This window comes from Apium graveolens, chromosome 2 (assembly GCF_009905375.1).
Source record: "Apium graveolens cultivar Ventura chromosome 2, ASM990537v1, whole genome shotgun sequence".
Lineage (NCBI taxonomy): Eukaryota > Viridiplantae > Streptophyta > Magnoliopsida > Apiales > Apiaceae > Apium > Apium graveolens.
The window spans coordinates 195,144,559-195,216,647 of record NC_133648.1 but is presented as its reverse complement, the minus strand read 5'-3'; the positions used below and the strand labels follow the sequence as shown (position 1 = coordinate 195,216,647).

Here is a 72,089-nt window from a genome sequence, read left to right as displayed (position 1 = left end):
TGAATGAATAATGAGATGTGAAACTTCTATTTTGGGATTAAGTTATGTATTAAGTTTTATGCTTAGGTATTGCACTTCTTTTTTCTTATAGTTTCTCATTTATCTACAGAAAGGTGTCTTCTCTATTCCATGAAAATGTTGGGTGAGCAAATTGGAGATCTTCATATTGCATCTGGTACAATTTACAATGAGGTAAAAAGTTCATACGTGGCTAAATTTGTAATACCTAATTTGGTGTACTTGTTGCTACATTTTATTATGAGTTGTTTTTTATAAGCACGTTACATTTGCAAATGTCGGAATAGGCTCTCCTTTTCCTTTTTCATTTATTTTTCCTTGCATTTTAAGATCGAAAAAATGTTTTTACTTCTTTTTTTCTGATTATCATTAAAAGTGTGGAAGGCTCTGAATGAGTGTTTTTATATATTATTTATAGTCAGTTTCGAGATTGACCTGATAAGTTTAAATATTTGTTTAGCGTAATTTACAAGAGAGGTTCTACTCCTAAATATATATATAAAAGTTCCATCAGAACTTAAAAAAACAGAGCTAAGATGAACTTGTCATATGGAGAGAAGTTAAGATTTGACTAAATTGGTTAGTCTGAATTCAACGCAGCTCCCTATGCATTCTTTTTGGGCCGTGTTTTATCCTAGAAACCTGTCTTAAATAAGTTGAAACTGTACAAGAAAGATCTACACCCTCTGTCTTAGTTTATCAATTCCTTGCGAGTTAATTAGATTATAGTTATGCTAGAACTTTACTCTATTCTATATATATACACACACACATATATATATTTATTTATTTATTTCTAATGGAATGTTATTACATTTAAGGTAGTACTGATATTGGATTGGAGGAAAAGGGTAATTTAAAAACCCAATTAACAAAAAGACCCCAGCAAGTCAGCAACAACTCAAAATTTGAAAAGACGATTACTATCTTAACAAGAAAAAATATAATTACCTAATTCTAAAACCCCTGATTTCCTGTACAAGTTCAACACTAGGCTATTGAGGAAGGGATGGCTAAAAAATTAGAAATCTTTTATTATCTCCTGTCGACCTCACCGGCTCACCGCCTTCCTCTCCTCTCGATGTTCCTTTTTTTCCCCTCTAAGTCAGCTCCCATATGTAAAATCCTCTCTCCTTTTTATACGGCTATTCTCATTTTTAATATATATAAATATATGCTGCAAGGAAACTCTATCTTTTAATATAGAAGTGGAAGCACCGATTCGAATACAGCGACACGAAATACGGGCACATGAGGATTCGCCAATTATCGAAGAGTCTTCGATACGGGACTCGGCAAATAAAATAATAAATAAACATATAATATATATTCATGATAAGATTTGTATATGTAAAATATTAACATTTTCAATCATAAATCAAAAGTTCATAACAAGTAATGAAAGTTTACTATTTCAAAATAAGTGAAAAACTTATAAAAGCCCAGTCAACATTCTTTTCATCTTGTGTCAAAAGAACAGACTCCATTTTTTGTCATGTAAGTGGAGTGTGTATACATAGGGGTTTTAGTTTGTATGTATATCTATAAGATGTGTATATATAGTTGTTGTCTCTAAAATTGGGTTTAATAGATAATGGTTGGGCTTTTTCTAGTTTGGTTGGGTTTCTTCTAATTGGGCCGAGTTATAGACGGCTCTCAATTCGGTGGCGAGTCCAACATTGTTTTCATGCCAACTCTCTACTTCGTGTGTCCGATACGTACTTAGTCGGGCAAGTCGGACTCGCACATGGCAGCCAAAATTAAGAGTTCATGCTTCCTACTATAGAACTAATAATATACAACCAAACCATAATTTTAAAACCCCTAATAATATCACAAATATTAACCCCATATGTTTAATAACAAAATTTATGGAAAATAATTTTTGTAAAGAAAATCTCTTCTTGATTATGAAAAGAAATTCTAGTATTATACAGACCTTAATTTTACAGGCTTCTGAAAATTGAATAAAAAACTAAATAAAATCATTTACATAACTTCGGACCTAGGAAGCAAGGACACGGGTGCGGGAGTGTGATTGTGTAGTGCGGGATACGGGAAAAATAAACAAAAAACTCATATATATTTCATGTTAAACATAATAAAACCCACTAACAAACCAAAAATTGTATGAAAAAATGAATCGAATGCATTATTCTAAAACACCATTATACAAGTAAAATCTTTTAGTTTATGCAAAACTGAATACGATAATCAATACTTTTGTAGTAATTAATAGACATGGTTACTTAATTTTGCAAATGTAGTTTTCTAAAAAGATTTTTACTAAAATTTCTGAAGATAAAATTTTAGATTAGTATCGTGGAAGAATCCGCGTGTCCTATACGGGGATACGTGTTTCCGAGTATCTGACACGGGGACTCGGCATGCGACCTAAGTGTCCCTGCTTCTTAGCTTCAGACCACATATATGATTATGTGATCATAAAGGTTGTTACAATCTCCTTCCGTTAAAAGATTCTGTTCTCAGGATCTCTGCCGTAAGTACACAAATTGTAGAGAACATTCCTAATTCATGCATTTCTTAAATTTTAAGCTACAATATGATGATACGAACTGAGGTTACCACCATATTTTATCATATATGCTCTGTGTGTCCCATGTCCCATGGTCTCTATTTCTTAAGACTAATCATCACAGTCGCAACCTGGTCTGAGTTATAGTTTTCTCGTAAGTTTGGAAATCAGGCACCCCTGAACTACCTTTTCAACCTTCCGCAAGATGGAATAGTTTTTTTTTTAAATTAGCATACTCCCTCACACAGTCACACTTTTAAGAATGCATAATATAGAACACCCTAAGGTTCACGGTTTCCTCTTCGATTAGGGACCACTCTGGAAACAATATGAACCGATTCGGGAAAAAAAAACCACTCAAGGCATCAATGCGTGTACATAGCTGTGTAACTTTGTTTCTTCATAATTTTGAAGTAGGGAGAGTAACCTATTGACCCAGTTTGAATCTTGCGTAGTTGTAAATAACTACAGAAGCTAGAAAGAAGCATCCTTAGAAAATTAAAAACAATTAGAAGTCTTCATGAGCTCCAACTGTTGCATTTCTCAACAGTTGTCCATGCTTAACAGATCATCCACAACTTTTGTTAGTGGGACCAGTTTTTCTTCTTCCAGTAATTGAAGTTGGCACTTGTTTGCACCTCTACTTGCATTGTGCTAACGGCTAACCTCTGCGATCAACATCCACTAGTTTTTTAACAACATATGAGCCAACAGGATTAGGTCACTTTTGTGACGGAAAATATAAGACCAACCTTTAATTAAAAGCCTATAATGAATCTCTATCAGTCAAGATAAGCTGAGTATGAGCAATAACTTTATCTATTGGGTACCTGCTTGATCTGTGGAAACCTAGAGATTGCTTCAACTCCTCAAATGCCCCCATCATTAGGCATCTTCATGGCGCCTGCATCATCGTGTATTATCAACCTGAAGTATCATCCCCTTTATATATTTTTATGGTATTTTTTATCATCTCTATACCCTTATAAGTAGTACAACACATGAAAAAAACACAACCATACGTCTTCACGGAACTGAACTTTTGTGCTACTCCACACGCACCTTTTTCAAAGCTAAAGCATGAATATGTTGCAAGATTAACAAAGGAGTCATTCTGCTGCCAGTGAAGCTGCCATCATCTTTTACAGCAAAGAGCTGCTAACAGGAATAAGTGTGATGGTTTCAAACTCCTCAAAACCTAGATCTTGATTTTCATATATTACTCTTAGTTCCTATCATATAATCTGCATATTCACCGGTCACCAAATTGAGGAATTTATTGAGATTCCAGTCACCCCCTGTTCTAGAAATAAATTCGATAAAGTAGGTATTGGCACAAGAAATACAGGAATTATCATCCAGAAATCCATTTGATTACAACAAATTTATTTGCCGCTGAACTTCGAGTTTAATAAATGAGAGAATAGAAAATGACAGAATTTTAAAGTACTCATTACGGACAAGTTATAGAGTGTTCACTTACACAGTTACACTTACATCCACCCGAGAAAATAAATTTCAGAATAAGTGGTTTCATCTTCCCATTAAACTCCTAAATTACGTGATATAGCTTGTCGCAATAAAAGGTCATACCTTTACTAGCAGATTACACCAAAGCTGGCACTTGATACACCTAACCGTAACATTGTCATGTATCATTCTCTAATATTGGACCATTTTCAGTATAGATGTTTTCGCTAATTATTTTCTGACATCAGTATTAACCTTCGTACATCATTCATCAAGTTTAACCCATAATAGTTAATTGAGAACCGGGAATTTAATATAGCATATACAATACCATCATCCCTTTCTGTGTATAGTTTTCATTAACACTTAGTAGTTCCCGGAATCTGGGAGATACCTATTTCAGAAAGTCACTATATATAATGACTAGCAAGCGGGAGCAAGTTCTTGGGAAATAAAAGGATCAATCCTCATGTTATGTCCAGTTGATCTCATTTGCATTTCCGCAGAAAATCAATAACTTCACCCTGTAGTTTTATTATATGTCCCATTTGAAAGCTAAAACCTTTAAGACAACGTTACACAATTTATTGAAGATCAACTGAGTTCTACCATTATATTTTCTACAAACGTATAGATGTACTCCATTTTATCAAAAATAATATCTATAAAGAAAATCTCTTCTTGATTATGAAAATAAATTCTAATATTATACCAATTTTAATTTTACACACTTCTAAAAAATGAAATAAAAAATTAAATAAAATCATTGACATAACTTTGCACCACATTTTTCTTATTTAATCAATCATATAGGTTGTTACAGATGAAAAAAAAGCAAAACCAATAGGTCTAGAAGAGTTGCAAGTCTAGTATTTCAAAATGTTGTAGAAGTTATTTATTAAATATAATTCTTAAAGGATATTTTGTTGAACAATTTGAGAGTAAATTTAATTATGTGTTTGTACATAAATTGTAGTTTAGTAGGTTTTCTGTGTATTAGACAATTATTATTCAGAATTATATAGAGTATGCTATTTAGATTGACATTTTCAGCTTTCACAGCTGAAATATCAAAATCCGGAACTTCTAATTGCTGTTACTAAATTATTTTCTGTTTACAGATTATTGTTTGGAAAGTGATATTTCCGAATCTAAGCAACCCAGGCAAGGAACCTGTAAATCTTACTTCTTTAGACCATGAAGCTCCCAAATTTCATTTTCATCAATTGGAAGCTGTTGCTGTATGTAGACTTGCTGGACATGAAGGATCAATTTTTAACATAGCATGGTCGTTTGATGGATCAAAACTGGTATCCGTCTCTGATGATCGTAGGTGAACAACTGTTTTTTAAAACATGCTTAATTGCTTATTATATGTGTTGGTTTGATCCTTACAACTGAAAATCCTTCGATTCTTAATTCAAATTGCAGTGCACGAATCTGGACAATCCATGCTGAAAAGGAAGGGATTAATGTTTGTCACACAGTTGGCCCAGTGCTCTTTGGTCACACTGCCAGAGTCTGGGACTGTTGCGTAGCTGATTCTGTGAGTTCTGCATTGAAACTTGCATGTTTATTCTTATATCGTCTACTTAATTTTGTTTACTTTTGAGATGCAACTGGTATACATTCTTCTCAGAAAGCAGGTCGAAGTGTTTCTCTTCTAAACCTCACTGAATTGTGGATTTGGAAACAATATCTTGAGGATGCCCAAAAGCCCGTCTATTTTTGTCTTCCTTTCTGCTCTTACTCGTTCTATATATGTTCATCTTTGTTTCTCTGTCCACTTTTCCCATGGAATGTGGGAACTATATGATTTTCTGTCGTCATTATTCATTCAAAGTGTCTGCCTAGGAAGATTCTCTGCCTGTAACATTTATGGTAGTTTTACAGTGGCCAACGCCAGGCTCTTTTTGAATGTCACTCATTCATGGTGGATGTTTTCTCCAAATATTATCATATTTTTTATTTTGTTGTTTTTACACTTTTCGCTAATGTTCATGGACCTCCCCCTAATCGACTAGTCGACAAAAAAATAATATATTATTATAAATTAAAAATACTACACACTCACATGTATATATATTATCTAATTTAAATTTATAAGTTCTAGGTTCTAAGTTCCAACTCCTTCCACAATGTTTTATTTCAGATTTTAAGGAATTAAGAATCCGAAACTTAAAGAGAATTATGAAAAAGCGAGAAGAGTTATCAAATAACAACAAAGCAAAGTACTTGCAATCATGTCAAATATGTTACAATTTATAAATAACATTTGTGTGATACAACTGTGATGTGATGTGGTAGTGCAGCAAGCAACAAAATTTATGCTGAAAAAATATATACATTCAGCAGCTCGACTAGTCGACTAGTCCGCCAGACGACCAAAATATCAACAGTCAGCTAGTCGACATCCAATCACCGCTTAGTCGACTAGTTGCCGACTCGACCGACATGACAACCATGCTAATGTTCTTTAATACTTCCCCACGTTGTGACAAGTAAATTTATTCATGTGCTTACAATATCTTTTAAAAATGTATGTTTGAATACTACTTGTTGCTGAACTTTTGATCGTCATTTTCTTTTTCTTTTGACGGGATCTGCATAGTTTATTATTACTGCTGGTGAGGATTGCACATGTCGTGTTTGGGGAGTGGATGGCGTCCAACTGAAGGAGATTAAGGAACACGTGTAAGTTTGTTTTTTCAACAATTATGTTGTGTATGCTGAATAAAGTTATTTTATTCTGAACATCTTGAATCATTGTTTGGTGATCATGAGCTGCTGGAATCGGAACGAATAATGATTAATTAACTATCCAAGACATTCTTTATTTCCGATCATTTTAACACTTCTTATTTAATTCTTTTTGGACCATTCGTTTTCATCTCGCAAGTACTTATGTTGTGACTGACTTCTTGCTTCCTTTTATTAGTTTTTGGATACATACCTTGTCGAGAGTTGATTACAGGCTCAACATGTTTTCCATTTTCTAAAACCTTGACTAGTATCTAATATGCTAATACCATAAATCTGTATTTCGATGGAGGTTAGTGTTGAGGGCCCCAAATTAAGAGTTCACGCTGACTTCGAATAAAGGAAATTAGTCTATGCATTCTAATTTTAAATCAGGAATTTGTGATACTTTGTTCTGCTTACATGTTATCAGCTATCTGAAACTGATATTTTCAGCACAGTTGTGTAATTTCATTGTTTTTTACTCCTTTTTCAGTGGTAGGGGAGTATGGCGATGTTTGTACGATCCTGGTTCCTCTCTTCTTGTTACTGCTGGCTTTGACTCGGCTGTGAAAGTCCATAATCTGCATGCTTTGAAGGCCAGCAGTTCTGATAGATCCAATCAATTGATAGACGATTCCATACACCATAAAGAAATGTTTGCTTTTAGTATTCCAAATTCTTCTGGTCATGCTGGACTTACGGACAGGTAAATTATTTAAACACACCGATTTGTATTCATCTTAGTAGATTATAAAGCTTTCCCATTCTTAATATCTGATAGAACAAGAAACATAAAAGAACAATATAGAGTCATACTTTATCAGTTAAATCTTCAAGTTGTGAACAAAATAATATCAATAGTCTAAGTGGTCATTTGGAAACTATGAATAATCTGAATGATTTAAATTTTCTAAATGATCAGAATTGATTAGCAATCTGAATCATGAATAAATAAGTTAGTTTGCTAAACAGATATCCAAAATGTTTAATGAAATTATTTTCCGATTTCAGTCATTTAGATAAACAATATTATTTGACAAAGTACATCTACACTCTCTTTATGTGTTTTTTAATTTCTATATACGTAATTTGATTATTAGTTACAGCTTAACTGCGTGTACTGTTTAAGCAAACTTTGGTATAGACATATAATTTAATTTCACACTACATTATGTAAGATTAAAATAAGTATGTATCATAAAATCAAATTAATTTTGTATATTTATGTGTAAAGTTTGAATCATTATAAATTTGTTATAATAATGAACTAGAGAAGAAGAGTATATACTGACTCGTACAAAAAACTAGATATAAATTGTAGAAATGGAACAAGTGATGGGTATAATGAGAAAAAATAATAGAGTGCTAGGCATACACATAAAATTTGTTTGAATGATTCAGACAGAACTTTACACCTGAATGATATACAGGTAGTTCTGATTTATTCAGGTGACTTTGTTTTTCAAAAAATACCAGTCTGGATATTCGAGTCGCTCAGTTTTAATCCTATTCGTAAAAAAATGCCCCCAAGATATAAAATGCCCCCAGTCTGGATACCTCATATACTTACTTATCAAACTTATTAATTTACTTGAATACTTCCACGTAAGAATGCAAATCCCAAATTTGTGTTTCTGCTAAAAACATAATTTACTCAGATACACCTATACTAGGTGTGTATATGGCAAATATCTTGTGCCAATTTGGTTGAAATATGATACTGGAAAAGTACCTACCACCAACTACAAATGTATGTAAAACTTTTAACAGGATATTGTAAAAAATTACAATGGTTTATAAAGTTACTTGCGGAAATTAACAGGGACTTGGTTTTGTTTTTCATGTCATGGACCTGATATAGCACTGGGTAGTACCCATAGGAACGTTAGGTGTGGGTGGGTATTGGGGACTGGGGGAGGGGGAGGCTGCATTGTTTGTAAATATAGTTTCTGCTACGCCAAAAATAAAAAGCATTTTGGACTCTTCTTACATCTCAACCCTCATAAAGTCATTATGATTTCACCTAAAGTCGAATAATCTGGTTACTTTTGTTGGACCCGTTTCTAACTTGCATTCTGGGAACTTCATTGCAGCAAGAGCGAATATGTCAGATGTTTGCAATTTACACGTGAAGATACTCTTTATGTTGCAACAAATAACGGTTTTCTCTACCATGCAAAACTCTTTGATGGAGGAGATGTTAAATGGACTAAACTTCTCCAGTCTAGTGAAGAAGCTCCAATTGTTTGTATGAACTTGTTGACTCGAGACAAACCCGATCTTTCTTCTGGTATTGAGGATTGGGTTTCTGTTGGAGATGGTAAAGGATACATGACAATTGTTAAAGTTGTTGGTGATGTCTCTTCTCCAAAATCAGGCCTAACTTTTAGTTGGTCTGCTGAGTCGGAGAGACAGCTACTGGGAACATTTTGGTGCAAGTCACTGGGATATAGGTATAAAGTTTACACCACAGCGCTCAGTGACTACAAACATTAAGCCATTTCTTATTGATCTTAATTGTAAGAAGTTATAGTTGTATGTAATACTTAAGTTGCAGAAAAAGCAAGCACTTGCACTTCACAATGCACAGATAATTATCGTATGCACCCTTTTTTTTGTTGGGTCTCTTTGTGGAGTTCTAATAGGGGTTATCTTAAATTGATAGTTGGATTCGTATTTCAGCAATAAAAAAGTGATTTTACAATTCAAGCTTTCTCAAACAACAGTGATGCACCATGGTTTCTTTACTTTTAATTGAATCGGTAATATATTTCGCTGTAAAATATGATTTATATGGAAATTAACTTCGCCTGCTTTTCATGTGCAAAGAAAACGTTCGGTTGTCAGTATTTAATTTAGTCGTCATATTTTAAATTTTCATGTCGCTTTTAGTTTTTTATGTACATGTCTTTCAGGTTTGTTTTCACTGCTGATCCGAGAGGAAAATTGAAGCTATGGAGGTTATCAGAGCCTTCTCCTTCCGATCCTCATTGCTCTGTCAGAAGTTGTGATGTGTCTTTAGTAGCTGAATTTGTTTCTAGTTTTACTAAAAGGATAATGTGCATAGATGCCTCACTTGAAGAAGAGGTATATTTTGTTTTTTCACCTTTTATTTCACTGAATTCGTTTAGTTGTTGATATTTGAATGTAAGATTATTTAATGAGGATTGTTTCAAAGGTGCACCAATTATTGACTTTAGCTATTGAGTCGGTGTTTGAAATTATAGCCAGCAGAGCATATATGGTTGCGGAATGGATTTATCGAGCCATCATAATTCGTAGCTAATATAGTTTTCACTACTATTCCATCTTCGTGGATTTCTCTAACCAGTTATGCTTTGTGGTTCACCGATAGAGTAACTACAAAATATACTGGACCGCGAGTGACTTGGCATGTATTGCTAATTTGCTGAAGCTAACCTGAATAAAAATTTAATGGACTGCTAAGATTAGATTTCAGTTGAAGCTGTAATAGTACTCAGGTATTGTATGCTTTAGTAGTTCCCCTGTTTGATTCATTTATTTTTCTAGGTTCTAGTATGCGGGGATCTACGTGGTAATCTGGTGTTATTCCCCTTGGTAAAGGAGCTAATACTGGGTACATCGACTGTTATAGAATCCAAATTATCTCCCTTAAATTATTTTAAAGGAGCTCACGGGATATCTGGTGTCTGCAGAGTTTTAATAGCAAATTCCAGTTCTGGTCAAGTCAATATATGCTCGGTATGCCCTCCAATCTGAGTTTTATATATTGCTTCTCAACTATGTATTTCTTGATGTATATCAATGCATTTGTTACCTCTTGCACTTTTGGTTACCTTGTGGATACTCCTTACAGTTCATTATGATGAAGCCATTTGCATGTAGGTATCATTTGCAATCACTTGAATGTTTTTATTGTACATAGCCAGATGCATTTGTATAGAGTGTTTTTAATTATAGCATCATTATTCAGACTGGAGGAGATGGTTGCATCTGCTCATTGGAATATGACAAGGAGGACGAAAAATTGCAATTCACAGGGATGAAACAAGTGAAAGAATTAAGTATGGTGCAATCAGTTTCTTACAGTTCTATGCTACACAATGATTTAGGAAGTGGAAACTATGCAGTAGGTTTTGCATCAGCTGATTTTATTATATGGAATTTGTTCACCGAGGCGAAGGTATTTATTCACCAGTATCCTGTAAAGGAATTTATATTTTTTTCATCACAAAAGAAGTTTGTTCACCGAGGCGAAGGTATTTATACACCAGTATCCTGTAATGGAATTTATATTTTTTTCATCTCAAAAGAAGTTCACTTCGTAACAGGTTGTCCAAATTCCATGTGGTGGATGGCGACGTCCTAATTCATATTTTCTTGGCGATGTGCCAGAATTGAGGAACTGTTTTGCATTTGTCAAGGTTTGTCCTATGCTCTGCTGTTCTGTTTTCCTTCCAAATAGAATTTGATCGATCTTATAGTTCTCACAGTTTAGTTTGTCGGAAGGAAGTTCTAGTGTCCCACTAATATTCTTTAGTTTTCCCAATTTTAATTGTTTGACTTTTAGGATGAGATCATTCATATTCATAGACATTGGGTGCCAGACTGTGAAAGAAAAATATATCCGCAGAACCTACATCTGCAATTCCATGGCAGAGAGATGCACTCCTTATGTTTCATCTTTGAGAAAACAAGATATACCTCAAACAATGAACAAGGATTCTTTCCTAATGCATGTTGGCTCGCAACAGGGTGCGAAGATGGAACTGTGAGGTTGACCAGGTATGAAAAGTTATCATTTGGTCACTAAAAGTTGATATTGTTAACCACTTATATAATAGTGTATAAGCCTGAGTGTGATGCATCCTTATAACTTCAACAGAGTGCATACTTATATTAGATATATGATTTCTAATAAATTATTATTTATAAAAATTTCATAATACACTGAAAACATAAAGTATTAAAATATCATATCATATTATATTCGAGTTTACATTAACATAAATTTTTCATATCTTATAATTTAAATTTATTCACTCTAAATATATGCAAGGTTACAATTATTTCCAGTGCAATGCAGATTATCATGTATCAATTTGTGTTTAAATAATTAATTAAAATGTCCACTTTAATATCAAAAGGGTCTTGTACAATGAAATGATAGAGGTATGTTAAGTCCATCGCGAAGGTCAGGGACTCTGGGAGCATAACAGGCATTTGGTTCAAAGTTTAGGGGCCTGTATATGAATTTAGCCTATAACTTCTGTATGGAGTACCAATATTCTTCAATTTGTATCCTCCTTTATCCTGTAGCGGTGTAGCCATATCTTGATAATGTTTACTACATTGTAATATTTGTTATGATTCTTGAGTGGTCGTGACTAATTTTGTTATTAACTATCCAGATATGATCCGAGTCTTGAGAACTGGACTGCTTCAAAATTGCTTGGTGAACATGTAGGTGGATCAGCTGTCAGATCAATATGCTGCGTATCAAAGATGAATATGTATGTGGCAGATTCGAGCAATGTGCCCTCAGGAATGATCATAGAGGATGTAGATAGCCCTTTCTTTCTAATTTCAGTTGGTGCAAAGCGGGTACTAACTGCTTGGAAACAAAATCTTAAAAATAAGAAAGCCCTTCCATATGGAGAAGATTACAGAACCAAGAGCGTTTTCCATTATAATTCAGAATTGTCTACATCAATGCCATTTCAGTGGCTTTCCACTGATATGCCAATCAGAAGTAGCACCACTCGTGGAAATAAAAACAGAACAGAGTAAGTTTGTTAAACAACTTATTTATCTTAACTCTAAAAACTTCTTTCTTACATATTTACTGTCTATCTGCAAACCAGAAATATGGATTCAGCAGATCCGCTTGGGGACAAATATGAAAATGACTGGAGATACCTTGCTGTTACTGCTTTTCTTGTAAAACCTCCAGTTTCCAGGTAAATAACTATATAATAGAAACAAGCAAATGTTATCTATTATCCATTATATGTCCAATTTAATTAAGTAAAGTTGTTCCATATCTTGTTCACCTACCAGGATTTCCGTATGTTTCATTGTCACTGCTTGTTCAGATGCTACGGTTGCATTAAGGGCTCTCATACTGCCTTATCGCCTTTGGTGAGCTTCAGGCTACTCATCACTTAAGTTAAATAGTTGATAAACTTTCTATTCATTTCTACCCACCAAATATTAGATTTTTTTTTTGTTTTCACCTCATTGCAGGTTTGACGTGGCATTGTTAGTTCCGTTAGCATCTCCAGTTCTGTCATTGCAGCATGTCATTATTCCCGACTGCGTGGGTTTTAAAGGTTAGTCTATTATGCATTCAAACAAAAATTGGCATTCATGCTTTGGAAGTTTGGACTTGCAAGGGTGGTTATTAAGGCAGTATGTCGAGTCGATGGCAGGGGATAACTTGTTGATTAGGTGTTTTAGTTAAATATATTTAGTTATGCATGTTTTAATTGATATGCACATAAATTTAGTAACAATAATACCCCAAAGATTGGGAGACTCACCCGGTAAACCATCTCAGATGTAGATAACGTAGTAAATCTATACTATCAAGTTTCAAATTTAGTCCAATGCGTACCGTAATTAGGTAGTAAACAGTGAAAATTGTCTATATCTAACATTTTAAATTACTACTAGATACTGAGTAACTACATTTGTATAACTAAATAAAATAACAAAAAAATAATATATATATTTTTTGGTCAGATTAATATTAAATTTTTTATTAATATGTTACAAGTTCAAACTTGTGTATTTTAAAGACTTGAAACAGAGATTCTTCACTTTGGTGACTGATGGCGAAAATCCGTCAACTAATAATAATACGCAAGTGCACGGGCGTACGCGAGTACAGGGTTAAGATCGTGAATCAAGTTTTTAATATAGTTAACTAATCAAAACAATTAAACTAGCACTTGAAATATCACTTAAACTATGGAAAGCTTGGGTAAAATGTTTTCTCTTGCTGCATGTGGATATAATCTTTTTAATTTTAATTAAGTCTGTTCCGACTATTTTTTTGAAAAAAGCATAAAACTGTTGTGCTGTTTCGGTGCTTTATATCCCTTTGACATTCAATGCTCATCTTTTTGTTGACTGCTGTATATGTTAAAATTTATTGGTTATTCTTGGCAGTTAATACCTTTGTTTCTGACATTAATGTTACTTGAAAGATTATTACGGACAGTATTATGACTGACTGACTATGAAAATTCACATTCTTACTGTACTTAGTTCTTGTGCTGTGGTGACTTTTACTGTAAATTGGTTGGTCTTTTTACAATGCTTGAAAATCGAAGTGCAGAAAATAGCCAAATCGGAAGGCAGTATATTGTACTTGCTGGATCTACTGATGGAAGTATAACCTTCTGGGATCTAACTAAAAGTGTCGAGACTTGTATGCAACGTGTGTCAGCTCTTAATATGGAGAACTATATTGACTTTCAGAAAAGGCCACGCACTGGGAGGGGGAGTCAAGGTGGACGATGGTGGAGATCGTTAGGCAGTAATGTTACTAATAAAAAGCCAGGTGATAGTTTGGGTTCAGGGGGGTTTACAAATAAAACTGAGGATGGTCAAAGTCATTCTTTACACAAGTCTTCATCAGCTTGTCCTCAAAGAAGTGAGAAACTATTTTTAAAAGTTGTTGATCCTGCTTCCCTCGAAACAGATATGAGCACCGACGATTCCTCACTTGAAATTTGTGAAATAAGGCCTTTACTTGCTGTTGAAAATGTTCACCAATCTGGTGTCAACTGTCTACATGTTTCTGGTATGAGAAGTCATAGAATTTCTGGCTCTGGTTCACATTTTTATGTTATAAGTGGGGGCGACGATCAAGCACTTCATTCCCTTAAATTTGATATATCACTGCCACAGTCAGTCCATCACAAAAATAATGGGACCCCGGATAGACATGGTTGTACTGAGTCAGAAGCTTCCGCCAGTAGTATCTATAATTGTCAGAAACAGAACTACTCAATAAGACTATCATGTCACGAAAAAATTCTCTCAGCACATAGCTCTGCTGTAAAAGGTGTGAATCTTGTCTCTTGGGATTATTTTTTTTTTCTTCTCGTTTGAATCAACAATTGCAATCTGCCAAAGCCTAAGAATACTTGAGCTTACAAACTGCATGTCTACTCTAGATATAATTGTGTAATATGACTTGAATCCACTTCAATCCAAATTTATATTTTGAAACTTCTGTTTACTGCACATCGTATAAATGTACGACTTCTCAAATTAAGCTTGAACATCTCCTCGAACCATTATTACAACACTTTGTGCTAAAGCATCATTTTTTTTACAGCTGTATGGACAGATGGGAGTTGGGTTTTCTCTGCTGGTCTCGATCAACGTGTCAGATGTTGGCATCTTGAAGAGAATGGGAAACTGACTGAGTATTGTCACTTGGTCATTAGTGTGCCAGAGCCAGAAACATTGGATGCAAGAGCTTGTAGTAGGTAAGAGAACTGTTCACCATCTGGCAGTTGGCAATCCTTTTTTAAATAGTTTTTAGCCTTTGACAACCTTATTTTTCAGTGTCTTACTTTTCGATAGTCACCATTTTTTATCTGAATTTCTTATTTTTGAAATTTCTATGCTTGCAATATGTACTATTCAGGAACCAGCATTATCAAATTGCAATAGCTGGACGGGGAATGCAAATGGTTGAATTTATTGCCCCTGGCAGAATTAGTGATAAAGTTTTGTGACCTATGCGTTGCTATGGTAATATATATATATATTGTGATAATTAATATATATATATATAGTGATAATTAATATATATATTTATATATATTGTGATAATGGGATGATTTGTGGCGCATATTAGATATTTGGATGATCAGAATCCCTTCAATTCACTCTACGATTGTCGTATTTAGCCATTTACTTTCATGATTGCATTCCTTGTTTAGCAAAACAACTTTTATTTCCTTAATTTTTATGATCCACTATCCACATCCATAGTATGAGTAAATGGAGCAAATAAATACCCAACTCTCTTGTTCCTTGTTATCTTTAGAAAAAGGAATGACTTGATCATTTGGTCTAAATTTTGCAGCCAGATTAACAGGATAAGGTTTTCCTATGAACTGAAGTACAGTTGGCTGCATTTGTTTCAGTCTTGTGGATGTGGGGTAACAAAATTAATGCTGCTTCCTTGAGTTGGTTATCAGGCAATCAGCTAAGCACACGAGAGTCGTACAAGTCAACAACAAATGTAAGCTGCATGATTTTCTCTTGCCAAATTCCTGCTAGATTGCAATACTGAGGGGGATACTCAGCAAGATGCCATCCACTATGCGGTGCAATAGCCTTTGGCGAATGAACTTTTGAAATACCGTTTTTAGGGCAAAATTCCACAGCCACGGTTGGCTCCACGTGTTGGGAGCCAACAGAAAAAGACATCCGCAATGTTTCAAGGCGGAAGACTTCCGCAATGAAACAATGCGGAAGAATTTTGTTTTTTTTTAATTATTTAATAATATGTGCTTTAAATGCGTTTCTGATTTAAATACATTTATAATTTAAAACAAAAATAATATTTATATTTTAAAACAATTATATAATTTTTTAAAAATAAAGTAATTAATAAAATTTAAGAAATAGATTTATATTGAATTAAACATTGAATAAAACTTAAAATAAAAAAAGAACCACTTTCCTTACTTACCATCATTATATAATTTTTTAAAAATAAAGTACTTAAATTTTATTAAGTACTTTATTTTTAAAAAATATAAAAATCAAACATAAAACTATAAATTCAAATTTATTTATCATCAAATTTAATAATGGAGATTTAAATGTTGAAGATAACATGAAACATTCAATATTACATTTTCAAATGAAATGATACAACTTACTAATAGACATTGTACTTCATTCATACTTATCAAGTGCTTAATATATGTTCTCAACAAAATAATATTTATTTATTTTTTCACATACCTATATTATAAAAAACAAATTAAAATTAAGTATTATATGTTTAGACAATTTTTTTAAATATTTAATGTATTATTTTCATAAAAAAGGCAAAATATACAATAATAATCAAAAAAAAAAATTAATTTTTTGATATAAAAAATTTATGTAATATTGACAAGTAACATGAATGTTATTATGAATTTTAAAATTTTTTTATTAATTATTTTCTTCACCAAAAAAAAAATAAAAAATAAACAATTATCAAAACTGCTTCCGCAATAAATCATAGCATAAGCTTTTGCTTCCGCAATGATTCATTGCGAAAGGAACTAATGTTTTGACAATTTATGCGCGTTTTAGCGCGTGGGTTGGCTGAAGTATTAAATACACCTTTCGCAATGATTAATTGCGGAAGTGTGCATTAAATTTACCTTACCAGCTTCGTTTTTTGCTTTATAAACCCAATTTCACCATTTTTCTCTATCATTTTTCAATTTGGAGCCAAAAAGAGGTTAGTTTTTTTTTACTATGGCATCTCATTTATTTAATTATTCAAGTTCATCTAGTGAGCATGACGATTTTGATTATTTTACAGCCGTTGGAAAAAATCCGGTTTATCGTAAACTTATTGTAGATGATGTTAATGAATTGATAGATGTTGATAATTATAAATGTAAGAAAAAATTGGATATGGATGATGATGATATTGAGTATATGGAAAAAGAAAATATGGATGATGATGATATTGAGTATATGGAAAAAGAGAAATATCATAAAAAAAAGAGGGAGATTATAAGGGAAAAGGAAAAATGAATGATGATGATTTTTGTAGAGAAGAGAAAATGAATATAAGTGATGATGATGTTGATGATGATGATGAAAATGATGATATGAGTTTTGACAAAAAAAGTTACGGTTTTTCAAAATCAAATATGAATAGTGTTGTGCCTTGCATTGGTATGTTTTTTAACACTTTGGATGAAGTCGAAATTTTTTATAAAGATTATGGTAGAAGTGTTGGATTTGAGATTGTTATTAGGAGTACTCATAGACATTCACGGGGTATCTCCTCTCGTTTGTATATTTGTCGTAAGGGTGGAAGATTAGGTTCTAGTACGAAATTGGATGTTGATGATGAAAGAAAGGAAAAAAGAAGGATTAGAGATGTAATTCCGAGAACAAATTGTAGTGCTCGAATGTGTGTCACTCATAGAGTTAAAAATGATAAATGAGAAGTAACTTTGGTTAAATTGGAGCATGATCATGATATGGTAACCTCGGATAAAGTACAATTCATGCAAAGGTCCAAAAATATAGATCCGGTTACCCGAGCATTGCTTGAGTTATTTGATAAATCGGGCATTGAAACCGCTAAAGCGATGAGATTTCTTGGTGAAACATGGGGTGGTGTGGAAAAACTTGAATTTTCTAATCAAGATGTTCGTAACGTAATTCGTGATATTCGACGACGGGTGTTCGATTCCGGTGATGCGGGGAGTGGGATGGCATTGCTACGACAATTGAAAGAAAAAAGTTTTGAAAACTTTTTCTATCGAGTTGATTTGGATGAAGAAAATAGAGTTAGAGGTTTGGTTTGGGTTGATCATCGATCATTGAACGCATACACGAATTTTGGAGATATTGTTTCATTTGACTCCACATATAGGACCAATACGTATTATATGCCGTTTATACCAATAACCGGGGTCAATCACCATTACCAAAATATCTTGTTCAGGTTTGCACTCATGCGGGATGAGACGGAGATTTCATATAAATGGGTTTTGAAGACATGGTTGGAAGCCGTTGGAAACAAACCTCCCCTCACTATTATTACGGATCAAGATATAGCATTGGGAAATGCTATTGCCGAGATTTTGCCGGATACCAAGCACATATTATGTTCGTGGCACATAAGTAATAAATTTCTCGAAAAATTGTCGGCTTTGTACACACAATATCCGGAATTTAAAGGGGATTTTAATGATTGTTTGTACAAGTCGTTGTCACCCACGGAATTTGTTGGTAAGTGGGAGGTTTTGGTTGATAAGTATGGACTCGAGGATCATGTTTAGCTAAACGATATGTATGCCATAAAAGATAAATAGATTCGTGTTTACACAAAACAACATTTCTCCGCCGGTATGACCACCACCTCAAGAAGCGAGTCCATGAATTCATTTTTTGACGAGTATGTGAAAGCTTCAACCGGGTTGAAAGAATTCATTGAGAATTCACAAAAGGCTTTGGAAACACAAATTCTTAATGAGGTTAAAGCCGACTACGAGACCGAGTATAAGGAAAGGAGATTGATATTTAATTCCCCCTTGGAAAATCATGCTTCTTCTATTTACACAAAAGAAATGTTTAGGTAATTTCAAAATGAGCTTAGAAAAAGCACATCTTATGTGGTAAATAGTTGCAAAGATGGTTCCAATTACATGTGGAAGTTGTATTTAGTTGAGAAGTATAATGTGCCGGTGAATCTTAGAAGAAGGTATCGGGTAATGGTTTCTTTGGAAGGAAATATTGATTGTGAATGTAAAAAATTTGAACATTCCGGGATGCTTTGCAAACATATCCTACACTATCTTGAAAAGAAACAAAAAAATATGATACCAACAATTTTTATCAAATCAAGATGGACGACGAGCGCAAATAAAATTGATGGTTTTTGCCTTATAATCCTCCCGTTCTTGTTGATGTTGGTGATTCAACAACGGCAAGGTATAGTGCTTTGTGTAAATCTTTTCAAGGTTTGGGTGCTCTTGGAAGTTGTTCAAAACCACGATACAATTACGTCATGGATTTGATTGAGAAAGGAAAATGTTACGTGATTGAAAAGTTTCGTGAAGAAGAAAATAATTCAAGAATGGAGGAGGAGTTCCAAGTTTACGATGAACATGATCCAATATTCAATCCTCCAATGTCACAAACAAAGGGAAGAAAGAAGGATTCAGTAAGGTATAAAAGTGGCATTGAGACGTCAACAGCAAAGAAAAATTCAGGAAGGTCTAAAAGTGGTATTGAGACGTCAACTGAAAAAATCCGTTATTGCGGTTTTTGTGGTGTGGCCGGACATGATAGGAGGCGTTGTCTTAAAAATCCAAATAGAAATTTTAAATGATTTAATTCTATTTGAATGTAGAAATTTAAATTAATGGAATGTAATATTTGAATTTGGAATGTCATATTTGAATTTGGCTTTTAAATATTATTTGGTATGTATTGGAGCTATAATTTACTTTTTTTATAAGTACAAATTTTAAAAAATTAATAGCTGAAAAAACAGTGGAGTAATACCTACTATACCAGTACATATACTCTGTCATCGGTACATAAGCCCCTTATGTAACAATAGGCATACCCGTGTCAACAAAAGAATCCCACTCTAATATAAACTGTCTCAACAAAACAGTATGGTTATCCCGTTGCATACGGGACAACCTCTCCACACGTAGAAAACCGTGATCCACCGGCTCCTCAGGAATATGTTACAGCATACCGAACTGTCTCAGAATCCTGTCCGGCATGACATACTCCACCATCTCAAAATGAATCATCGGTATGCGACCGAGTGCCGTATGCAACATATCCATCATGTCAGTATCATAATCATCGGCACTATAATCAATCCTCCTATAAAACCTCTGATATGGCTGCCATGTCAACCAACTCATCTGAAAGCTATCAAAATCTCCCCGATAACCTCCTGTGTGATGGTGAGGGTTACTCCTCCTGTTAGCTACCGGTCTAGCCCACGCTGTAGCCCTCGGCAACACAAACCTCGTACGCGGTGCAATCTCCGGACGGCCAGGCAATACCCTATCCCAAGCCCACAACATCAACAACATAGCACACCCGTTCAGACTGCCTGAAGACTTATGCACAACCTTCGACAAACATCTATACAAGAAGCTCAGAACAGCAGCCCCCCAAGCATAATCGATAATATGATCAGTATCCTGTATAAGCTGTAGATATCGGGGGTGCACCACATCCCGAGATGAGGTAGGAAATAATATACCTCCAATCAGAAACAGAAGATATGCCCGGGTGTAAACTATAGGATCCTGCTGAAGAAACTCTGGACTCTGCTCCCCCTCTGGCCTAAAACCATATCTCGTGCGTAACTTGTGAAGAGTCACCCCGCCTCGACCATACATCTCAGCCCGCTCCTTCTCAGTCATCCTCAAATCCTCCCAGTTGGTCACCCAATACGGTTTCGGATTATCAAGCTCCGTATGGGTAACAGCACGACCAGTAATAGGCAGCCCCAAGATCATGTAAACATCCTCCAATGTAATGGTCATCTCACCGAATGTGAAGTGAAATGAGTTAGTCTCTGGCCTCCACCTCTCCACTAGTGCAGTGATCAAGCGAATATCATTCTGCGGAACAACCAAGGGGTTAACAAACACCCCGAAACCCCAGCCTGTAAGCAAATATATCTGCTCCTCATCCAATACCCAGTTACCCATGTTAGCAGTCAACTGTCTAACATCGAGCGTTTCCCTCTCACCCCCATGCCATATAAGAGTACTAATGTGATCATCCTGCATGGTTAGCAATGATCGATCCATAGGCCCGCATTCCATATTCATTTTATCTGCAATTTTCAAAACAAAAATTATTTCAGTTTGATATTATAATGCACAAATAAGGGCAGAATAACAAGCAACTAAACAAATAACTGCACAAGTAATTAAATAAGGATAAATTATGAACAATTAATTAACAATTAAACAAGTAATTTGCAAATAAATAAGTGTAAACAAGGATATCTATAAATATATCCTTATTTCAAATTCAAATTAATTATTCTAATCATATTTAGTCATTTTCATTAGCCCCAATTAAACAAGTATTTAAACAAATATATATTTAAATACTAAGAAATATCCTTAATTGAAATTATTAATTTAAATTAACCTAATAATTATTCATAACTATTCCAAACCATTTATCATTAATTTTAAATATTAACCTAATTATTCGAATGAAATTCACAACTCAAAATTAAACCTAAATTCATTTCTTAACTATTTATTTCAAATTAAAATATATCACTTTACATGACGACTGGGGGGAGGATGGAGCACAATTCACTTCTCAGAAGCATTTGTACCATGTATATCGCAAACCACAGGTATGGAAATATGTGTATTTCATTCATCTATATTAGATGTCAAACAGAATTTATGAATGTTCAATCATCCAAGCAAGCGCAAAGAAGATTACATTTGTAAACGTAAAACATAAGATAGTAGGAGTAAAACATATTGTGTAATTAGCAAAAGAAAAAAAACAATCTTGAATTAAGTAATGTAAGAAGTAACAACTAAAGTTTTGACATTCTAACTGGTGGACTTTTTGAATATTGATAACTGGTGGATTTTTTGAATATTATGGTATCTGTTATTTTCCTAAAGAACAAACTAGGCTTAATCTCAACTTTACACAAACACTTAAGCAAAAAATCATCAATTTCAACACTTAAACAATGACCCATCAAATTCGAAATAAAAATTAATTAATTCGAAATAAAAAATTTAAAATTTCTAATTAATACTAACCCTAATTCGAACTAATTAATCAGAAAAAATGAAGAACATATAATTCCATCTAAGAAGTATCAAATCATGCTACAATTCGAACTAAAAAAGAATAAAATCATCATACAATTCGACTAAAAAAGAACAAAATCAACACAAATAATCAATATTATCATGTGTGTATAATCAAGAACATCTTGTGTGTGTACTATACATACATCTCGTGTGTGTTTGTGCGTATACAAGAGAAAAAAATGGAAGAAGAATAAAGAACCTTTGAATCAAGGAAGAAGAACACAAAATAATCAGTTGCAATTGCCTTAGAAATCGCCCTAGGATCGCACGGAATCGCCCAAAAAACGCTCAAGAATTTTGTTTAATTGATAAAACTGCTAACAGTTGGTTAGCAGGGTATATCTGTACACGGCTTCCGCAATGAATCATTGCGGAAGTATTAAGGACAAAAGGGTATTTTCAGTCCTTTCGCAATGAATCATAGAGGAATTAAGGATAAAAAGGTAATTTAATACCCTTCCGCAATGAACCATTGCGGAAGGGTTGGCTCTGAAAAAACTCCAACCAGCCATGGTTGGGAAAGGGGACCCCCGTTTTTATGTATATCAAAAGTTCGAATTTGCTAGTAGCAAGATTATTAGTCACTGGAGTCACTTGCATTTGATTTTTTTGTGAGTTCAAGAAAATCAAATTTTGCTAAATCATACTGATATTTTCAATATCTTTCAAGCATAAAATGTAAAATTTTGTATACAAGAAAGGACATTTCGTTAGCTGATTGTGTATTATGGGTATCAAGAATGTGGCCGTTTTTCTCTGGAACAATTAGCTGGTAGCATAGGTCTAAGCATTGTTGTTTACAGGGTCAGCGAATTTGAGCAGCAAGTTTCACTCTTATTTATAACCGTAGAGGAACTAATTTCCTTTATTTTTTTCAATTTATGAAACTTTATTTGTCAAATTTAGATGGGTCTAATCACCTTCTCATTTTTTTCAACCTTTGTACCGATTCAAATGTAAGAATTAAGTAGGACTCAAATTAAAAAAATTAAGTAGGACAGAAGGGGTGCATGTATTGTTAGTTAAGCCGCCAAGAGCATTGTAGTCAATGGACTCGCTCGTAGGTGCATTATAAACGTCTCGTATACTATTCGTGTTGCTGAGTCTTTGTCGGTCTTTATTAACGAATCTAAACTATGCTATAATAATCGAAATATAGTAGAATTTGTTATGACTTTTTTTGTTAGTTTAGTTATCTTCATTTATGATTGTCGCATTTTTTTAATCATGTAATCAGTACCGTTAGATTCAAATACTAAAAAAATATATACTATTCAAACTCTCAAGTTCGAATCTCGCCAATAACAAATATTTATATTAATATTTATCCACTATTAAACTCACAGGCTCGATTCCCACCAACAACAAATATTTATATTATTATTTGTACACTATCCAAGATTCATGTTCGAATCTAATCAATAACAAATATTTATATTATTATTTATAAATATACTAATAAGATAATAATCTAAAAAAAATTATTATAACTTTAAATAATATATAAATATTAATGAATAACCGTGCATCACACGGGTTGTAAAGGTAGTACAGGTAAACCTTGCATGGGTTGTAAAGGTAGTACAGGTAAACCTCGGTTATGTAAAATTTGATAAATTTATAACCTCGCTTAACTAATAAAATTTTGTTGGTCCTAACTTGGATCAATATTGTAAAGTAAGATTCTCGCCGAAAGTATAAGATAATAAAAATTTAGAAAATTAATAAAGGCCCATATGTAAAATAATAATTTCAGAATTGAACTTTATTCTATAGCATATGTATTTTGTTTTAACTAGTTCATTATCAAGTTATTTAAATTTTAACCACAAATTATACTTAATATATATAATTTAATAAATTTTAAATTTTGTATCATTAAAAAAAATATCCTATTGTTTGCAAAATGTATATTTCAATTTAAAAATAATTCATAAATTTTCTTAATTATTGGTCAAAAATTGGTCAACTCAACAATATAATAGTAAAAAAAATGACACATAATATGGGATGTAGTAAGTATTGTAATAGAACAAATAATACCTATATTAAATTTTTTTAGTGTTTGCTCATGTGCAGACTCTAATCACTAAATTTTATGTGCAGACTTCTGCATATACATAAATTATACCAATTAAAATGAATTAAATTTATAATTTTTTCCGCTTAGTATCTACACACACATCACAAAAACCGTATTTATGATAGAGAAATGCTAAAAATTCATTAACTAATTCTCAAAATCGTTAGCGAATGCATATGTGTAAACGGTGTACATTTAGTAAGTATCACAATGATTTCGCTTGCATATATATGCATGCATAAATTAAAGAGAAGTGTTAGTGATATCAAAATTTGTGTGAAATGATAGATACGTCAATATATAGATAATTATTTTTCTTGAATAATAATATATGGAAGCACGTGTATGTTAACAGATGGCATAAATGAAAATTCGCTAAGTGTGATGTGATGTTATTTGAAAAAAAATTAAAAAAGATATTTGAGAAAGTGGGCAATGTTCTAAGATTAAAACATAATAAATATGGACGAATATCGGGCCCAGGTGGTAATCGTTTTACCTCATTTTGGCCATTCATCTGTCACAGTCGATGCTCTAATTGGGTGATTACCAAAATATGCCTTTCCTCGTTGTTTGGAAGAGCATCGGGGTACAGGATTTTACCATTTTCAAACTAATTAAAGTTCTTTTATTCGTATAATGTTAACACTAATGGAGCATGGTTTTGTTTTTAGTAGCAGTCTCGAACAACTTTACACTTTTAACTTGAAATATAAAAAAGAAAAGTGAAAATATTATTTTAATAAATTTTTACTGGTTCATCGGGTTACTAATATCTCATCCTCAATTTATCTTTTATAATATAAGCAGATAACACAAGTAATAACAAATTATCTTGGGGCGAATTATGTCTCACTCCTAAATTTGTTAAAATAATTATTTATTCATAGTTTTCGGGCGTGAATTCAGACAACAGCTAAGCTATCGGGGGTACCATCCTCCCTTCTTTTTGCTTGGGTATCAAACCTATCCTAAGGGAAAATTTTAGCTGTTTTGTTATTTTCAGACTAAAAATATATGATGAAAACACAAAATCCCCCCTCAATTACATAAATAGCCCTTGAAAAATATTAATGTCAGTGTAATTCAATCTTTTCTCATTATTTAGCTTTGAAAACTACAAAATAAGCTCTAGAAATTACATTTCCAAATTAAAAAAAAAGAATAACTTTTTATATATTACTGCACTTTTATTTTTGGTATTTATATAATTTATAAATACAAATTACAATACAACCAAATTTTATACAAGGACTAGGGATCGATAATAATAAAGTTTTATACGATCACAGTCTATAATCTTTTATCTAAAATAACATATGAGATTCTAAAATATGTAAATATTAATTGTTCGGTTGCCATATAATAAGAAAAATGAATGGAATATGTAGAGAATATATTTATTTTAGTTAACAAAGAAGTGCATAAAAAATTTATAAAAGATGTTAAGTTGGTACTAAAATTACCCTAAATAAAAAATGTTAATTGGTGTATCAGTTAAATATTGAGGTGCACAAAGACCCCGTTTGATTTTATGTATTTATGTCTGGGACGATAATTTGTACCGAACTAATAGATACCCGATTTGTACCAACTCAATTGGGTTTTACCGAACTTTAATATTTCGAGTTTAGATTCAGGCTCGTATTTGATTTTTAAACTCGAACCATTTTTGGGTCGGGTTTGCATTTAAGGTATACCGTTTCAAATCCGGCCTGAAAACCGAAAACTCATTCCGTTCTGATCCGAACCCGATCCAAAACTCGTGTTAATATATAAATAATATTTTACATTTTATAAGTAGTAATATAATATATAATGTAATATATTATTAATATTAGTATTAAAAAATTATTCTTTTTACAAACTATTACATTAAAGTCATTAAACATGTTTTAAGCATCATGTTCGCAATACAAGTATATTAAAAGTCAAGATTGTTGCATTATTTCACCAACAATTTATTCAGAGGATATGTTCCATTGTCTTCTCTTAACCCTCTTATTCAACCCCAAATTTTTTAATATTGTTATATTTATGAGCACTTTGCTCAAATCAGATCCTAATAATTTTTCATTAGAGTTTGTGTAAATTAAGTTACAATTTGATAGAGATCTACAAATCCAAACCCGAACAAAATCATCTGAACCAGAACAAAATCCGATGGGTTTGGGTTCGGGTTTAGTGGTTAGGATTTTTCCGGGTTCGAGTTTGACAAAAAAACTGGGTTCAAATTTGGTTTTTGCTAAACCTATTTCGACCGGCCTAATTGACATCTCTGATTTCTATACATTTTCATGTACAAAAGATGAATCATATTATACATAACCAAGCTAAACGCATCACTAACTTACAAGTAGGTCATTGATCAGAAAATTTGCTAACGAGTTTAACTTGCAATTTAGCATATTAACCCAGGTTGATTGATTGTTGTGGGTTCTATAAATTTTTTACATTATATGTTTCTTTTTAGACTCATTAGATTTAACTTAACCCACTGACCATTTGTTTTAAATAATTAAATTTTTATATGCTACAAATGAATATTTGTTTAAAAAAAATCATCTTTCAACAAGAATGATAGACAAGCTCCCACGAGCATCTAGTATTTCATTAGTATCAACTAGCTTTACATCCGTGTGAGGCATGGACATTTTCTAAACTCATATGTTAATTAACTGTGTAGACATTATATAAATGAATATAAGGTATATTGTCATATGCATTTTCTTTTATTTTATATCTGATATTAATATTTGATATTCGTAAAAGTTGTACTTGTTTTATATTTTGAATTTTATTGTTGAATTACCGTCATTTAGCACTTGAAAACATTAAGTTGATGAATTGCTCTATAACATGTGCACATACATGCTATGTATTGCCCGTTTTTAATTGCAGTTGACAGTATATCTGTGTTGTCTCTAGATTAATTGATGACATTAACATATTTATATGAGTAGTTTTTGAATTTTTGGGGTGTGGTTATATCGATGCAAAACAAGTTCTTCGACATTTAACATTAAATTAAAATAATAGAGAAATGCAGTGGTGTTCTTTGCCCAAAATGTGAATAAATAATTTTTTAAATACTTAATTTATTTGAATGCTAAAAGTGTCATAAGTGAGGTACATAATTGTTGCTCTTGACCGGAAGTATGTGTTGTTAGCGTAATGATCCCATCAACTCGAAGTATGTGTAATATTAATGATTCTCGAATTTTTTCAACTATTTTTCTTATATGCATGAATGTTTAATATATATTGATACAGTTAAAAAAAAATTCAGTATTATGTCATATATATCTTTAAAATTTTAATCTAATCATTGTTTACGTATAGTTTTAACAGTTTTAACCATTTTATGAAAATTTTACTTTTTTATAATAGTTCCCACATTTTTAGATTAAAAAATATTTTCTACTATTCATGCTTCGATCTTTGTACACTAATATTGTTTTTCCTTAAATATGTATTTAATTTATCATATAGTTATAAATTTTTAATATTAAATAATCAATTAGTAATAAATGTACGTAATAATGAGAAATCTAATACATGCATATTAAATTAGAGGTAATTAATGCATGTTTGTTTGTGCCCTAGAGACAACACTATGATATTTTTTTAATCGTAGGTAACCCGCAGCCGCTATCCTTCGGGTGCGCACTGGGTAAACCCTTCGGGTTCACGTTGTTACATATTGAATTCTCAATGATCAGAAGAAGTTCATGATCTGGTTGTTCGGATGTCATCAGGATCTGATGTACCGTCAGGATTTGGTATTGTTGTGGATATGTTGTGAACTTGATTATTTCATTAACAAAACATCTTGGTAGATTTTACTTAGTGAAAACTGTAGTACTCGACGGATAAGGATTATAGTTCCGACGGATGACTCAATATAGTCCCGACGGATGATGATTTATTATTTATCGAGTGAGTAGCTTGTGTAACAATAAGTCTGTAGCACATTTCTGCAGACACATTGTTTAGATTCTGTAGTAGTACTCAAGTCATGTTGACTTTAATTAGATATGCAGAATAGGTTGATTAATTGTACATAGATGATGTCTTGTAATTCTGCATAAATGAAATCAAGTCAAGTGCCAGATAGCTACCCGACGGATAAACAACAATGCCACTCGACGGATGATCAACAAGGCAACCCGACGGATGATCATGAACCCGACGGATAAAGAATTCAAACATCTGTTGACAGTGACAACACAGTTACATGCGTCGAGTGTATGCAAATGGAATGTGGAAGCCTATTCAACTGGGTTTTAGAGAACAAAGAAGCATTGCCATTTCCATGCCATTATGAAGATATTCAAAGATGCTGGAATAAAGTAATGAAGTAGCACAATATTAGAGTTGATAGTTTTTGTTTTACTATCTTGTCTTATTACTTTGTAATCTGGTGTTATATAAACCAAGAAGTAGCAAAGAGAACAACAAGCAACTCAGCAAGATATTCTCAGAGAAATATTTGTAAGCTGTATTTTTAGCATTTCTCTATAAACTTAGTTGTTCGAATTTGTAAGCAGCTGTGAGCTAATTGCTACACATAGTTCTCTTGATATAATATATATCTCTGGTGGATACTTTCAAATCCAGCAGAAAGTTTTTAAAGACTTGTGTTTTGATTCATTCCAAGTTATTATTCCGTACTTTGTAAATCAATTCACTCAGATATATATTTTAAGTTTGAACACTTTTTAAACCAAGAAAAGGTTTCAAGAATTCCATTCAACTCCCCTTCTTAATTCTTGTTGCATTGTTAGGGACTAACAATTGGTATCAGAGCAAGCTCTTGATAAACAAAGAGTTTAAAGATCACAACAAAATAGCAAGATGAATAAGAAGGATGTTGGAGTCAACATTCCTTTTCTGGACAAAGATAATTACCATATCTGGAAGGTAAAAATGCATCTTCATTTACTCTCTCAAGATGAGGCCTATGTAGATTGCATAGAAAATGGCCCTCATGTACCAATGAGAGCTGCAACTGGAAATGAGCCATCTGTTCCCAAGCCAAGGCATGAATGGTCTGATCCTGATATTGAACAAGTCAGGATAGATAAGAAGGCCATGAATATCCTGTTCAATGGAGTTGATGGTGACATGTTTGACAACATCATCAACTGCAAAAATGCCAAGGAAGTTTGGGATACTATACAGATTATCTGTGATGGCACTGAGCAAGTAAGGAAAAATAAGATGCAGCTACTCATTCAGCAATATGAGCATTTTCATAGTGAAGAAAGTGAGTCTCTCACTGACATCTTTAGTAGGTTTCAAAAACTACTAAATGTTCTGAAGTTGCATGGAAGGGTCTATCAGACAAAAGACTCCAATCTTAAGTTCCTTAGATCTCTTCCAAAGGAATGGAAACCTATGACAGTCTCATTGAGAAACTCTCAAGATTACAAGGAGTTTACTTTGGAGAGACTGTATGACATCCTGAAAACTTATGAGCTTGAAATAGAGCAAGATGAGAGGATGGAGAGAGGAAAGAAGAAAGGATGATCCATTGCACTAGTTGCTGAGTTAGAGAAAGAGAAGGAGATGAAGATGGAAGCTGTTGAATCAACTTCAAAGGTCTGTGAAAACAAGGGCAAGGGGCTGGTAGCAGAAAATGAAGATTCTTTGAGCCAAGATGACATGGAAGATATTGATGAATATCTAGCATTTCTTTCCAGAAGATTTGCCAAGCTCAAGTTCAAGAAGAACTTTGAAGCAGCTAAGCCAAATAGAAACATGGTGGATAAATCAAAATTCAAATGTTTCAAATATGGCTTGGCAGGGCACTTTGCCAGTGAGTATAGAAAGTCAGATTCCAGCAAGAAAAAGTTTGAGCCTGTAGATTATAAATAGAAATATTTTGAATTGCTCAAACAAAAGGAAAGGGCTTTCATTACACAAGAAAATGACTGGGCAGCAGATGGTCTGGATGAAGATGAGGATGTCAGCTATGTTAATCTAGCCCTAATGGCCAAGTCTGATGAAACAGAGACAAGTTTTTCAAGTAATCAGGTAATCACCACTAACCTTGCACATTTATCTAAAGCTGAGTGTAATGATGGCATAAATGACATGTCTACAGAATTATATCATTTGCGTGTTACACTTAAGTCTCTTACTAAGGAAAATGCTAAAATCAAAGAAAACAATGTGATTTAAGTGAGAGGAATAATGTGCTAGAGTCTCAGTTCATTAAATTTGAAAAATTAAAAATTGAGTGTAAAATTGCTAAGGATGAATTAACTGAGTCCTTGAAGAAAGAAGAGATCTTGAAGAAGCAGATCGAACGAGAACATGAGGTGATTAAGGCATGGAAAACATCTAGAGATGTTCATGCTCAAATCACCAAAGTTCAAGGTATTGAGTCCTTTTGTGATACATCCTGGAAGAAGAACAAGGAGAAGCTCGAATCCAATTTGGTTGAAGGATTGCTAATAGATGTAGACTCGACGGATGATGAGGGTCATCCGTCGGATAACAAAAAGGGTTATCCGTCGAGTGATATAAATCCTCATCCGTCGACTGTGAGCAAACCTGTGAGTAAAGCCAAACTTACCAAGTTAAATGAGAAATATGGATCAGTTTCCAAGAATTTTATTCCAGGAGAATCCAGTCAAGTGAAGAAGGAGAAAAAGGCTAATGTTGGTCATATGACTGTCAAGCAATTGAGTGACAGACTGGAAAAGATTGAGGTTAAAACATAGGCTAAAAGGAAAAATAATAGAAACGGTAAAGTAGGAATTAACAAGCATAATAACTACACACCTGATAAATATGCTCCTAGAAAAATCTTTGTCAAGTGTGGTAGTATAAATCATTTGTCTGTTAATTACAAAACTGCCATGCCTACTTCCTTATTTGTGCCACCTCATTTTCCCAACATAAATGCCATGCCTTCTATGCCTATGAATGCTATGTGTACACAGAATATGAATGCACAGTTTGCTAATATGCCATTTGCACCTAATCCCTATTATGCTGCATTTAGTATGCCACAAATGCCATTTACCATGCCTTACCGGAATAACATGTTTAGTAATAGCATGCCATTCCCTGTTAATCAAAATATGCATGATAATTCTGCTGTAATGAATGGTTTCAAAGGTCCAACTCAAATGAATAAGGATGAATCTGATATCCCCAAGTCAAATGAGATCAAACCTAAGAAATAGAAAAAGAAAGCTAACAAAGCAGGACCCAAGGAAACTTGGGTACCAAAATCAACTTGATTTGATTTTAATGTATGCAGGAAAACATAAAGAATCTATGTACTTGGATAGTGGTTGTTCAAGACACATGACTGGTGATTCTACCCTGCTCACAGAGTTCAAGGAGAGAGTTGGCCCAAGTATTACTTTTGGAGATGACAGCAAGGGTTATACTGTGGGATATGACTTGATTTTAAAAGACAATGTCATCATTGAGGAGGTTGCCTTAGTGGATGGTCTCAAGCACAATTTGTTGGGTATCATCCAGTTTTGTGATAAAGGCAACTCAGTAACCTTCAACTCTGAAGCCTGTGTTTTAACTAACAAGAGGAGAAACAAAGTGGTTCTCACTGGTGTGAGAAAAGAAAATGTGTACCTAGCTGACTTCAACTCATCAAATGCAGAATCTGTTACTTGTCTTCTCAGCAAAGCAAGTCCAGATGAAAGTTGGTTATGGCACAAGAAGCTATCCCATCTAAACTTCAAGACCATGAATGAACTAGTAAAGAAAGAACTGGTTAGAGGCATTCCTCAAGTGAAGTTTTCAAAAGATGGACTGTGTGATGCTTTCCAGAAAGGAAAGAAAATTAAAGCATCATTCAGAAAGAAGCTTGATTCAATAATTGAAGAACCTTTGCAACTGCTACACATGGATTTGTTTGGACCAGTCAATGTGTTGTCCATCTCAAGGAAAAGATTTTGCCTAGTAATTGTAGATGATTTCTCAAAGTTCTCTTGGACATATTTCCTAAAGTCTAAAGATAAGGCTAGTAAAATAATCATCAATCACATAAGGCAAGTCAATAATCATCCTAATTTCAAAGTTAGAAGAATCAGGAGTGACAATGGAACTGAGTTCAAGAATTCTGTCATGAGAGCATTTTGTGAAGAAAATGGGATTTTGCATGAGTTTTCAGCAGCAAGAACTCCACAACAAAATGGAATAGTAGAAAGGAAGAACATATCACTTATTGAAGCTGCAAGGACAATGCTTGAAAAGTCTAAGTTACCAACATATTTCTGGGCTGAAGATGTAAATACTGCATGCTACACACAGAATATTTCTCTGTTTAATCAAGCAAAATGCATGACTCCCTATCAATTGTTCAAAAACAAGAAGCCAACTCTAAATTTTCTTCATGTTTTTGGCTGCAAATGCTACATCTTGAGAAATCAAACTGATCAGAATTGGAAGTTTGATGCTAAAGCAGATGAAGGAATTTTTGTTGGATATGCTGTTGGTAAAGCATATAGAGTCTACAATCTAAGAATCAACATTGTTGTGGAATCAATACATGTTGTGTTTGATGATAAAAAGATTGAAGGACTGCAAGATGGAGATTACCATGAGAGCCTCAAATTTGACAATGTGGAGATGGTTAGTGATGACAGTGATGATGAAAGTGATCAAGAAACAGTATCAAAGGATAATACAGAAAAATCCACTACCAATGAAGCATAAAATTCAACATCTGTCGAGTTGCATAATGCTTCATCCGTCGGGAGACAATCTGCTTTATCCTTCGGGAAATAACCAGCCTCATCCGTCGGTACTCAAAATTCACCATCCGTCGGGTCTTCAAAAGAAGCTGAAAGTCAGAATAGATCACTTACAGAAAGCTCCCCTTTCTCAAATCAAAGATCCATTAACTCAGGGGGGAGTTTCTAACAATCAAAACTCAATCACACATCAAGACAACAATGAGGCCTCTTCATCTAGAGCTAATCTACCTCAACAAAGGAAATGGACAAAGGATCACCCCTTTGAGCTCATCATTGGTGATGTATCTTCTAGAGTTCAAACAAGGAGAGCAACTCAAGAAGAATATCTATACAGCAGGTTTCTTTCCAAGGAAGAACCAAAGAAGGTAGAAGAAGCTTTGTTGGCTCCTGATTGGATTTTAGCTATGCAGGATGAGCTAAACCAATTTGAGAGGAATAAAGTATAGAAGCTGGTGCCCAAGCCTAAAGGAAAGAATCCAATAGACACCAAATGGGTATTCAGAAACAAGATGGATGAAAATGGCATAGTGGCCAGGAACAAAGCTAAATTAGTTGCTAAGGGCTATTGTCAACAAGAAGGAATAGATTTTGATGAAACATTTGCTCCTGTTGCAAGACTTGAAGCCATCAAAATTTTCTTAGCCTATGCAGCCCATGCCAATTTCAAAGTCTATCAAATGGATGTCAAAAGTGCCTTTCTGAATGGAGATTTGGAGGAGGAAGTGTATGTAAGTTAGCCTCCTGGTTTTGAAGATCCAAATTTTCCAGAATATGTTTACTATCTTTTGAAAGCACTTTATGGACTGAAGCAAGCACCTAGAGCCTGGTATGACACTATGCCAAAGTTTCTTTTAGAGAATCACTTTACTAGAGGTACTGTAGACAAAACTCTTTTCTTTAGAAATGTTAATGGCTCTAGTATACTTGTTCAAATTTATGTAGATGACATTATTTTTGGCTCTACAGATGAAAAAATTTGCAAAAAGTTTGCCAAATTGATGCAAAGTAAGTATGAAATGAGTATGATGGGAGAACTAACTTACTTTCTTGGTTTGCAAGTTAAGCAAGTTAGTGATGGAATATTCATTAGTCAAACTAAATATATTTATGATCTTTTAAAGAAGTTTGATCTAATGGATTGCACATCTGCAAAAACTCCCATGGCAACTGCAACTAAGCTTGAATTAAACACTACTGAAAAGTCTGTGGATATTTCAAGTTATAGGGGCATGGTTGGCTCACTTCTATACTTAACAGCTAGTAGGCCAGATATAATATTTGCTACATATTTGTGTGCTAGATTTCAGGCTGATCCTAGAGAATCTCACTTAGTAGCTATTAAGAGAATTTTCAGATATCTCAAGGGAACACAAAAACTTGGCATTTGGTACCCTAGAGATTCTGGTTTTGATCTAACTGGTTATTCAGATGCAGATTATGCAGGTTGTAGAATTGATAGAAAAAGTACAACAGGAACCTGTCAATTTCTACGAAACAATCTTGTGTCCTGGTTCAGTAAAAAGTAAAATTCAGTTTCTACTTCTACAGCTGAAGCTGAATATATTGCTGCTGGCAGTTGCTGTGCACAGATTTTGTGGATGAAAAACCAATTGCTAGACTATGGTCTGCAAGTGGAAAGAATTCCCATTTTCTGTGATAACACAAGTGCAATTGCCATCACTGAAAATCCAGTGCAACATTCAAGAACAAAGCACATAGACATCAAGTACCACTTCATAAGGGAACATGTAATGAATGGTATTGTGGAACTACATTTTGTTCCAAGTAAAAAGCAGCTTGCAGATATATTTACCAAGCCACCAGATGAATCCATATTTTCAAGGTTGGTAAGTGAGTTAGGTATGCTAAATTACTCTTAAATCTTTTCAGATAATTTGCAAGTTGTAATGGAGCCAGAAATTTAATTGGTTTTACAGTCTTTGATGAAATTTTGGCTGAGTCAAAATTTACATCTCGACGGATGATCATTATCCATCGAGTTTGATCATCCGCCGGTATACATTTTATTAATAAAATCAATTACTTTTCTGGAATATTTTATGACTCGACGGATAACTGATTTATCATTATTCGTCAAATTGTCTGAATCTTAGCCGTTAATTCTCTGAACATTATCCATCGAGTATACTTACAGTTTATAAGTATAACACGACGGATAATTGAAGGAATTTTTACAGTTTATTTTTAAACGGCTATTTTGGGCAATTTTTATTGGTTACTTTATTTTACTTTATTATTTTTGACAATTATTTTTGAGACAGTATAAAAGCTTAATTCATTTCCATTACTTTTCTTTTATCATTCTCAAATCATCTGCTCTAAATTCTCTCTTTCTCAAAAGCAATTATCATCTCTATCTCTGCAATTTCCACTATCTAACAATGGCACCAGTAGTCAAGATCATGTCACAAACTGGATACATCTATGAGAAAAACAACTTCACGGCTCTAGTAAACAAGGGGATTCAAACCACAAAATGATGGATTTTGTGAAGAACTGCAAACTCAGCTATGCAATGCTAGAATCACCCACCATTTTATGTGAGGTTGTTGAAGAGATTTGGACGACTGCTACATACAACTCTACTGATAAAACCATCACACTCACTATTAAAGGTAAGGAATTCTGTATCAATAGTGATGTTATTAAAGCATGTTTCAAAATTCTTGATAATACTGTGACCTCATCATACACAGATACTGATATTGTTAATATGCTTAATTCCATGAACTATGCACTCTCTACTTTTAAGTTAAGTGATATTAGGAGGTTGGGTCTTAGGAAATAATGGAGTTTCATGTGTGATGTAGTTACCAAGGTCTTTTCTGGTAAAATCAGTAATTTTGATTCTGTCAATATTTCTATGCTTAACATGCTAGTTACAGATAAGTTCTTTAATTTTAGTGATCTTGTTTTATTTGAGTTGGGGTTTAAATTAGGGGAGTTAAACAAGAGGGGTAAAAATGTTTACTATGCTAGATTTTTCATAATGCTAGCTAACCACCTCTCTGAGGAAATTGTACTTGAGAACCCAAACAACAAATTAGATTGTTGGGTTCAAGAGAGAAGAATTATTGCAGATTTGAACAGGGCAAATCATCATAGAGAGGTGCCAATCTTCTATTTCCCTGTAATGGAAGCACCTCAGGTAAGTGAGGCAAGTTCATCTATCTCTACTATTCCAACCTCACAGATTTCTTTGAATTCTAGTGTAGCTTTGGAAACTGTGTCAATGACCCAACAGTTGCCTAACCAAGCTGCCAAATCCAAAATTTCTAAATCCAAGTCAAAGAAAGCCCCCTCTGGTATCTCTCAAAAGATGCCAGTTGCAAAATCCACCAAAACTAAAGAGGGGAGTGCGAAGGTGGGTAAGGTAGGTGAGGGACAGGGTGAACATCAAAGAAACCCTAAGGATAAGGTTGGAGAGGTGAGTGTTTCCCAGCCTAGCCACACTGTAGGTTCCCAATAAACTACAATGCTTAATAAGGAAATTAGCTCATTGCTAGTTGTATCCTCCCAACAGGATGTGACTATTGAACAAAGCTCTCAGCCAAGAGCACATGCCAAAAAGGTTAGGGACACAAGCTCACCCCAAACTTATGCCAGAAAGAAGAAATCAAAAACTTTTGGGGATGCACAGGGTTCACACACTGTGCAAACTGGTGCTAAAGACACAGTCACTGCACCTTCTCAAATTCAGTTTGATGTGGCTCCAATAAATGTGGAGTCACAGCCAAAATCTTTAGTTATAGAAGCACCTCACACACCAAATTCTCCCATAAACTATCTGGATATGTATATGATCAACACATCAATTCCTGATTCCTCTTCTTTAACTCTGTTGGGGAAGCCAAAATCTAATGCAACTGAGCATCATCTTTAAGTGATTTGTTGGCTCACTTGCCAATTCTTTCAGGAACTGTTGAAACATCCGTGCCCAAAATCTCATCAATCTGCACAGAGTCCACAATAGTTTCAATTCTAAGTTTGCTCATTTCTACTCTCTCGATGGATATTGCTCATCCGTCGAGTAGTGATTGTATCCCGACGGATAAGCTTAACAGCAGTTATCCGTCGGATAGTCAAACTGCTAACCCGACGGATATCCCTTATCCGTCGAGTGTCTCTGCACAACTTAAAATTTCATCAATTATCTCAAGTGCAGAAGACTTAGTGGTAGTACAGTCACTCTTACGTTTGAGGGAAGAGAGTGTTATGAGTGAGAGTCTGGGTTGCTCCCAGGAGAAAGGAGAGGAAAAGAGTGAAAATAAGAAATCCAGTTCTTCAGGATTGGCAAAAGAGAGTGAGAGGAGTCCCACCTTAGATGGTGAAGGTGGGGGTGTGAGGGTGGGGAGCCAAGGTGAGACCTTGATGCAACAAAAGAGAGAACACGAGAGAAATGCAGGTACAAGAGCTATAAGGATGGATGTCATTGCAAGTGAGTTAATGGATGTACATGATGTAGACAGGGAGGGACTATCTCAGCAACCTCAAGCTGTTAAAGATTCCACCTCCCTTGATGCTGAGACATTTACTCACCCTGTTCCAGCTTATCAACTTCTAGCTGAACAGGGCAATGATAATGCAGAAAGGATGCTCAATTTGGTGCACACCACAGAGTCAATGCTAAGAGCCAAGGATGCCATCACAGCTTTGCCCTCTATAGCTGGTGATGTTGATTATGAGACTAGTGGTTCAGCAGATTTCTTTGGAGATAAAGGTGGAGATAGTGAAGAAGAGTCATTGGACACAAGGGAGAAGTAGGTTCTAGTTCAAGATCAGGCATGCCATCATGGGCATTTTCAAAGCATTGTGATGAACACTACTTCAAGACAACCCTGATTCAACTCATAAATCAGACAAATTCTGCTCTTCAAACCACCACAAATGCCAACACCAAGAAGCTCCTTCAAGCACATCTTGCTTATCTGTAAATACAACAAATTCAAGGCTTCCAACATGCTAGAGATGTCAACACCATCAAAGGAGATATTGACGAGATGAAGAAGGCTATTTTTGATAAAATAGACTCTAAGCTTCCAGAAGCTACAATGCTTAATATTAAGAGACAGCCCAGGAAAAATTCTGATCTTGCCACAAAGATAAATGCCTTGGATACAAGGATGACAGCTATGGAAGCATCTCTTACATCAATTCATCTGCATCAAGCTCAACAGACAGACTTGCTTCAGAAACTGGTGGTTGCATAAACCCCCTCCTCTACTCAACTTGATGATAACAAAAAGGGGGAGAAAGGAACAAGTGAGGGGGAGAAACAACTTAACATTCAAATCAGTAAAGTAATTATGCCTACAATTACTTTCACCATGCCACCAGTTACAGACATCATTGATCTGATAAATGAAGTAGCAGCCAATTTAAGAGCAGCTGAAAAGGAGCAGTTGAAGCCAATTAACTGGGAGAAAATTGATGAAGACATTCAAAAGAAGTTTAGGCTAGTAAAGAAGCCAGAAAAGTCAGCCATTCATCACTCTCAAGTCAGGCAAATCTCGGTGAATGAAATGAGCATGAAATATCTGGAAAGAGGATAGCCATCCTGCATCAAATCTCCAAAGGTTGAAGTACTTTTGAAGCCAAGGGTGAACTATCCAAAATCATCTCTAAACAACCCTTTGGACACAGTATATGAGACACCTAAGCCTGATGAGAATAAACTGTTGTCAAGATCCATTTCCTTCTACAAGGATCCAGCTGATTCAGCTTTAAAAAGGAGAATTGCTAAAGTTTTCAAGAATGGTAAAGAAATTTGTGTGGTGGCTAGACATCCTCAATTTGCTGAAGCAAAGAGAGAAGAAAAGGCAAGATTGAAGCAAGAAAAGAAGCAAGCTGCTCTAGATGCTAAAAAGGCTAAACAAAAGAAAGAGAAAGCTGCTATCTTAGCCAAGCTACAAGCTGTGAAACCAACACAACAAATTTCTGATCGGCCATCTGAAATCACTGAATCTCAAGATCCAAAGAAGCAAGTTGAACCATAACAGAAGATATCTCAAAGATACAAGGAATTGGCAAAAAGAACCAAAAGGAAATTGAACTTTGTTGGTAAGGAATTGGAGGATCAGTTTCCCAAGGAATCCACTCTAACTACAACTCAAGCACCAAAACCCTCAGTGGTATTTGAAGACATTAAGGTGGTGGATCCTTATAGGAACATTCATGGTGAACCTATTGTGCCTAAGGATGAACCATTAGATTGGGAGAGTCTACCAATTCCTGACTTCAATTTGCCAATCCTTAACAAGCCAAAGAGAACAAAGTCAAGAGCAGTCAAGAAAGTGAAGCTGTCACCTCTCAAATCCAAATCTCTAGTCAAAGCTCAATCTAAAGTCAACAAGGGAGATTACTTGTACTTATGTGACATCAAGGAATTCTCTGACCTAAACCTCTATCTAGATGAACTGGAAGAAGTTAGAGGGATTGATGCCTACAGGAATCTACCTGAAAGGTTAGTTTTCAAGTACAAGGGAGGAAAGGAGATTCAATGGCCACTTCACAGGATCCTTCAAGAAAGCCAAATTGTGCTGATAAAAGTTTATTCATCTTTCAAGAAGAACTTTGGGTTCAATGTAACTGCAAGAAGACTGGTTCTAAAGAAGATTGAAGAACTGAGGAGTATTAGAGCTAAAGAGGCACTCCCAAAGACTCTAACTATTCCTTACACAGGAAGTAGAGTGCATCTAAGGCCCTACTGGCTGATGGAGTTCATGGATGACAAAGGAGTTAGAAGATTTTTCAGATTAGAAGACCAATTGAGCATCTCTAGCAATGAGACTCTTTTGGAGATGCAAGAAAAGCTAAATCTCTCAGAATCTGATGAACTGGAATTCCACAGACAGCTCAAAAATCAGATAGAATAAAACAACAGGAAGCTTGGAAAGAGATCCAGACCTTCAAGGAACTAGATAAATCTGCTCAGGCTAGAGAAGCATCTTGAAAAAGACTGTGAGCTAATCTTTGTACATTTTGTTATTTGAAGCACTTTACAGTTTTATCTACTTACTTTCAAAGTTGTATTTTTAGGGTGTTTTGTTATCATCAAGTTTCTCTTAATTTATGGCTACAATTCCAGTAGACATAAATTGGGGGAGATTGTTGTGGATATGTTGTGAACTTGATGATTTCATTAACAAAACACCTTGGTACATTTTACTTAGTAAGTCTGTAGCAGATATCCAAGCAGGATCCATAAGAGCTTCTTTAGTTTTCTTAGGCTCTACTTGTGACAGAAAACATGCATGTAGGCACTCATTAGCAGTTGCACTTCTAGTCCTTACACCAGCATTGAGATCACCAATTATTGTATTTTAATTGTGACTCCTATCCCATTTTCTGGTATAAGTTTGTTGATTGGAGCCTTCATCATTTTCTTCATTATTGGTATGACTAGTAGATCTTTCTTATCTTTCCCCCTTGAGTTTGTGCTATCAAATTCAGGTGTATGAGATGAGCTTCTATTTTCATGATTTTCTTATTCAATAGTCTCTTCATTCATCATCTGTTGTGCATTGCCTTCATCCTCTTCATCAAAATCACTGTCAATTTTGAGATTTTCAAATGCAAGGGCTTCAGCTTCATTATCATCAAGGCATTCCAAACCTTTTGTAATAATAAGTCTGTAGCACATTTCTGTATACACATTGTTTAGATTTTGTAGTAGTACTCAAGTCATGTTGACTTTAACTAGATATGCAGAATAGGTTGATTAATTGTACATAGATGATGTCTTGTAATTTTGCATAAATGAAATGAAGTCAATTGCCCAAATAGCTACCCGACGGATAAACAACAATGCCACTCGACGGATGATCAACAAGGCAACCCGACGGATGATCATGAACCCGACAGACAAAGAATTCAAACATCTGTTGACAGTGACAACACAGTCACATGCGTTGAGTGTATGCAAATGGAATGTGGAAGCCTATTCAACTGGGTTTTAGAGAACAAAGAAGCATTGCCATTTCCATGCTAATATGAAGATATTCAAAGATGCTGGAATAGTGTAATGAAGTAGCATAATATTAGACTTGATAGTTTTTGTTTTATTATCTTGTCTTATTACTTTGTAATCTTGGTGTTATATAAACCAAGAAGTAGCAAATAGAACAACAAGCAACTAAGCAAGATATTCTCAAAGAAATATTTGTAAGCTATTTTTTTAGCATTTCTCTGTAAACTTAGTTGTTCAAATTTGTAAGCAGTTGTGATCTAATTGCTACACAGAGTTCTCTTGATATAATATATATCTCTGGTGGATACTTTCAAATCCACCAGAAAGTTTTTAAAGACTTGTATTTTTAATTACTTGTATTTTGATTCATTCCAAGTTATTATTCCGTACTTTGCAAATCAATTCACTCAGATATATATTTTAAGTTTGAACACTTTTTAAACCAAGAAAAAGTTTCAAGAATTCCATTCAACCCCCCTTCTGTAATTCTTGTTGCATTGTTAGGGACTAACAGGTATGTCATCAGCATTTGTATGCCATCAGTATTTGAAAATAGTCAGCATTAGAGGATTTGTTCTGTTCCTTATAATGTGGAGCAGATATCTGTTATGTCTGAGTTATAGGACTTTATCTGTTTAGTCTAAGATATGTATCGGTTTCAATTAGTTTTTGTAAATGCATATCTTAGATTAATCTGTTGTAGCTGTGTAGTACATAAACACAGTTTAGGTCATCACTTAGTGTACAACACTCGAGGATCATTCAACTTAGCAGCTCTCAAGAACATCAGTATTTCTTGAGAGGATTTTGTAACAGTTTTTATCATTTATATAAAAATCTGTTATATTTTATTACTTGTTCAAAACATTTATACAATTGAATCCAACCCACCTTAAATAATTGTATCTTTATTGGGCAACAATTGGTATCAGAGCTCACTGATAAATTTATAATCAAAAACGATCTATACATGTCTCTGAACAAGTATGAAAGCATTAAAATTCCCATTCTGAAAAAGACTGAATATCCAACATGGAAGGTGAAGATGCTCATGTACCTGGAAGCTACAGATCCAGATTATCTAGACGTAATCAATGATGGACCCTTCATGCCAACAAAATTGGTGCCTGCAACTCCTACTGTTGCTGAACACTATCAATTGAAGGAAAAGACATAATGGACACCAGAAGAGAAAGTAGCTGTGCTGAAAGATGCAAAGGTAAGAAATATTTTGCATAACAGTCTTGATTCTGTGATGTCAAACAGGGTCTTAGCCTATAAGACTTCCAAAGAAATCTGGGATGCTCTTGAAACTCAATGTCAAGGAACCATGGCCATCAAGAAGAACAGAAGGTCTGTTCTGATTCAAGAATATGAACAATTTGAGGCCAAGCCTGTTGAAAGTCTCACTAACATCTATGACATATTTTTGACTCTACTAAACAATCTGTCTTTGGTGGGAAAGGTGTATGATCGAGAGGATTCAAACACTAAGTTTTTGAGAGCTTTGAGTGAATAATGGGAGACTCAGACTTCAATCATACGACATCAGTATGATCTGGACGTAATTACTCTGGATGAAGTCTATGTCATGCTGAGAACTCATGATTTGGAGGTTCAACAAAGGAGAGAGAGGAAAAGCAACAAAGGGAAATCTGTTGCTTTGAAAGTAAATGATAAAGCTTCAAAAGAAAAGCCTGTTGGAGCTGTACGAAAGAATTTTAGAGTTATTATTATTATTAAATTTGAAATTTTAATTATTGTATTATTAAGTCTCACTTAATCATCAAATAACTTAATTTCAGATTTAATATTAAATTCGAATTTCCTATTTATTTAATTAATTAAGTCACACTTAATTAATAACAAATAATTCGAATTACTTACATTTAATTTAAATCCGAATTAATATTAAATAATCCTCCAATCCTTCTTTGTGCGACCCTTTAGTTTATTATTATGTTGGCAACAATTTTAAATCTAATTTAAAATCATAAACAATGAGCGGCGTCTAGTAATACATCATTGTTACCCAAGTAATAATAATTAAATCATGATCAATTAAACCTTTTGTGAATAATGTACAATGTAATATAATCCCTTTAGCCTTATATTATAGATCAAACTCGAGGCATGCATTGTGTTATCCTCTGTTAACGTTCAATCCTTCTTTCCTTGATCAATGAGTAAACTATTAAACAAATCAGTATTCGAGCACGACCATGCATTTTATAGTCTTACTCAATCAAGAGGCCAATAATATCACTCCTTTAATAAAGGGTGGCTAAATCCCATCTAGATCATTCATATTTCTCATACGATTCATAATGTACCCAATGTCTACTTTTATTATTACCAGGTCAATGATAACTTTCAATAGTATCAAAGTATATTAATTCGTGTATAGAAATATAATGATTTCAGGTCAAAAGACCAATATATCATTATCACTGTGAGATTAACTTATGACACTATAAACATGTAGTCTCACAACGGGTCAATCCAGCACCATGTATTTAATACATGTGCCTGTGTTTTGACTTTAGTATCACCATACCTATGATCAATGAGATGTGATCATCAACCAACAAACACACTAGTCTCAATGTATTTATTATCGTCCCTTAACAATAATACTTGACTAGGGACCTTTAGGAATATCAATACTATTCTCATAATCTCATTTCTAAGTCACGTACTTAGAGATATAGATTTATATATCATATTCCAAGGACATTTATTAATCTAACATCTTATTGCAGAAAATAAAGATATAATAAATTACTAAAGAATAATCCATATAATCATAATTAATAATCCAAATGTTTCATAATATAAACATAATAGTGTTGTCTCTAGGGCACAAACACTAACAATCTCCCACTTGCACTAGAGCCAATCACCCATATATCTAATACCCATGGAACTAGTATGACCTTCGTGCTTTTGCTGTGACAAAGCCTTAGTCAGTGGGTCTGCAACATTATCATCAGTATGCACTTTACATATATGTATATCTCCTCTTTCATTAATCTCTTGAAGGAGGTGATATCTCCTAAGTATATGCTTTTCCCGGGAATGGGATCTTGGTTCTTTAGCCTGCGCGATGGCTCCATTATTATCACAGTAAAGATCAACTGGATCTATGATCGATGGAACCACACCAAGTACTGTTATGAATTTTCGTATCCAAACAGCCTCCTTGGCTGCTTCACTGGCAGCAATATACTCAGCTTCAATTGTAGAATCAGCTACTGCCTCTTGCTTTGAACTTTTCCAGCTTACAGCACCTCTATTAAGGCAAAACACAAAACCTGACTGAGATACTGAATCATCTCTGTCTGTGTGAAAGCTGGCGTCAGTGTAACTCTTTACAACCAGCTTCTCATCTCCTCCATACACCAAGAATGAATATTTAGTCCTTTTCAAGTACTTAAGAATATTCTTGACAGCTGTCCAGTGACCCTCACCAGGATTAGACTGGTATCTGCTCGTCATGCTCAAGGCATACGAAACATCAGGACGAGTACATATCATCGCATATATTATAGACCAGTTGCCAAAGCATATGGAACTTTTCTCATACGCCCCTTATCATCTAATGATTTAGGGCTGTTATCTTTTAAGATCAATATCCCATGAGACATTAGGACATATCCTCTTTTTGCCTCTTGCATCCCGAAACGATGCAATACATTGTCAATGTATGTACTCCAACTTAGGCCGATTAATTTCCTTGATCTATCTCTATAGATCTTGATCTATCTCTATAGATCTTGATCCCTAATAGATAGGTAGCATCACCTAAGTCCTTCATCGAGAAACTATTTTCCAACCCAGTCTTAACAGCCTATAGAGAAGGTATGTCATTCCCTATTAGTAATATGTCATCTACATATAGTACTAGGAATGCCACATGGCTCCCACTAACCTTCTTGTAAACACATGGTTCATCTTCATTTTGAATAAAGCCAAATTCTTTGACTATTTCATCAAAACGATGATTCCATCTCCTTGAGGCTTACTTCAATCCATAAATAGATCGAAGCAACTTACAGACCATCTTAGCAAACTTGGGATCGACAAAACCCACATGTTGTATCATGTATATATCCTCTTCAAGGCTCCCATTTAAGAAAGCGGTTTTGACATCCATTTGCCAAATCTCATAGTCATAGTAAGCATCTATTGCTAGCAAAATCCCGATGGACTTGACCATAACAACTAGTGAAAAGGTCTCATCATAGTCTATACCATGAACTTGTTTGAAACCTTTTGCCACTAGTCGCACTTTATAGTTCTGTACTTTACCATCCATGTCAGTTTTCTTCTTGAAAACCCACTTGCAACCTATAGGTTTTACCCCTTCAGGTGGATCAACTAAAGTCCATACTTTATTTTGATACATGGATTCCATTTCGGATTTCATGGCTTCTAGCCATCTCTCGGAGTCTGGCTTGTTCATAGCATCTTGGTAGGTAAGAGGCTCATCATTATCTATGAGCATTACATCATCATCTTGAGTCAAGAGAAATCCATAATATCTCTCTGGCTCATGACGAGCCCTACTAGATCTACGAATAACCTGTGTTTTCGGAGCAGGAACATCTTGATGTACTTCCTGCCCATTTTCCAACTCTGGTTCAATATTATTTTCTACAACTCGATGTTCATCGAGATCTATAGTCCTCCCACTAATTTTCTTTGAAAGTAACTCTCTTTCAAGAAATACAGCGGTTTGAGCAACAAACACTTTGTTCTCGGTAGGATTATAGAAACATACCCTTTAGTTTCTTCAAGATATCCCACAAAATAACATTTATCCAATTTTGGTCCCAGCTTGTCAGACACCAAGCGTTTCACAAACGCTTCGCATCCCTATACTTTCATAAAAGACATGCTGTGACGTTTTTCAGTCCATATCTCATATGGAGTCTTTTGAACCGTTTTAGTTGGAACTCAGTTTAGTGTATATGCAGTCGTTTCTAGAACATAACCCCAGAAAATTATTGGAAGATCTGCTAGACTCATCATCGATCGCACCATGTCCAACAAGGTACGATTTCTCCTCTAAAAAATGCCATTCTATTGAGGCGTTCCATGAGGAGTAAGTTGTGATATGATACCATACTCCTTCAAGAAACCTTTAAACTCGAGGCTTAAGTATTCTCCTCCACGATCTGATCTTAGAACTTTTATACTTTCCCCTGTTTGCTTTTCCACTTCAGCCTTGTATTCTTTGAACTTTTCAAAAGAATCAGATTTGTTCTGCAAAAGATACACATATCCATATCTACTAAAATCATCAGTAAAAGCAATAAGTAATAAAAGCCACCTATTGCCATCGTACGCATTGGACCACATACATCACTATTTATAAGTCCTAATCGTTCGGTGGCCCTTTCACCTTGTCCGGTAAAAGGAGCTTTAGCCATTTTGCCAATGAGACAAGATTTGCATTCTTCGTATGATTCAAAATCAAACTTATCCAAGTAACCATCTTTATGTAATTTGGAAATGTGTTTCTCATTTTTGTGACCTAAATGAGAATGCCAAAGGTATGTTTGATTTTAGTCTTTCATCTTAATACGTTTATTATCATTATTTATGTTATAGATAGGAGTATCTATATAAAGAACATATAAACCATTAAACAAACGTGCAACCCCGTAGGTAACATTATTGAATGAAAAGGAACAACTATATTCTGAATCAAAAACGAAAAACCTTTCTTGTCCAAACAAGAAACCGAAATAATGTTTCTGTAAATCGCAGGCACGTAAAAATAGTTATCTAGTTCTAAAACAAGCCCAGTGGGCAATGATAAACGATAAGTCCCTATAGCTAAAGCAGCAACCTTTACTCCATTGCCAACTCGTAGGTCGACTTCTCCCTTCGCCAATGTCTTACTTCCTTGCAGTTCCTACACATTTATACAAATATGAGAACCACATCCAGTATCTAATACCCAAGATGTAGAAGTAGACAAATTGACTTCTATAACATAAATACCTGAATCAGAAGCAGTAACACCAACCTTCTTCTTCTTCAGATCCTCCAAATAAGCATGACAATTCCTCTTCCAATGACCTGGTTTCTTGCAATAGTGACAATCACCAACCTTAGAACACCACCTTTAGGCTTCAAAGCCTTGGTCGGATCAGGTTTCATATTGGCGTTCGATTTAGATCCCATCTTCCTCTTGCCTTTCCATTTACCCTTTCCTTTGGCCTTCCCCTTATTCACCATCAACATGGGAACAGGGGATGCCTTCTGAACATTGGTCTCAGTAGTTTTCAACATAGCCAACAGTTTGGTGAGGTTCTTATCTATCTCATTCATATTGTAATTCATCACAAATTGAGAATAGCTGCTGTTTAAAGATTGCAAAATTAGGTCAATATGGTGCTCCACAGCAATCGGGGCACCCAACTTGGCAAGGTACTCAATATACCCAATCATCCTTAGAACATGCGGTCCAACCGGATCACGTTATCCCTGCTTACATGAATGCAACGATTTTAAAGTATCAAACCTCTCCTAACGAGCTTGTCCTTCAAACATATGTTTAAGGTGCTCAATCATATCATAAGAATCCATATTCTCATGTTGTTTCTGAAGTTCTGCACTCATGGTCGCTAACATGAGACATTGAACATCTGTGTCATCATCGATATGTTTCTGATAAATATTATGTTGAGCACTGGATGCTCCTTCAAGGAGAGGTGCAGGGCGAGGGATATCTATGACATAGAGCTTGTGCTCTTGTTTGAGGACAATCCTCAAGTTCCTCTGCCAATCAAGGAAGTTTGTTCCTGTCAGCTTGTCCTTCTCAAGGACTTATCACACAGAGAAGTTGTTTAAATTGATTGCCATTTGATATCTATGATAAGTGGCATTTCATACCACTTAGAGCGTCTTAAAATGGCTTAAATTGGTGTCTTGAAATCAAGTATTTTGTGTATTTGATGCGTTTTTCTAGTGTTTATGCATTTCAGGGTTTTAGTTGCATTTCGGGGGAGGAATCATCAAGAATAAGCCTTGGCATATGTTCACCATTGCGAGAGGAAAGAAACGGGCAGATTACGGCGAAGAAACGGAGCGAAATCAGAATTTTTCCAGTAGAGGTCTGAGCGCCCGCTCAGCATTGCTGAGCGGCCGCGCAGCAAGCTGAGCGCCCGCTCAGCTATACTGAGCGGCCGCGCAGGGTCGGGAAAAAAGAAAAATTATTTTAGGACTTCTACTTCTGTTTGGTTTCCACTTCTATGTAATCTGAGTTTTATGGGACTATTATATAAGTAGATTTGAGACGTTTTCACAAGTGTGGATTGAAGAAGATTGTGTTTTTACGCAAGGAGTGAAGGAGATAAGGAAGAAGACCGATTTAGCACACCGCAACGAAGAGGAAGCATATATTCTTGTGATTCTTGTTTCGTTGTAACGTTGGATGCTAGTTTTCTTGCTTTGAACTTATTTACTCTTGTGACGTACTCTGTTTTAATATAATTAGTTTAGTTATTATTTTCTTGTGTTTGTTTATCATGATTTCATATGAACCCATGATGACGATAAGTGCTATTATGGGCTAATCGTGATCATGGGGTTGCAACGGATTTATTATGGAATTCTTTAGTTAATTGTTTAATACTTTAGTGTGTGATGATTGCATGATATCTAGCATTGGTTGTGCGTATTCTTCTTATGTGCGTCGCGAACATATAAGATAGGGTGTTAATCTCTTATGAAGCGACGGTGGATCTTGAGATTTAGAACTTGCCATGCTAGCATAGGTTCATGTACGTTGTGCATGACTAGTGGGTAACTCTAACAGTTTTATTTGCCCTATGTAATCAAAAGGAATAACTTGTGCTTAAATCGTTGTGTTGTCAATTTCTGTAGACATATGGGAACTCAACATAATTGATGACTATTCAACTTCTATCTTAATTGTGGATGCTTGGTAGAATGGTATTAGTACAATGAAAGTTGGCTTTTATCAGTTTCGTGTTATTCGATTAATATCATCACTGTCTCATGCTAAAGGTAATAACAATGGCTATAGAAGGAAGTAATAATGAAGTTGTGATCTCATGAGTGTTTTATTATTGATAAATTGAAGTGTTAGTTAACTGATTAATTAAGTAGTTAATTATAGTTAATATTTAATCAACAATTTTAAGTGTTATTGTCTTAACATTGAGAAGTAATCATACATTGGTGAGTGAGTTTAATTAGACAATAATTTAGTCTGAGTCTCTGAGGGAACGAACTAGAAAGTATTCTATATTACTTGCGAATGCGTATACTTGCGTGAATATTAGTGCGTGTTTTCGCCCTAACAAGTTTTTGGCGCCGCTGCCGGGGACTCGGCGTATTTGTTTAGTTTATGTACTTACCATCATTGGTCATTAGGACTCAGTGATTAGGACGTAGTAGTTACTTATTTTTTTTTCCGGTTGTGTTTCAGGTACTTTAGCAAGCATTTATGCAAACTCGTTCTCGTGCTCGCAAGAGGACTTTAGATACAGCTGAGGAGACAGACGAAGTTCTTGATATTCCGGAGAAGTTAGATTTTGAGAATTCGGATTCAGGAACTGAGCAGAAAGAACCAGTAAATATGGGAGATCGTATTGTTCAAGCTGATCCAGCTCTTATGGATTTTTCTCGGCCTAAAATTGATGACATTCAGTCAAGCATCCTTCATCCGGCTATTCAAGCTAACACCTTTGAAATCAAACCGGGCACTATTCAGATGGTGCAGAATTCTGTTTCTTTTGGAGGAGCGGCAACTGAAGACCCCAACATGCACATAAGGAATTTTGTCGAGATCTGCAGCACTTTTAAGTATAATGGCGTGACTGATGAGGCTATCAAGTTGAGGCTTTTCCCATTCTCACTGAGGGACAAGGCTAAAGACTGGTTACATTCTAAACCAGCTGGGTCCATCACTACGTGGCAAGATCTTGCGCAAAAGTTTCTGGTAAAGTTTTATCCGATGGCAAAGACTGCTGCTATGAGGAGTGCTCTTACTCAGTTTGCGCAGCAACCTACAGAATCTATGTGCGAGGCTTGGGAACGCTACAAGGAAATGTTGAGAAAATGTCCACATCATGGAATGCCGGATTGGATGGTGATCACTGGTTTCTATAATGGTTTGGGGGCCCAATCTCGGCCCATGCTCGATGCAGCAGCTGGAGGCGCCTTATGGGCTAAAAGCTATACTGAGGCGTATAATCTTATAGAGACGATGGCTGCAAATGAGCATCAAAACCCAACTCAGAGGATGACGTCAGGCAAGGTAGCAGGTATTCTGGAAGTTGATGCAGCCACCGCTATTGCAGCCCAGCTCCAAGCGCTATCAATGAAGGTTGATTCTCTGGCTACGTATGGAGTTAATCAAATAGCTATGGTTTGTGAGCTTTGTGCAGGTTCTCATGCTACGGATCAGTGTTCTCTTGTCAATGAATCTGTTCAGTATGTGAATAATTATCAGCGACAATAGCAGCCTGTGCCAGCAACCTATCATCCTAATAACAGAAATCATCCAAATTTCAGTTGGGGGAATAATCAGAATGCTATTCAGCCACCATATCAGCAAGGAGTGAGTAAACAGTTTAACCCACCTGGATTCCAGCAACAACAGCAGTATGCTACAAGGCAATCATATCCTCAACAGGGAAGTGCAGCTGCACCTACTAATGCTGATTTTGAGGAACTTAAGCTGTTGTGCAAGAGTCAGGCGGTTTCTATCAAGACCTTGGAAAATTAAATCGGTCAATTAGCCAATGCAGTGCTCAATCGTCAACCTGGCACTCTTCCCAGTGACACAGAAGTACCAGGCAGGAAGGAAGCTAAAGAGCAAGTCAAGGCTATTACCTTAAGGTCTGGAAAAGTAGCTGATTCTGAAAAGGCAAAAGAAGTAGAAGCTGAAATTAGAGGTGAAGAATCTACACAAAAGGAGAAAGCGGCGGAACCAAGGAAGACTACTGTTGAACACACTCTGCCTGAGGCTAATACAAGGGAGAAACAGCTCTATCCTCCACCACCTTTTCCTAAGAGATTGCAGCAACAAAAGCTGGATAGACAGTTCGGGAAGTTTCTGGAGGTGTTCAAGAAACTTCACATTAATATACCTTTCGCGGAGGCTCTGGAACAAATGCCTAGTTATGCGAAGTTTATGAAGACTATTCTTTCAAGGAAGGTGAAACTGGATGACCTTGAAACCGTTGCTCTCACGGAAGAATGCAGCGCTGTTTTGCAGCAAAAGTTACCACCAAAACTGAAAGATCCAGGAAGCTTCACCATTCCTTGCACCATTGACAATCTGACTTTTGACAAGTGCCTTTGTGATTTAGGAGCAAGCATTAATCTGATGCCTTTGTCGATCTTTAAAAAGTTGGATCTGCCTGATCCAAAACCCACATACATGTCGCTACAATTGGCTGACCGTTCCATTACTTACCCAAGGGGCATAGTTGAGGATGTGCTCGTCAAGGTGGATAAGCTCTTCTTTCCAGCAGATTTTGTTATTCTGGATTTTGAGGAAGATAAGGAGATTCCCATAATCTTGGGAAGGCCTTTCTTGGCTACTGGCCGTACCTTGATAGATGTGCAAAAAGGTGAACTTACTATACGGGTCCAAGATCAGGATGTGATCTTCAACGTATTCAAGGCAATGAAATTCCCTACAGAAGATGAGGAGTGATTAAAAGTGGATGTGATTGATTCTGCGGTTACTTCGGAACTCGATCACATGCTAATGTCTGATGTATTGGAAAAGGCCTTAGTGGGGGATTTTGACAGCGATGATGAAGATAGCAACGAGCAAGTACAATATCTGAACGCTTCTCCCTGGAAGCGAAAGCTGGACATACCATTTGAATCTCTTGGTACTTCTGACCTTAAGAACGCTGAAGGGAAGCTCAAACCATCAATAGAGGAAGCACCTACCTTGGAGCTCAAGCCATTACCTGAGCACTTGAGGTATGCTTTTTTAGGTGATTCATCTACGTTACCTGTTATTATTTCATCTGACCTTTCAGGTAGTGAGGAAGACAAGCTCTTAAGGATTTTGAGAGAATTCAAATCGGCTATAGGATGGACCATAGCAGACATCAAGGGGATAAGTCCTTCATATTGTATGCATAAAATTCTGCTAGAGGAAGGTAGTAAGCCAACTGTGGAACAGCAGCGAAGACTGAATCCCATCATGAAGGAGGTGGTGAAGAAAGAAATTCTGAAATGGCTAGATGCAGGCATCATTTATCCTATTTCTGACAGCTCGTGGGTGAGCCCCGTACAATGTGTACCTAAGAAGGGAGGTATCACTGTGGTCGCAAATGAAAAGAATGAGCTCATCCCTACTCGAACAGTTACAGGATGGAGAGTATGCATGGATTATAGAAAATTGAACAAAGCCACAAGGAAGGATCACTTCCCTCTTCCATTTATTGATCAGATGCTTGACAGATTGGCGGGTCATGAGTATTTTTGTCTTCTGGATGGTTATTCCGGGTATAATCAGATTTGTATTGCACCAGAGGATCAGGAAAAGACTACCTTCACTTGTCCATTTGGCACGTTTACTTTTCGCAGAGTTTCGTTTGGGTTATGTGGCGCCCCGGCCACCTTTCAGAGATGTATGATGGCTATATTCTCTGACATGATTGGAAATAACGTTGAAGTGTTCATGGATGACTTCTCCGTCTTTGGACACTCATATGATGAATGTTTGAATAATCTGCGCGCCGTACTCAAAAGATGCGTGGAAACCAATTTGGTGCTCAATTGGGAGAAATGTCATTTTATGGTGCGTGAAGGCATTATACTTGGGCATAAGGTCTCTAGAAAGGGTCTGGAGGTGGACAAGGCCAAGGTGGGAGTCATTGAAAATCTTCCCCCACCTAATTCTGTGAAAGGAATCCGTAGTTTTCTTGGTCATGCGGGTTTTTATCAGCGATTCATCAAGGACTTTTCAAAGATATCTAAGCCGTTGTGCAATTTGCTTGAGAAAGATGTGCCTTTCAAATTTGATGATGAATGTTTGGCAGCATTCAAGACTCTCAAGAAAAGTTTGATCACTGCACCAGTTATTACAGCACCAGATTGGACAGAACCGTTTGAGATGATGTGTAATGCAAGTGATTATGCGGTAGGTGCAGTTCTGGGACAGCGCAAGAAAAATCTCTTCCATGTGGTCTACTATGCGAGTAAGACTTTAAATGGTGCCCAATTGAACTACACCACTACTGAGAAGGAGCTTTTGGCTATAGTCTTTGGTTTTGAGAAATGTCGATCTTATCTGTTTGGTACGAAAGTAACAGTATTCACTGATCATGCAGCTATTCACTATCTGGTTTCCAAGAAGGATTCGAAGCCGAGACTCATTCGTTGGGTGCTTTTACTTCAGGAATTTGAGTTAGAGATCAAAGATAGAAAAGGTACTGAGAATCAAGTAGCTGACCATCTCTCTAGGTTGGAGAATCCCGATTCTACTTCACAAGATAGGACGTTAATCAATGAATCTTTTCTGGATGAGCAGTTGTTTGTAATTCAGGAGGAAGAACCATGGTTTGCAGATATTGTAAACTATCTCGTCAGCAATATAATGCCTCCTAATTTGACATCCGCTCAAAAGAAGAAGTTTCTGCATGAGGTGAAGTGGTATATGTGGGATGAACCATATTTGTTTAGACAGGGAGCTGACCAGATCATCAGGAGATGTATCCCGTTCTGTGAGACGGAGGGGATATTACGAGACTGCCATTCCACGGTTTATGGTGGACACTATGGCGGTGAGAAGACGGCAGCTCGTATTCTGCAAGCAGGTTTTTTCTGGCCTACTTTGTTCAAGGATGCTCATCATTTTGTCTTAAGGTGTGATCGTTGCCAAAGAGTGGGAAATTTGTCAAGGAATGATGAGATGCCATTAAATGTGATGATTGAAGTCGAGGTCTTTGATGTGTGGGGAATCGATTTCATGGGGCCTTTTATCTCGTCTTGCAATAATCAGTACATCTTGCTGGCAGTCGATTATGTCTCAAAATGGGTCGAAGTTAAAGCTTTACCGACAAATGATGCAAATACAGTGCTAAATTTTCTTCATAAGCAAATTTTCACAAGGTTTGGCACACCTCGGGTAATCATAAGTGATGAAGGATCGCATTTTTGCAACCGTAAGTTCACTTCTATGATGCAGCGTTATAATGTGAATCATCGAGTAGCTACTGCCTATCATCCGCAAACAAATGGTCAAGCGGAAGTGTCTAACAGAGAGATAAAGCGCATTCTAGAGAAGGTTGTTTGTCCGTCAAGGAAGGATTGGTCTTTAAAGCTCGATGAAGCTGTTTGGGCTTACAGAACAGCATACAAAACTCCACTTGGGATGTCACCATTTCAGTTGGTGTACGGTAAGGGATGTCATCTACCTGCGGAGCTTGAGCATAAGGCCTACTGGGCATTGAAGAAGTTGAACCTGGATTTAGATGCAGCTGGTAAGAAAAGAATGCTTCAGCTTAATGAACTGGATGAATTTCGACTTCAAGCGTACGAAAATAACAAAATGTATAAGGAAAAGGTGAAGAGGTGGCATGATAGGAAGCTACATCCAAAGTTATTTGTGCCAGGGCAACAAGTTCTCTTATTCAACTCTCGGCTCCGACTTTTTCCTGGGAAGTTGAAATCAAGGTGGTCTGGACCTTTTATTGTCAAAACTGTGCTTCCACATGGAGCGGTGGAAATTTTTGAGAATGATCCGGACCAAGCATTCAAGGTTAACGGTCAGCGGTTGAAGCACTACTATGGGGACATGGCAAACCGAGAAGTGGTTAGTGCCATTTTGTTGACTACTTGAGAAGGGTACGAAACGTCAAGCTAATGACGAAAAAGAAGCGCTGCGTGGGAGGCAACCCATGAATTGTTGTTACAGGTACCATTAGAAGTTAATAACCTATCCAAAAACACAAAAAAATCAGAAAATCAGTTTTAGCCCATAAACCCACGATTTGTTCCCACTACCCCATCATTTTACTCCTTAATTCCCAAACCCTAATCTAATCCACACCCTATATATACATACACCTATCCTACATATCTCCCACAAAACTTCCTACACTTAAACCCTCTCACAAACATCAAAAATCAGTTCTTACACACTTTTATTCACGAATCAATGGCACCCAAGAGAGCACGCACTATTGACAGCAGCAGCACAGTTCCTACTGCTGATTCATCGAGGGGTACTGCTGCAAGGCCTCAGTTAACTGACAGAGCCGCGGAGGAGGAGTACACTAGGCTGTTGGGGAAGCCAATTCTGAAGGAGAGGGGGTTTTTACCATCGGGGAGGGATGGTGAATTGCTGCCCATGATTGCAGAGAAGGGGTGGATAGCTTTTTGTGAGTCACCCGAAGCGGTACCGATGAGCGTTGTTCGCGAGTTCTACGCGAACGCGAAGGCCAAAAAGAATGGGTTTTCTGTGGTCCGAGGGCTGACGGTTGATTATCATCCTGCGGCGATTCGCCGTGTGATTGGACAGCGAGAGAGGAAGCCCGAGGAGGAGAACTGGAATGAAAAGACTGCTGAGGATTTTGACTTAGATTTGATTTGTGCGACTCTCTGTCGACCGGGCACAGTTTGGACCTGCAGGACCGGCACTAATGAGTATCGTCACTTTCCGGCGATCGCCATGAACAGGTATGCCCGTGCATGGAATGCATTTATTTGTGCTAATATTTTGCCTTCTTCGCATGCACACGAGGTCACAGTTGAGAGAGCACAGTTGTTGTGGGGAATTCTGAATGAGGAATACTATGTGGACCTTGGTGAGTTTATCTACCAAGGAATTCTGAAGTTTTTGAGGGGAGCGAAGCATATGAACATCCCTTATGCATCTACGGTTACGAAGCTATGCCGAGCAGTGGGAGTGAACTGGCCGGCTCATGAGCAGTTGCAGTTGCCAGTAGCTCCGATTGATTCTGGCACTCTGAATGGGATGCAGGAGTGGACCGGTGGTGAGCCTGAGGAGCATGGGCTGGGTTATAGTCTTCCAGGAGGGCGTCCAGCACGAGGTGCTACTATGGCTAGGCCAGGGCGTGATGAGGCTGGTTCTTCGAGAGCTCAGGAGGGTGCTGGGATGGTTGATGCCCAGTATAGGAGGCTTTCACGGCGGATGGATGCCATGTATGAGACGCAGAGCAGGTTTGCTCAGGAGCTCACCCTTGCGTTAGGGACTGCTTTTCGAGGCCTTGGAGCTGATATCCAGTGGCCAGTTTTTGGTGAGGACTCTGCATACCCGCCGCCTGATACTCCACCCACTGAGGGTGATGATGATGATGACTCCGAGTAGGTATACCCTGTGTTCCTTTCTACTACTTTCACTGAGGACAGTGAAGATTTTTAGTTTGGGGGTGGTAGTTAAGGAATATTGTGTGTGTGTCATTTAGTTGCATATTCATGATAGTTTAGTTCATATAGTTGCATAATTTATGCCATATAGTTTTTATTTTTTTATGAATGTCATGTAGCTCATGCATTTACCATGATCCCTTTTGCAATGATTTATCGACTGAATTGTGATATTGATGCGAGTGTAGTGATAGCATTAAAGTGATATTAAGTTGTGTAGGTTGATATGCATGCTAGAAACAATTGTAAGTCCACTAAGTCTTAGAGAATGCGTAAGGGCTAGATTGTTGTTATGATTTGGTTGTTTTCAAGGTCAATCTACTTATTATGCTTAGAATTTGATTATAGGTTCTTAGTGATAAAGGCATGAAAAAGAAAAAATTTTGGAGAAAAAATATGGAAGTTGTTGCTAGTTGTGGCTAGGCGTCAAATGGCTAGTAGCCGGCTCGCATATGGTGCGAGTAGTCTAGGGTTGAGCAAGATGGAGCGAAACGCACTTGCTCAGAAGTTAAAAAAAAAATAAAAAAAAAAAATTGCGTAATTGATCAAGAGTGGGCTCTTTGGTATTCGAGTTATTAAGTTCTTAGGGGACTTTGTGCCTAGTGACCTAAGGCTTTTAGAGTCTGGGATCCGCTAACCTAACGCTCGTTACATGGATATCATTGTATAAGTCTTTTGTGGACCTCACTCATTGCACGATCAAATAAGCATTTGAGTTGTAAATAAAAAGCACGATTCCGTAGTAAGCTCCAGAGTTCTTGTAGTGTTGTATATCACTTTGTGCCTAGAATTTTTTTTTATTCTTTGTATAATCGTAGGATTGCCTTGAGGATAGTCTAGTCATAGTAATTGGTCTAGTTCCGAAGCATATCTGTTAAGCATTTGCACACACCACGTTTCTGGCTATATGTCCGTTTGCATGAGTTTATTGATCTTTAGTTGTCTAACTGCATTCGTTGGGATGTGGCAATTTGGTTGATTAATTGTAGTAAGGGGGATCGCTGCATTTTAATATAGATTGCATTCATGCATGTTTTTATTTGTTTTTGAGTCTGTGACGCTTGAGGACAAGCATCGATTTAAGTTTGGGGGTGTGAAGTGGCATTTTATACCACTTAGAGAGTCTTAAAATGGCTTAAATTGGTGTCTTGAAATTAAGTATTTTGTGTATTTGATGCGTTTTTCTAGTGTTTATGCATTTCAGGGTTTTAGTTGTATTTCGGGGGAGGAATCATCAAGAATAAGCCTTGGCATGTGTTCACCATTGCGAGAGGAAAGAAACGGGTAGATTACGGCGAAGAAACGGAGCGAAATCAGAATTTTTCCAGTAGAGGTCTGAGCGCCCGCTCAGCATTGCTGAGCGGCCGCGCAACAAGCTGAGCGCCCACTCAGCTATGCTGAGCGGCCGCGCAGGGTCGGGAAAAAAGACAAATTATTTTAGGACTTCTACTTCTGTTTGGTTTCTACTTCTATGTAATCTGAGTTTTATGGGACTATTATATAAGTAGATTTGAGACGTTTTCACAAGTGTGGATTGAAGAAGATTGTGTTTTTACGCAAGGAGCGAAGGAGATAAGGAAGAAGACCGATTTAGCACACCGCAACGAAGAGGAAGCATATATTCTTGTGATTCTTGTTTCGTTGTAATGTTGTATGCTAGTTTTCTTGCTTTGAACTTATTTACTCTTGTGACATACTCTGTTTTAATATAATTAGTTTAGTTATTATTTTCTTGTGTTTATTTATCATGATTTCATATGAACCCATGATGACGATAAGTGCTATTATGGGCTAATCATGATCATGGGGTTGCAACGGATTTATTATGGAATTCTTTAGTTAATTGTTTAATACTTTAGTGTGAGATGATTGCATGATATCTAGCATTGGTTGTGCGTATTCGTCTTATGTGCGTCGCGAACATATAAGATAGGGTGTTAATCTCTTGTGAAGCGACGGTGGATCTTGAGATTTAGAACTTGCCATGCTAGCATAGGTTCATGTACGTTGTGCATGATTAGTGGGTAACTCTAACAGTTTTATTTGCCCTATGTAATCAAAAGGAATAACTTGTGCTTAAATCGTTGTGTTGTCAATTTCTGTAGACATATGGGAACTCAACATAATTGATGGCTATTCAACTTCTATCTTAATTGTGGATGCTTGGTAGAATGGTATTAGTACAATGAAAGTTGGCTTTTATCAGTTTCGTGTTATTCGATTAATATCATCACTGTCTCATGCTAAAGGTAATAACAATGGCTATAGAAGGAAGTAATAATGAAGTTGTGATCTCATGAGTGTTTTATTATTGATAAATTGAAGTGTTAGTTAAGTGATTAATTAAGTAGTTAATTATAGTTAATATTTAATCAACAATTTTAAGTGTTATTGTCTTAACATTGAGAAGTAATCATACATTGGTGAGTGAGTTTAATTAGACAATAATTTAGTCTGAGTCTCTGAGGGAACGAACTAGAAAGTATTCTATATTACTTGCGAATGCGTATACTTGCGTGAATATTAGTGCGTGTTTTCGCGCTAACAATCTACAATGTTTAAAATGCATAAGTTAAATTAGTCTATATATGATTATTAAATTATATTCAAGTGATTATTCATATATATTCAAAATTTATATCTCCCACTATTTTATCAAATTAATAGCCCTAACTATTAATTCGGAAAGAGTATCTTCTATATAATTTCTAGTGAGCCAAGATCCAAATTTGCACAACGTTTTAACTCTATGCCTCTAAGTTCACAATCCTATTGTGGTAACTTAGTTAAGTCAAAACCCAAAGGTCTAAAAAATATCATATACTTCAACACGCCGTCCCACGATAGATGGGAGTATTTCGCTCTGGCGAACCCACTCCTTATCGATCTAGGGGTTAATGCGTTGGACATATTGGAAGGCATCTAAATAACTTAATATAAACATTAGGGTTTTGTTAGTATTATAACGATCATGATCCCATCATAAAGAAATTCCCAATTTTTCCTTGAATAAAATACTTCAAATCAGTACTCGTCAATTGTTTGATTTCCAGGTAGTGGAGGAGTCACATCGGTCTCGCTTAAAACCCACAGCCTTACAAGTTCTATGAACCCGTTGTTGACAAAATCGCCCCATGTCAGAAATAAAGAAGATTCATATTTCATTCCGTGTTTCATGAACACGAGAATTTTATAATCGTTTGTAAATTTTAAAATCTTGAGTCATTACAGATTTTATCTTGTTTAGGCATGGCATGGGTGACGTATCTAATACATACATTCATGCATGATTAATCTAATTAAAGCATGCATCATTAACTATTCTATACATACATTCATACATCAATATGTAAAGTTTGGTATGTAAACGTCCTTGGTTATGGCCTTTATCCTATGTGATCCTTTCAAGCTAATGAAAGGATCAAGGTTAATCTATGGTGAATAAAATAAATACAATTACAATTACATGTCTTCATTCTTATTGTCTCGATTGCTGCTTCTCCTCTTGGATCATTCCTTCTTGAAGTACATTACATAAAAACAAACTATACTAATGTACTTACATAAGAAAACTCGAGTTACATTAGAGGTAATATAGTTACAAGAATAATGAAAACGACATGCAAGTCGTATTTATAAAAACAAAACCATAAACTTTAATCTAAAGGTCTTAAGGCCATGACCAGCACCATGCTCAAGTAAAAAAATAAAGTACTTTGAGAAAATAAAATAAAATAAAGTATGGGTCCGGGGGCGGCAGCCCCCGGGCGGGGTCCGGGGGCGGCAGACCCCGGCTGGATTCAACAATTGCTATCACTGATAACAATTAATCATTGGTGTCATTGATAACAATTGAAGCATCTTTCTTGCTGAAGAATCAAGGCACAAATCCTCTTATCAGACAGTTCTGCATCAAAGGACAAAATGTCAATTCAAAGAAGGATTAGTGTCTCATCTGAAGCAGGAAGGTTGAGAAGCTTGCTCTTCTTAGATTAAGGAAATGAAATACTCATGGCTAGACTGGAAACTCTGAAAAGGTGAACTCAATGGTTTCTACTGTAAAGCTTCATCTGACAAAAGTTTAGCTATGGCATTAGAAGCTCTCACCCTTGAACATCAACTAAAGGAACTCTTTTGTGAAATGTGGTTAGTGAGAGGATTGCCTCATCTGGAATTCAGAAGATGATAAATGTGAGGCATGTCAGAAAGAGGAGTCAAGGACAACATCACATCTAAGCAAAGATATACATTAGTGATGGTGGTTGATTACTCTTATTAAACAAAGTTATTGTTTGTGCATTCTCAAGACAAGAGATCACAAACGTGATAGGGATTCGAGCATATAAACGCAACGGAAAAATAAAATTTTTGAATCCCTACCGCAGGATCTATGTATAATAAATGGATTTTTACGGAGAATAGATGTTTTACCTTAAGAAGCTTTACGTTAATGGAAAGATGGAGGTCTTGAATGATCACAATATAGCCCGTCGCTGGAACGATCTATGCCTAGAGGATGGGTGTGTACTAGCACGTTCTTGAGGATGGGTGTGTACTAGCACGTTCTTGAGGCCGCCTTCTTGCTCTCTCTATCTCTCTTCAAGCTGCTAGGATTTATGTTTTATCAAATAAAATGTGTAACGCTAATTCTATTAGAAAGAGATATTATATATGCAAGAGTTAATGGGCCTCCAACCCTAAACTGAATTTTAGAGTTATTATTACTATTAAATTCAAAATTCTAATTATTGTATTATTAAGTCTCACTTAATCATCCAATAACTTATTTTGGATTTAAAATTAAATTCGAATTTCCTATTTATTTAATTAATTAAGTTAGACTTAATTAATAACAAATAATTCAAATTACTTACATTTAATTTAAATCCGAATTTAAATTAAATAATCCTCCAATCATTTTTTGTGCGACCCTTTAGGTTATTATTATGTTGGCAACAACTTTAAATCTAATTTAAAATCATAAACAATGAGTGGCATCTAGTAATACATCATTGTTACCCAAGTAATAATAATTAAATCGGTGATCAATTAAATCTTTCGTGAATAATGTACAATGTAATATAATCCCTTTAGCCTTATATTATAGATCAAACTCAAGGTATGCATTGTGTCATAATCTGTTAACGTTCAATCCTTCTTTCCTTGATCAATGAGTAAACTATTAAACAAATCAGTATTTGAGAACGACCATGCATTTTATGGTCTTACTCAATCAAGAGGCCAATAATATCACTACTTTAATAAAGGAGGGCTAAATCCCATCTAGATCATTCATATTTCTCATACGATTCATAATGTACCCAATGTCTACTTTTATTATTACTCGGTCAAGGATAACTTTTAATAGTATCAAAGTATATTAATTCTCGTATAGAAATATAATGATTTCAGGTCAAAGGACCAATACATCATTATCACTGTGAGATTAACTTATGACACTATAAACATGTAGTATCTCACAATGGGTCAATCCAGCACCATGTATTTAATACATGTGCCTGTGTTTTGACTTTGGTATCACCATACCTATGATCAATGGGCTGATATCATCAGGCAACAAACACACTAGTCTCAATGTATTTATTATCGTCCCTTAAAAAATAAAACTTGACTAGGGACCTTTAGGAATATCAATACTATTCTTATAATCTCATTTCTAAGTCACGTACTTAGAGATTTAGATTTACATATCATATTCCAAGGACATTTATTAATCTAACATCTTATCACAGAAAATAAAGATATAATAAATTACTAAAGAATAATCCATATAATCATAATTAATAATCCAAATGTTTCATAATATAAAAATAATAGTGTTGTCTCTAGGGCACAAACACTAACAAGATGGTGATTGATCACATCAAAGAAGATCAAGCTGGAAGCAACTGTAAAAGAAATGATCTTGTGGTCAGATAATGGGACTGAATTCAAGAAGCGGTTCTGATTAATATCTGTAACATCAAGAATATTTTGAGACATATTCAGCAATGGAAGCTCTGTGTCATAATAAAGTGGTACAAAGGAAGAACCGGAACTGGATTAAAGCTACAAGGGAAATATCAAGCTAATCAAGACTTTCTAAATACCAAAGGGCTGAAGCAATCAATACAATTACAACAAGTAAGATCAAACCTTGATCGGGATGTATATATGAAGACCACTAATGAGTTAATGGCCAATAGAAGCAACCACTGAATACCCTGAAAGTGTTTGGAGAGAATATTCTACAGAAGCAAACAATGAATTGTTTTTAGTTGTTCGAAGATCTTGGCATTTGCAGCTAAGACTTGTAAGGATATTCTTCATGGCTACTCAATGGAGTCTACAACCTACAGGGCATTTGTGGTTGATCAACAGAAGATAATTGAAAGTCTAAGTGCACAGCTCAATAACTCAATGCTCCAAGCTGTTAAAGGAGAAATTAATGGTATTGAAGATTTATATCCAAGCAGTGGAATGATAGTGTATAACATAACTCATTTCATCAATGAAGCTATTCAGCAAGAGTAAGGATTTTCAGGAAATCCCAGCAAAAGCTTAGGGGGAGCAAAAGAAGGATCAACTAGTCAGACACAACACCACATTGAAAATTCAGAGGACGCAACAAGAACATATCTGCTGAGACAAAGGGTTTGATGTCAAGTCTATTCGTAGAGTCTAGTTCTTAAGTGATCCAGATGGTGGAGTAATGATTAGCAGGGCTACTGAGTGCGAATGATTATTTCTCTAGTTTTTTATCTGAAGAAGAAACTAAGAAAGGTACAGAAGCTCTGATAGATCCGGATTGATTAGATGATTGCAAAGCAAGATAAACTCAATCAGTCAACAAGCAGATTATAGGGAAGCTGGTATCCAAACCAAGTGACCATATTGTAATTGGTACACGGTTAAGCAGAAGTCAAACTGGATGACAATGGCATTGTTACGAGGGACAAGACCAAACTGGATGCTCGGTTATTATCAGGAAGAAGTATCTGACAGAAAGCACGAGTGATGAGACTTGAGGATATTACGGCATATCAGGCACCTGATGCACATTACACTTGGAATTGGACTCTAGTAGATGTGTACAAGTGTACTCCTGGTTGCTGAGTCAAAGGAAGTAGTCAATGCACAACAGTTGATGGACTTTGCAGTTGCAGAACTATTGGACTCTGTATATCTCTTCTTCACAAGCTCACTTCAGGATGGTATGAACTAGTATACTACTCAAAAAATCGACAAGGACATGGTATGACACTCTAACTGAAGTTATAGTTAAATATAAACTAGTAGAGTCGTTATATTAATAACTCTCGTATCACTAGGCACAAAAATATTATTTTATATTTTCAGTGATATAATGATAATGTTATATGTTGGTTTACTAACAAAGACTTGTGCAAGATTATTTGCTAAGTTATCGCAGAGTAGGTTTGGAGGAGCGTGTTGGAAAGGTTACAATTCATTTTAGAATTACTTCAAGAAAGCCATTAGGATAATTTTTTTAGGAGCTCAAGCAAGCCAAAAGAATAATTCTTTTAGGAGCACAAGTAAACCAAAAGAATGATGGCAATACAAGTAAGTTAAGGATCTTTTGAAGATGCAAAATTTGGAAGATTCTGAATATGCCAAGACTACTTACCAACATAAACCACTAAAGCTTGATCAGTGTAACTCAGGTAAAATAACAAGCTGTAGAGGTATGACAAGCACACTCTTTTAGTCAAATGCTAATACACAACATGTAATATTCTCAAGATGCCAAAGTGCAAGGTTCCAAGTGGATCCTAGAGAATCCAATCTTATAGCTATTAACAAGATTATTAGATATCTTAAGAGACTATCAACTGTTGGAGTAAAGTACCCTAAAGATATTATGCTTAACATGTTTGGCTATATAGATACAGTTTATGTAGGTTGTAAGAAAGACAGGAGAAGCATCTCTGAAGCTGTCAACCTAAGTGATAGGAGAAGCATCTCAGGAAGCTGTCAACTTCGTGGAAGAAGATTGATTTCTTATTATGATAAGAAAAAACTTCAAATCCAACAACTCTGTGAACACTCTATGACAAGGCACCTTCACATCAGGTATCATTTATTTCGAGAGCATGTTTTTTAGTCAAAGAGTTACTGACAGAAACATTTATTAAATCACTTGACAAAGTTAATTTTTCAAGACTGGTTTGTAAGTATGGGATATCATTCATTGCATTAGATGGAAATCCCATCTGTAAGGAATTCTTAATATAAGTTATCAAGTATTAAATCTCCAATATTTAAAGGACTTGTGAATTTATCAGTAATCCAGTACCTCGTAGTTAGTGCTACTATCTTAATTATCATGATTACAATGTCATATACATTTGTGGTAGTGAAGTATTATAGCATTAAGTTTGAATATTATTTTAATTGATTTAAATTATGACTGTAGACAATTTTATTCCATATCAGTCTCATAATTTAAATTATGTTAAAATAATATGTAGCATAGTTATTTGTATCTTGTACGAATAATTATGATACTTTTAGTATTAGTGATATTATTTCGAATTTTTGTTTTAAGTAATCAATGCTTATTTCTAAAATCACTGATATTGAAAGTTGAAGTATTTTCTAAGTCATGTGTATAAACTCTCAATATTTTATATGCTTAGAAAGTATTTCTAAAATTACTAATTATCCAAAGAGTGATTGCCATGTATATGAAGGGTTTTTAGCACATAAACGCAGCGAAAACGTAAATTTAATCTTAAAAAAACGAAACCCTCCACAGGATCCATGCGAAAAAATAATATTTAATTCGTAGTTTAGTATGTTTACCTTAAGAAGCTTTACGTTAATGAAAAGATGGAGGTCTTTAATAGCGATCCAAGAACGATTAACGGAGATCCTTAGCAGCTGCTCCTCAAGTGTGAACCATGTCTAACAAAGTTCGATTTCTCCTTTCAGATACCCCATTTAACTGTGGAGTATATGGAGGAGTCCACTGGGAGACTATACCATTTTCTTTGAGATAATCTAGAAACTCTCCATTCAAGTATTCACCACCTCGATCTGATCGAAGAGTTATAATACTGTGTTTGGTTTGTTTCTCCAGTTCATGTTTATATTCTATGAACTTTTCAAAGGCTTCAGACTTGTGTTTCATCAAATACACATATCCGAATCTAGATCTATCATCTATGAAAGTAATGAAGTACGAAAATTCACCCATGGCTTGCGTAGACATTGGTCCACATACATCTGTGTGTACCAATCCTAGCAAATCTGTAGCCCTCTCTCCATGTCCACTAAATGGAGATTTGGTCATTTTATCCAATAGACAAGACTCGCATGTAGGATATGATTCAAAATCAAAGGGGTCAAGTAACCCTTCCTTATGCAATGTCCGCAGTCTATTTTCACTAATATGACCTAGCCTACAGTGCCATAAATAGGTCAGATTTTCATCATCTCGTTTTCTTTTATTAATTTGTTCAATCTGAAGTAAATCATGCTCTACGTCACATACATACAGACCATTATTTAAAATGCCACATCCAAAAAGAACATTATCTCTAAGGATAGAACATTCATTATTATTAATAATAAATGAAAAACCATCCACATCCAACATAGGAATAGAAATAATATTCCTCACAATAGAGGGAACGTAATAACAATTATTCAAAATAATAGTCTTGCCTGTAGGCATATGTAAACTAAATGATCCTACAGATATGGCCGCAACCCTTGCTCCATTGCCCATACGTAGAATCACCTCATCCTTTTCAAGAGTCCTACTTCCCTTTAGTCCTTCCAACGAATTACAAATATGAGAACCACAGGCGGTATCTAATACCCAAGTAGAAATTTGACCTAGTGACATATTAACTTCGATCATGAACATGCCTGAATCAGACGCGGTAGTCTTACCACCCTTCTTCTTCTTCAATTCTGCAAGATAAACCTTGCAGTTCCTCTTCCAGTGCCCCAACTTGTTACAGTGAAAACAAACAGCTAAATTAGGACCAGTCAACTTGTGAGCATCTAGTATACTCTGGAGTGATAGTGCAGAAGACATGACGAATATAGTAAATCTGTAAATGATAAACACATAACAACACTTAGCAAATATTCAATTTCATTTCAAAACACTATATGAATCAGGTCTTTATTCATAAGTGTCTCTCACTAGTTTATCTAATTTTTTCTACCCCTAAGTGAAAATTAAGCATTCATAATGCTAGTGGTAATAGGGATCCTACATTCCATCACACAACCTCGGCTGTGGCACGAAACGTTATGTGATGTTCAATAGGCAGACAACTCTTGTTAATTACATCTTATGTTATTCCCTAATATAAGTTTAGCCTCTTGAATAATTGAGTCACGGCTGTGGCACGACAAACTCAATATTCTAAGTCAAGTCTAACCCAACATTTCGTACAATTGAATCAGTTTCCAACGGCCCACGGCTGTAGCACGTACCGACCTTTAGATTCTAATTCAATATACACATCTCTATGTAATAGACAAGTATTTCTTATTTCAAAATCAAAGCCCTAGGCTGTAGCACGAAACGACAATGATTTAAAAATAAGAACCACTTTCTACCATGTTGGAAGGCTATGACCGACACAAGCCCGTTGTGTCATTGGCCAATTACTACTTGATATTATTTAATTTTAGAGGGATTATATTACGTTACAATCATAATCATATTATAAAGAGATTCTTCCTTTTAAATTAAATATTTTAAATCAATAATCGATAATCAGATGATTCCCAGATCGGGTGGAGCATTGTCAAGAGGCATCACTTAATAACCCTTTCTTATAGATAGAAATCTGTTGTTGACAGAATCATCCTTTCGCTCAATATTGAAAATTCATATTCAATTACGTGTTTCATATACACAAGAATCTCATGATCGTATTCATAATATTTATTGTTAAGGCAAGAAACGATTCCTATTCTAGATTTTCTAGAGCACGCCTTATATTGATTTAAGTTCACCTAAATCTATCATCGCATGGTAAACATAGCAATATATCTCATATATAAAATTAAATAAACAAGTAAATGTAAAGTGCAATAAAGTAAATGTGTTTGGTTATGGCCCCATCCTATGTGATCTTTATCAAGCTCATGATAAAGATCAAGGTCAATCTAATATGGTGATGGAAATATATACAACTACTTATTACATAAGTCTTCTTCTTTGTTTAGACTTCTTGTATGCCTCGTCTTCTTCTTTGTTTAGACTTCTTGTATGCCTCGTCTTCTTCTTTGTATCACCTCCATTGGATAGCCTTCTTGAGTCTTCAATTACATTACATGATTGAAAGTAAAACTAATCTAATGAACTTACAAGAATAACTCGAGTTACATTCGAGATTTATGATTACAAAGATTGACGACATGCAAGTCGTATTTAAAACCAAAACCATTACACTAAGGTCGAAATGCCATAACCATCCATCATGCTCATACAACACATAAAAGCATGTTAAAACACATAATCTGATCTTAACATATCATATTATCCATGATCTAATCATAAAAAGAAAATATGACAAAAATCAGAAAAATCAGAATCAAATCAGAAAAACAAGAATCACTGTTTACGGGAAGTAAATGACGTCAAACGCCTTAAAGACGAGTCGTTGATAGCTTTAGCTATCAGTTTTGTTCCGACGCTCGTTTACCTATGGAATAGGGTATTCGTTTGCGTAAATCGGACATCAGACCCAGATTTCAGCAAATCTGTAGCAGCCAATTCAGAATCCGTATCTAATATGATTCTCATAATTAGAAAAAACATAAATCATATATATATATATATCAGTATATATACAGATTACATAATCATCTTATGATTATTCAACTCACATGAATATCATATATTCAAAACCATACATATATAAGCATATTATATCAACATCAAATTATGGCGAATCACGTACATGCTCATATATCGAAAACAGTTAAACACATAAACGAATTAAAAACTTTTCGCAAGTAGCTCTGATACCATTGAAGGGTTTTTAGCACATAAATGCAGCGAAAACGTAAATTTAATCTTAAAAAAAATGAAACCCTCCGCAGGATCCATGCGAAAAAATAATATTTAATTCGTAGTTCAGTATGGTTACCTTAAGAAGCTTTACGTTAATGAAAAGATGGAGGTCTTTAATAGCGATCCAAGAACGATTAACGGAGATCCTTAGCAGCTGCTCCTCAAGTGTGAAGCACTCCACCGGTATCCACCAAGAAAACGATGTAATGAAGGAGGAGAGGATGGAGAGAATTAGGGTTTTGTAAATCTTTTTGGTAGAGGCAAAAATAGGGTTTATAATAGTATATTTATAGGCAAAATTTTCAGCTAAAAATTTTCAGCTAAAAATTTTCCCATAAAATATTATTATTATTATTATTAACCCTTTATTATTCTCACTAATAATTAAAACACCTTTTAATTATTAACTAAACTCTTTAGAAATAATTCTCTCACTTGATTTAATTTCCAAAAATTAAATTCTTAATTAATAATATTAAGAACCTTTTCTTAATTAATTTATAATCAAATAAATCTCATTTAATCAATTATTAAATTTGCCAATTAATTATTTATTTCATAAATAAATAATTATCAGCCATTATTAATTAATTCCTCCACCATTAAATCATTATCTTTTATGGTGTGACCCTGTAGGTTCAATATTAAGCCGGTAGTAGAAATAAATAATAATAAAACTATTTTATCATTATTTATATAAATTCTCTAATTCATTAAATATGATTAATTAATTAATCATATTTATTCTACATCGTGAGAGATACTTCTCAGCATATCGCGACTATCCGGGTAATGCGAATTCACTACTTAGAATACCAAGAACCTATTCAGTGAGTAGTTACCGTACAATTAATTCCTTCTACCCTGCAATGTCACGATTAAATACAAGGCATGGAACTTGTGTCAAGCCTATCTTATTTAATCACTTGCTTTCCCATTCACTATGCTTAGTTCTATTTAATGTAAATTAGAAACTCCTTTCTAATTTCATTCACTCTGGCCAGAGATTCCTGAACTAACATAAGTGGATCAGCATTGAACATTCTCTTCCTACACTGGAAGGGGTATATCCTTTATTGATCATACACTATCTTCGTGTACAAATTCCTATACCCAGTAGAGCCCTTATAATTGTCCCTTGAGACTAAGAACTAAACCAAAGCATAGTTCAGTGTACACAAGATGACTATGATGACCTCAAGTCTAAGGATACTTGTACAACTATCACTATGTGAACAACTGCTGATACGTGAGTGAACTCCATCAGTTGTTCAGCTGTGTGAGTCATGTTTAGTGAACTTATTCTATAATAAGCACCTACATACTAGCTATAGTGTCACCACACAAATGTCTATGAGAACAGACATTCTTCATAATGAAGCAAGCATAGTATGTACCGATCTTTGCGGATTATTAATTACCAGTTAGTAATCCTACGACCAGGAACTATTTAAATTTAGAGTTATCATCTTTTAGGTCTCATTATTATGATCTCATCACAATCCATAAAAAGCTTTACTCTAAACTGTGGTATATCTTATTTAAACATTTAAATAGATAGAGCCCACAATAAAAACAAAACAAGCCTTTTATTAATCTCAATGAAATCAAAACAGATTACATAAAAGTTATTCCTAAATCCTCATACATGATTGGACATAGGACATATCTCTTTCAGTATATAAGTCATATATCCTATTGGTGGTTACTCAAGGATAATTATAAATATTTAACTGCTACTATCTAACTCATAGATATTTAGTATTTATTTATTTAATATTTATTTTGGTTGTTTGGATTATGGAATTTGAAGCAGTTCAATGATTTTATTTGCTCAATAATTTAAACTAACTTAAAATAAATGAGCAGCATGATTGATTATAACTAAATCTATTAACAATTGATATCTAGTATATTGATTGTAACTTATGTGTTATAAGTTAATTATGAGATACTTGTTTTAGTGAATTTAGCAATGTTTACATCTCAAGAATTCACTGAAATCAGAATCATGATTGTAGCATGATTAGTTGTGTGTAATTTATTGACTTATATCAGTTAATGATATTTAGTTAAGAGTTTAACTATGAACTAATTGTGAAGTATTAGTATTTGTGACATTACTTTGAACTCCTCTAAGTATTCAATGCTTATCCTCAGTCACTTATACTAATATAAAAAGTGTAAAAATCTTTCTTAAACTACAACTATGGTTACAATGTTTGATGCTTTATTATAAGTAAACATATATTGTCAAGTTAGAATAATTTTAATACTTATTTGCAAATTCCTAAACACTTTGATAATAGATGCAATACTCAATGGATCAAAGTATATGGAACTTAGAATATTTTTCTAAGATTGCAAACAAGTCAATGTTGGTTAATGTTGCTTTATTTATCGAACCAATATTGTTTGAGATATTACAGTTGTTAGGAGTTAACAATTATATGATATATGAAATTGAATGCTGATGTATTTTTGATAGATAATTGGTATTCAATTCATTGATATCTTATTTTTATATTTAAAATAAGGTGCAACATAATTATTGATATCTAAATACTTGACAAGTATCAGACAATGATATTTTGTTAATATTTTATTGTAGATAATCGTGAGATTTTAAGTTCTAGTAGATTTATATGAGTTGCTATATCTAACAGATTCACTATAATTTGAAATTAGCAGCATAGTCATTCTTATTAAGATTATTTATCAATAAAAAATATTGTGGGTAATAATTTTATAAAGATAGATTATGGAGCTTTTGACGTGAATGAAAATTGCTTAGACTTTACCCTAAGTGATCAATGCTTTTACAAAAACTCATTCATATTGAAAGACAAAATCTTTATTTCTCTTCTTAATACTGCTAGGTCATCAGTCTGTGTCTTATCAAATCATTTATCATTTTAGGCAACAGACTTGTGCCCTCGAACAGTTTTAGGAGAAAATCATATTTCTTTCTACAGTGGTGATTGCTTATTTCATTAAAATCTTTTGAAATTACTATTGTACATCACTTCTCTCAAAAGATTAAATGCATAATTTTCATTCATTATAGATCTTACGTGCATTTTATCTCTATATTTCCAAATGCTCTGTGATGCAGGTTCAGCCTCCAATGGCCTTCTTTCATTGATAGTCATGCGGTTGAAAACCCACAACTTCTATCCTAGACTGTAAATACAAACACGGAAACTGAACCAACCAACACTCTCTTACCATTGAAATGAAGTATAAATGAGTGTGAGGGAGAAAGTGCCTTAGTGCACCACATAAGGAAGGTTCTAAAGTCAATCCAACAGCTCTGTCTCATACAAAGACGAGTAGTATTTAAACCGAGGCAACTGCTAGCCCCCATACATCTTCTCAAAAGATATAATGGCTGAAAAGGCATAAAAACAGTTACTAGATTCATCCTCTCAACAGGGTGCGTCTATTGAAATT

The 72,089-nt window shown here is 35.2% G+C and overlaps 2 protein-coding genes and 1 non-coding gene across 3 annotated transcripts in view; 2 read left to right on the top strand and 1 right to left on the bottom strand.

The window, feature by feature from the left end:
- The window catches only part of LOC141708044 (uncharacterized), an 18,098-nt gene extending 1,688 nt beyond the window's left edge, over nucleotides 1-16,410 (top strand). The window contains exons 4-22 of the mRNA XM_074511518.1: nucleotides 110-192; nucleotides 5,146-5,357; nucleotides 5,456-5,570; nucleotides 6,636-6,718; nucleotides 7,260-7,472; nucleotides 8,860-9,219; nucleotides 9,682-9,853; nucleotides 10,298-10,489; nucleotides 10,722-10,931; nucleotides 11,080-11,172; nucleotides 11,319-11,533; nucleotides 12,160-12,534; nucleotides 12,613-12,708; nucleotides 12,809-12,889; nucleotides 12,995-13,080; nucleotides 14,091-14,822; nucleotides 15,099-15,252; nucleotides 15,414-15,520; nucleotides 15,858-16,410. Coding sequence (XP_074367619.1) covers nucleotides 110-192; nucleotides 5,146-5,357; nucleotides 5,456-5,570; nucleotides 6,636-6,718; nucleotides 7,260-7,472; nucleotides 8,860-9,219; nucleotides 9,682-9,853; nucleotides 10,298-10,489; nucleotides 10,722-10,931; nucleotides 11,080-11,172; nucleotides 11,319-11,533; nucleotides 12,160-12,534; nucleotides 12,613-12,708; nucleotides 12,809-12,889; nucleotides 12,995-13,080; nucleotides 14,091-14,822; nucleotides 15,099-15,252; nucleotides 15,414-15,504 — 3,563 coding nt within the window. The 3' untranslated portion in view covers nucleotides 15,505-15,520; nucleotides 15,858-16,410. The remainder of the gene's footprint in view (nucleotides 1-109; nucleotides 193-5,145; nucleotides 5,358-5,455; nucleotides 5,571-6,635; nucleotides 6,719-7,259; nucleotides 7,473-8,859; nucleotides 9,220-9,681; nucleotides 9,854-10,297; nucleotides 10,490-10,721; nucleotides 10,932-11,079; nucleotides 11,173-11,318; nucleotides 11,534-12,159; nucleotides 12,535-12,612; nucleotides 12,709-12,808; nucleotides 12,890-12,994; nucleotides 13,081-14,090; nucleotides 14,823-15,098; nucleotides 15,253-15,413; nucleotides 15,521-15,857) is intronic.
- Nucleotides 16,411-17,994: 1,584 nt separating this feature from the next.
- Nucleotides 17,995-18,801, top strand: LOC141695996 (protein FAR1-RELATED SEQUENCE 5-like). Its single transcript, XM_074500195.1, has one exon. It carries the CDS (start codon nucleotides 17,995-17,997, stop codon nucleotides 18,799-18,801), a length of 807 nt encoding a protein of 268 aa, XP_074356296.1.
- Nucleotides 18,802-50,177: 31,376 nt separating this feature from the next.
- LOC141709542 (small nucleolar RNA R71) lies at nucleotides 50,178-50,284 on the bottom strand. Its single transcript, XR_012570112.1, has one exon. It is a non-coding gene; the product is annotated as a small nucleolar RNA R71 (small nucleolar RNA).
- Between the last annotated feature and the right edge of the window lie 21,805 nt (nucleotides 50,285-72,089).

Coding starts and splice junctions, on each gene's coding strand:
- LOC141695996 (XM_074500195.1), top strand. CDS start 17,995: ATGGTAACCTCGGATAAAGTACAATTCATGCAAAGGTCCAAAAATATA.